The sequence below is a fragment of the Pan paniscus genome, chromosome 1, assembly GCF_029289425.2.
Source record: "Pan paniscus chromosome 1, NHGRI_mPanPan1-v2.0_pri, whole genome shotgun sequence".
Classification (NCBI taxonomy): Eukaryota; Metazoa; Chordata; class Mammalia; order Primates; family Hominidae; genus Pan; species Pan paniscus.
In genome coordinates, this window is record NC_073249.2 from 89,123,958 (window position 1) to 89,196,046 (window position 72,089).

General features: G+C 42.1%; 2 protein-coding genes and 1 pseudogene across 3 annotated transcripts; 1 reads left to right on the top strand and 2 right to left on the bottom strand.

Annotated features, from left to right (window-relative positions):
* Positions 1–14,520: 14,520 nt before the first annotated feature.
* On the top strand, positions 14,521–47,783 carry CD48 (CD48 molecule). 2 transcript variants are annotated; one of them, XM_003811871.4, is made up of 4 exons: positions 14,527–14,790; positions 41,336–41,638; positions 45,057–45,323; positions 47,398–47,783. In XM_003811871.4, exons 1-4 carry the CDS (start codon positions 14,709–14,711, stop codon positions 47,475–47,477), a joined length of 732 nt encoding a protein of 243 aa, XP_003811919.2. In that variant the 5' UTR covers positions 14,527–14,708; the 3' UTR covers positions 47,478–47,783. The 2 variants fall into 2 exon arrangements, with proteins under 2 accessions (XP_008962512.3, XP_003811919.2); XM_008964264.4 differs by lacking the exon at positions 47,398–47,783 and having other exon boundaries at positions 14,521–14,790; positions 45,057–47,391.
* On the bottom strand, positions 26,984–29,225 carry LOC129397806 (endogenous retrovirus group K member 18 Env polyprotein). Its single transcript, XM_055112565.2, is given in 2 exon segments — positions 26,984–27,524; positions 27,527–29,225. Coding segments are annotated over 2 exon segments (1,764 nt in total). The 5' UTR covers positions 29,187–29,225; the 3' UTR covers positions 26,984–27,420.
* Positions 47,784–54,906: 7,123 nt separating the features above from the next.
* On the bottom strand, positions 54,907–56,771 carry LOC100977093 (protein SET-like; annotated as a pseudogene).
* Positions 56,772–72,089: the final 15,318 nt, after the last annotated feature.

Here is a 72,089-nt window from a genome sequence, read left to right on the forward strand (position 1 = left end):
CAACAGATCTGTCTTGGAGCACATAGGTGAACTTGCCCTGTAGGGAGTGTCTGGTGAGAGGTTATTTTGCATTTCAGAAAGGGCTAAGTAGGGAGTAGAGGAAAAGGGGAAAAGAAAAAGGAAAAGGGGAAAAGAAAAAGGAAAAGGAAAAAAAAACACATAACAACAATTAAATTATCTCTTAGAATAATGGAGGCACTTGGTTACACTGGAACCAGTGAAAAGCCAGCCAGGAATAGTAGTGGCCCTAGTCCTAGTGGGGTTGAAAATAGGTTTTATTATTCTCTGCTGACTAAAACCTCAAATGACTCAGCAAAAACACTGGGCAGTAGACCTTCTGAACACTCATGACAGGAGGACTATAGTCCTCTGACTGGACTCTTCAACCTCCATTTTCTTTTACCCTCTGGAACCTGGAGCTCAGAGGTGGCAGGTGTCATTTTTGCATCTTAGTTTTAGAGGTGGTGAATTCATATGTGTTTGCAGCAACCTCAATTACTGTCTCTTCAGAAGAAAAAATTCAACCGTGGGGCATAAGGCAGAGGGAGAGAGCAAGGCAAGTTTTAGAGTAGGAGTGAAAGCTTATTAAAAAGCTTTGGAGCTGGAATTAAAAACAAAATACATTTGGAAGCGGGTGGCTTGAGAGACCAAGTGCACTGTTTGACCTTTGACTTGGTGTTTTATATGTTAGCATGCTTCCGGGGTCTTGCATCCCTTCTCCCCTGATTCTTCCCTTGGGGTGGGCTGTCTGCACACGCAGTGGCCTGCTAGCCCTTGGGAGGGGCTGCGAGCACAGTGTGTTCACTGGAGTTGTATGCATGCTCACTTGAGGTGTTCTTCCCTTACCATTTGAGTGTTCCTAGAGGAAAGTGATATACCAGTTAAATGCTGCCATTTTGCCTTTTAGTACGCATGTGTGAGCCCACTCGCCCAACTCCTGAGATCTTAATGGGAAACTGCTGATCACCAGCTTTAGGTTTTGTTTTATCTGTTGGGAGACTGCCTTTCCCTCATGCTGGCTGTGACTATTATTTTAGAGAGACAGCTTAACAACTGTCTGACCATCACCTGATGGTTACCTGACATTCCTAGGGGGTATCCTCTCCTGCCCTGCTCATGTCTGCCTGACTACCTACTGTAACATTCCCCCCGTCAAGAGTCCAGTACCCCAAATTTTGGGGGAAAATGGACAAACACCAGTCTTCTGTAAACTGCTCCCTGCTCACAGAGGGCCGGTGGCCGTTGTTCTGTGAATCTTGGCCTCCTGCTAGCTGTTAGGGCAGGTGACTCTGTGGGTTCATGAAAGCAGTTTCCAGCCAAGTCCAACAGAGAAAGGGGCAGGATTTAACCTCTGTCATGTCCCACTAATGGGCAGTGTAAGGGTCCAGTGTAGAAGGATAACTCTTGAATGTTGACAGGATGTATTCCTCACTGAGGATCATCTGGAGCTTGATGCCCTGGAGAGGAGACAAATCAGGTTATTAGATATAGAAGACATGGACCAAAAAGGACAAGTAGAGATGTCAAAATGAAACAAGGAGGTGAGGGCAGCTCCAGAAAATCTTGAGGCTGCTGACACATCCAGGTAGCTGGTGGCTACATTCATGCCTGCTAAGACTTGGATGCATGGGGTTGCTAGCCAATTCCAACAAGTGCCCAGTGTAGGGGGCACACAACAACATATTCAAGCTTATGTACAAGGCATTTGAGGTTGAAAAAATAACTGAGGCACTGTGTGTGTGTTGTTTGTGCATGAGACTATAACTCCTTGACCCTGAAAACAGGACAAGGAGCAGAATGTGTGATAAGGGGCGCTGAACACAGCCTCCTAAGAAGGCGGTTTGAGTGCTTTTAGATGTAATAAACAAGGCCATATGTGCCTCATGACACGACTGCAAAAAGCCACCTGGTGGATGTCTTTTGTTTGTCTGAATTGTAGTTTAACAAGCCTCTCAACAGACACTTGGTGGACAGATCTTGGAGCAGCACTCCCTCGAGGAGTTGCTCCCTGCCCCGTTCAGCTGTAATTGTCTCAATACTTATTTCTCGGCATTCACTGCAGAGCAAGCTGCAAGTGGTGACTCCGATGTGATCGCCTTGAAATTACTCGTGGAGTAGGATGACATACCAATCTTCAGGGAATACCGATAAGGGACAGTCCTGACCCATTTTCTTTTCTTTTCTTTTTTTTTTTTTTTTTTTTTTTTTTTTGAGATGGAGTTTCACTCTTGTTGCCCAGGCTGGAATGCAATGGCGTGATCTCGGCTCACCGCAACCTCTGCCTCCCAGGTTCAAGCAACTTTTCCTGCCTCAGCCCCCTGAGTAGCTGGGATAACAGGCGTGCGCCACCACGCCTGGCTAATTTTTTTTGTATTTTTAGTAGAGACGGGGTTTCTCCATATTGGTCAGGCTGGTCTCAAACTCCTGATCTCAGGTGATCTGCCCGCCTCAGCCTCCCAAAGCGCCGGGATTACAGACATGAGCCACTGCGCCTGGTCAGTCCTGACCCGTTTTCAGGAGGACAGGACCTATGTATATAATACCAGGGCTCGGGTTACCACGGGTCAGAAGTTGACCAAATAGCAGAAAGTATTTTTTAAAATGGTGAGACAATTGCTTAAGGCTATCCAGTGCACCAGAGAGTCTGAAGCTTTGCATACGCTTACGCTTTTAGTTCGGCAGGAATGCCCTTGGTTCCCTAATCAAGGAACATTAGACTTAAAGTCACGGGAGCAGGTGGGTGGTTGCCTGAAAAGGGGATTTGAGCAGGGCCATTTTACTAATGTTACCATTTTGACCACCTGGAGTATGATCTGCGTTATACCCCCTTCATATGTCAGATCGTGGTAAGTCAGACCGCCCATTTTCTCCACCTGAAGGGAATTCAGAAATTTTAAAGAGAAAAGAAAAACAGGAACAAGAACAACAGGGAGGAGCTCCTCCCCCCACTTCACTCCCTTCTGTGGGGCATAAAGAAAACACTTTTTCTAGTGATGAGGATGGACTGGAGCTTTTTTCTCCCCAGTAAAAAAGCCATTGCCCTTACCTGTCTCATAACCCCTCTAAACACATACAAAAGACCACAGATTTAATAGCTTCTCTTCTTGTAAAGGAATGCTGACGTTGCATCCAATTGTCAGAATATGACCCTGCTACTCTTTTCCTACCTTTAAGCAAGTAATAATTTCATACTCTCCTAGCTTGTGATCTTGATTAGCAAGTAGCAATGGCCGACTGTATTGGTGATATCAGCTTCCATTTATCAGCCTCTAAGCTCCTGAAGGTTTTACAAATGTGCCTGTTAAATTTGTATCTATTGTTGTCTCTAAGCCCTTGCTTCATGCCACTATTGTCTTTACAGATGGCTCAGGAAAAACTAGAAAGGCACCTATAGTGTGGCAAGATGCCATGCAAAACTGGTAGCACAAAATCCAAGAACATTTCAAAACCACACAACAGGCGGAATAAAGTGCCCTAATATTGGCCTTACAAACTTTTCCTCATCAAGACATAAATATAGTTAGTGATTCCGCTTATGCAGTGGATCGTATTACTCATTTAGATCTTGCATATGTGAAGAGCATTACTAATGAACCCCTACTAGCTTTATTTCTCGAAGCACAAGAGTTCTTCTATGCCTGTCGTCACCCTCTTTACATCACACACAATCACTCTCGTTGTAGGCTACCTCGCCCCTTGTCAGAAGGAAACGCTTGAGCCGATGCTCTGGTACAACCACAAATGTGGTTTGCAGACTCCGCTGCCTTTTTGCGAGCTCAAGCTAATCATTCCTTTTTTCACCAGAATGCCCACAGTCTTAAACAACAGTTTCATTTGATGCTCGCTCAAGCTCGCATGATCATTAAAACCTACCCTGATTGCGAATGGCATTCTCTCTCCCCTTTTTCCTTAGGACTTGGTGCCAACCTACAAGGTCTAGTACCTAATGCTATTTGGCAAACTAATGTTACTCAATATCCACCCTTTAGATGCTTCAAATTTCTCCACGTTACTGTAAACAGTTATATGGGCTTAATACATGGTATCCCCCAGACCTGAAAAAAAAACTAAAGATGCGATTGCTCATCTTTTTGAATCCATTATGACTTTAGACCTTCCACAAACTATAAAAACTGATAATGGACCTTGCGTTTTAGTGCTCAATTTGCATATGCATTGCAACTTTGGCACATACAACACAAAACCCAGATTTAAAATATGAATCCAGGTTATTACATGACTCAACCTTCTTGTTTCTTCTGACCTGCAGCCAGAGATTACTGGTTGGCTCAAAGGAATAAGCAGAGTTAACTTAAAAACAACTGATGAGACTAGAATCTAATAACAGGTGTACCATCATTTTTGAAACATAATTTTTTTCTCTCTAGTCCTAATCTTTATTAAAAACAAATTACAATAGGGCAGATTTGTTTGTAAAATAAGCTTTAGTATTATTATACTTGGCTTGATTACTTGCATAAAGCACAGCAAGAGTAATTATTTGCCATATAGGTTCCTATTAAAATTGTCTTTGATAGAACTTTGTTTCATAAGGAATTTCAGATAAGATGTTTTTAAAGCCTGGAGCCCAATCATGGGTTTGTGCCATCAAATATCTATATTAATTGAGTATATTTCTCTCCTTTTGAGGTCCCAAGATAACTTGGGTCTCCTGGGCCTGTCAGAAAGTGACATTCTTTACTTATTACAGGACTGGAACCCTGTACAGGGACTGTGTAGATAAGGTATGAGACCAATTTTCCCAAAGAGCTTTTATTGGCTTTATAAGTCAAATTTGATTCTTTAAAGGAAAGCACACCATTCCAGTCAAAGCCTTGGTAAAATATCCAGTTTCTCCAATTGTGTTTTGTTGCAAAAGAAAACAGATTCTTACTGTACTTATGCAAATAACTATATTGCCATAAGTTAAGAATACTCACAAATAGTTTCCAAATCCTGGAGAAATCCAGTAGAGAGAAATATGCTGTAAACTTTGTTTATAGGAGTGTACTTTACTCAATTGTTAAGAGCTATAAATAGATGGATTATTTCAGTGTTGTATTACTTCAGTCCATGCAGTTAACTTCTGTTCTGCCTGATACTCATAAGCATTTCAGGTATCCATGAGAGTCCTAAAAGTTTTTCCTTTATTCTACTGTCACAGTCTCCAAAGTTATTAAGAATCCGCATTCAAGAGCACCTGTCAGAGTTCTATAGATGATTATAAAACCACCTTCTAAGGGGATAAAAACAAGACAACAATTGTCTATATAAATAATAAGAAGTCTTAGGGCAGCCACAGTCAAAGACACAATTGACCAAGAAATTTATTACCTCTGTGGCACCCAATAATTTAGTGATTATAATTATTACTAATAATATACACTAAGTTATATCAGAATTATAGGAGTTTCACATAATTTTGGAATATGTACCAATAACACATTTATAAAGAGCAGTTTAATGCTTTAATAGAACTCTGTTGTGCTTTTATTCCAAAGTTCAATTTACAGAAAATCGAAATAATATCCCTTTAATTTTTAATCTGAAAAGAGGATTTGAGCAGGGCCATTTTACTAATGTTACCATTTTGACCACATCGAGTCTAATATGCTCTGCGTTATACCCCCTTTATGTGCCAGATCACAGTAAGTCAGACTGCCCATTTTCTCCACCTGAAGGGAATTCAGAAATTTTAAAGAGAAAAGAAAAACAGGAACCAGAACAACAGGAAGTGGCTCCGCCCCCCACTTCACTCCCTTCTGTGGGGCATAAGGAAAAAACTTTTTCTAGTGATGAAATTTAATTTTAGCTAATATGCTCACACACAGAAATTCTTTTAGAAGATTAATCTTTCATAAGCCTTCTACCACTTGCTTAAAACTTCAGCTTTATCTTAGCTAACTTAAAACTGTCCTTTAACCTTCTAAACTAGGCAAAAAAAATCCATATTCCCATGTCTTCTTATGATCTTTTACCAAAAGCACATTCTACTTTCCTTAAATGCCTTGCATGTAAAATTGTTTTTCCAGTAGTCTCAAGCCTGGAACACCAGAGAGGAATGCAGATAAGGTCTGACTCGTTCCCACATGGTTAGGGGGCATGGCTAACTCTATATGTCCCCAAGCCTTAATTAGCTTTAAAGCAGGCCAGTTGCACTGTTAAGAGTCATAGTAGCAGTGTATGAAATGCTTAGTAGGCCTCATAAACTTTAAAACTGTAGAACATTTCTTTCATACATTCCCTTCCACAACTTACACAGACCATCTATGCTTTGACTTTTGGACTTGTCCTAAATGTCCTTCTTTTTAGACAACCAGTTATTTGACTTTAAGACAAGAATTTACCATACAAGACCCTTGTCATACAAAATATATTTTCTTTTAACGTTCCTTACCCAAAATACCCCTTTACCTTTATAACCTTTGAATTAGACAGAAGTCATTTTCCTTCTGTAAGAAAGTTAAGGTTTGTACTGCATGTTGCTGAGTAAGTCCTGTGAAGGGGAAGCAAATTAGAAAGTTATCTGCATACTGTAGAAGATATCCCCCCTCAAAAGATTGTTCATTTAGATTTTTCTAGGGTTTATCTGAATAAGTGTGGGCTATTTCTAAGCCCCTGAGTTAGAACTGTCTAGATTGAAGTTATTGGTTAAAGATTTAGGTAGCTTCCCCAAGAGAAATAGGGATAGAGAGAAAGATGAATTCAGAGGTTGGGGAAATATTTAACAGGCACCCATCTTGAAAAGCATATTTTTGCCCCAAAGAGGTGTGGGGTATTTAGACATTACCAGGGACTGGTGGGAGAATGGCAGTTAGCCCCTTAAGTAATATAAAGGAGTGTGAATCTTTTCTTTTGGAGGGACGGGGTGCCATTTGTCCCCTTTACCTGACAGAATTTGGAGGAGAGTTGCTCAGAGAAAAAGATTAGCACAGAGTAGGCAGTTGTTGAACGCGAAAGGGAATTATAATTGTACTTGACACCTCCAGAGTTTCCCTTGATTTTGCCCTATTGATGGTAGTGTCTAATTTAGAAGCCAGGCAGAGTAGAGAGAGCTCAAGGTCGTCAGGGGTTGGGATTCTGTCCCAGGGGCCCTTTAGCCTTAAAGACAATCCTTTTTCCAGTGGCTGAGCTTGTGGTAGAGGGGACAAGCTGTGCAGGTATTTTTCCGATTTATCCCATTGGGGCAGTTTACCTTCCAGCGGCCTGTCTTCTTGCACAAATGGCAGTTACCTGGAGGGGGCTGGAGAGCTTGTAAAGCAGCCAGTAGTTGAGCCTGCCTCTTGTCCCTGCATTTCTCCTTTTCTTTGGTTTTGTCCTCCTTATTCTGCTCTCAGTTATAAAAGACTTAGGAGGCTAATTTGAGGATTTCCTGCAAAGGGGGACTGGGATCTAAGGGTGACTTTTGTAATTTTCTCTGTTTATTTTTAGGCCAGACAGTATTACAAAGGAAAACTAGTTTTTTGTTTTAAGGGTTGAGGAAATCAAACTTTTCTCAGTTTTGGGGGATGCATCCAAAGGTCATATCCTGTGGTATGGAGACGTGATTATCTGTCTGTGAAAAGAGAACAGAACAGAATAAAAGGAAAAGGAAAAAGAAGATGTCCCCTCTTACTTCCTTTTATCCGGAATAAGGTGTTCCCCTAGTCATCCTTAGGGTTCTGGAATGAACCAGTCTTCCCATGTACCCTTAACCTTGGTCCCCTCTCATCACAATTACCCACTTGAGAACAGAGGAGATACCGGAGTGAAGAGGGGGCCTCCTGTTCATTCTTGGGGCTCCAGAATAAACTGGTCTTACCATGTGCCCCTAACCTTGCCTTTATCTCTGTTCTAATGGTAATCTGTTAGCCTGGGACCAACCTTCATCTCTGTCCTATGACTCTCTTACCCCTGTGGCCTTGGGCCAGCCTATATCCTTGTCTCCATGACCTTATAGTAACTCTTGCTTGGAGCATTCTAGCAACAAAATGATTCTCTCTTTTCTCAGATTCCCATTTCCCACATTTTTTAAGTAGATAAGAAGACTTTTCTTGTTTGTTTTGTTTTGTTGTTTGTTTGTTTGAGACACAGTCTTGCTCTGTCATCCAGGCTGGAGTGCCTGGCATGATCTCGGCTCACTGCAACCTCCACCTCCCGGGTTCAAGCAATTCTCCTGCCTCAGCCTCCCAGAAGCCTGTTTTTCAGCTAGTCAGCAAGTAGCTGGACTTCCCTTTGTTTGAATAGGAACTTGAAAGCTTTGATGAATGTTGTGAAGGGTGTGGAAGTGATTAGAGAAATGGAGGCTACGGAGGAAGAGGGAGGAAGTGAGGGAGATACTCACGGAAAGGCTTCATGTTCTCACAAAAACAGCAGCCTTTGGATTTGAGAGGACAACCTTTATTTGCCCTCTTAACATAAAGTAGTAACCTCTGGAGGACTTGAGGCTTGGAGTAAAAACTCACAAATGGCAAAGGAAGAATTTTCCCTCCTCCCAAAGGGGTGCTAACTCAAAAAAATCACATAGGCAGGGTTCTTAAAGGACCACAGAATGAGGTCCTACGCAGGTGGACAAACTGCTTCAGAAGGCACCAGAAAATTTGGCCCTGGGACATAACGGGGATAAAAAGCATATGATAAGTCATAAGGAATTGGCAGAGCTGAGGTTCCCATTAGTATCTGTCCTGGCAATGTGCTAGCAGACAGGGAAAGGGTTGGAGGTCATCTGAGCTGGTAGGGTAAGAACAAATGTAAATCTCAAGGGATATCCAGAAGGGAGCCCATGTCTTTGCTGCTACACAAACACAGCAAGAGCCATGGGCCACAGCAAGAGCCACGGGCACAAGAGCAACTGGGAGTGTGTGCCTAAGAAGTTACATGGCATGAAAAATGAAAACAGAGAAAAGGCAAATTGCCCCTGAGGTGGATGGTTCAGTGGGTGCGCAAGGCCATTTCAGAATACATCCAGAGAAAGCAGGAGAATAGGCATCGCAGGTTTTGGGGAAAGAGCCAATTTTAGTTGAAAAAGCAGAGGAAACCCCAGAAATTGCACAGTCTCAGGCTTTAGCCCTATCACTCTTGCAAGCCTCCTGTCCAGGACGGCAGAGAGGAATTGTTTTAGGGGTTGGTTAGTAAGCAGGAGGGCAAAAGGGAGAAGAAAACCACATATGTGGGTTGAATGACTCCAGCCAAAGAAGGCGAGGTGTAGAGATCTCTAACAACCAGAGAACAAATCTGAGTCATGGAACCAAAGTACGTTAGTGTCCCTTCTCCCTGATTCTTTCCTTGGGGTGGGCTGTCTGCATGTGCAGTGGCCTGCTAGTACTTGGGAGGGGCCACACATTCAGTGTGTTCACTGGAGTTGTATGCACGCTCACCTGAGGCGTTCTTCTTCTCTTCTTTCTTTTTTCTTTGAGACAGAGTCTCTCTCTGTTGCCCAGGCTGGAGTGCAGTGGCATGATCTTGGCTCACTGCAACCTCTGCTTCCTGGGTTCAAGTGATTCTCATGCTTCAGCCTCTTGAATAGCTGGGATTACAAGCGCTCACCATCACGTCTGGCTAGTTTTTGTATTTTTAGCAGAGACGGGGTTTCACCATGTTGGTCAGGCTAGTCTGAAACTCCTGTTCTTAAGCAATCCATCTGCCTTGGCCTCCCGAAGTGTTGGGATTGTAGGCATGAGCCGCCATGCCCTGGTGCTGGCTGCGACCAATTATTATTTTAGAGAGGCACATTAACAATTGTCTGACCATCACCTGATGGTCGCCTGTCATTGCTGGTGGTGTGGGAGGCTCTCTCCTGCCCTGCTCACGTCTGCCTGACTACCTACTGTAACATTAGCCACCTGTTCTCATCAATTCTATCTTCTGGGAGATCGACCCTGTTCCTATCTTTGCTCTCATTGTTTCTGGGGAAAATTTATTGGAATGACTTCGCTTTCTCTCACTCTCCATGCACTAGCAAAGCTGTGCCTGTTGTGGCATTCAAGGCCCTGCTTAACCTACCAGGGGTCTGTCTTCCATCCTCAGCTCAATACCATACCCCTCCTTGAACATTTTTGGGCTACTCAAGGCCCTATATTCTCTGAGTTCCTAATTTCAGATTGGCATGACTCTCATAGTGTTTCTTATGTGTTCTCCATTTCTTGTAGGCATATTGCAGACCCCCTGATGCCCAGAACCTTGATAACCCCAGAGTCTGTGTGCATAGTAGTTAGGCATGCCCGCTGGAGCATCAGATAGACGTAGATTTGAATTTTGATTCTGGTTCTAATTAGCAAAATGCCCTTGGGCAAGCCATTTGACTTGTCTGAACCTCAGTTATCTCTTCCGTAAAATAAGAATAGTGTTTATAAATATCCTCATGTGAATGTTGGAGGATTATTATTTTGTTGTTTTGTTGTTGTTTTTGTTTTTGAAACCTGATCCTTCTGTAAAATGTTGGAGGATTAAATGAGACAATATAGGCAAAGGTCCTGGCAAGTACTTGACTTAGTAGATACACAGAAAATAATAGCTTCTGTCATTACTACCACTTTGTCAAAGTCAAGCAGTAGGTCAAGTGCCCACCAGATTAGATACTGAGAAGAGTGTGTATTTTAATTCACATCATGAGGATTGTTGACCTGTACTTCATCTTCTAGGGTCTTTGCAGCCCCACCTCTGGGTATGCCCAAACTTCAGGGATTTCTGCAACCAGGGCTTTGGTGCAAGAACAGCTGATTCACCTAGGGCAGGGAGAGGGCTTTTGAGCCTTTATTGGTCACTTCTCTCAGACTTGTTTTTGAATCTATGCAGAAGCCTAACTAGCTAGTCCTGAACCTCAGAATGGGCACCCATAGTACTTCAGTGCCCGCTGTTACCATGCAAAAGAAGGAAGATTCCTTGGCTTAAGTTTATATTTCATCCTTTGTTTTAACATCAGCCTATATCCCAAGGCTATTAATTCACATCTAAGCAGACTGTTGAGAATTATAGAGCTGTTTACTTGTCAATCTAAAAGAAAGAGGCTGAAACACAAAATATGATTTGAAGACTTTACTTGAGCCAAAGGGAGGACAGCTGCCTGGAAGACTCAGACCCAAGTAACCTTGGTTTTGAGCTCTGCTCAGCCTTTGTTATAAGCAGGTTTTTAAAGGCAAAAAAAGTGGGACAGGGAGTGGGCTGATACAAAGTTTTTTTTTCGGAATTCTCATTGGTTTGCAGAAATAACATCAATTAGTGATTGGTTACATATTGTTAAGCTGTAAGGTGTGGGTTATATGTCCAGTGCAGCATTATTAGATTAATTTATGGTTACTTGCAGCAATAGCAAGTAGTTTTAAGAGGTGAATACATAGCCCAAAGGTGGAGTAGGGGGAAGTAAAATGTGATTTCTGTCTCATTTAAATGTCTTTCTGATAATTCGAAGGGCTCACATTCTTCAGATAAAAGTTCTTTCCTTTGTTCAACTTTTCACAACAACATTCAAAGGAGGTATTTTAACATTTATTTTTTTTTTACTTTTAGTAGAGATGGGGTTTTGCCATGTTGCCCAGGCTGCTCTCAAACTCCTGAGCTCAGGCAATCTGCCCTCCTCGGCCTCCCAAAGTGATAGCGACAGGAGACAGACAAATTCCTGGACAGATAGAAAAGGGTCCCTGGTGAAACTAGACTTTCAAGCCAAAGACAGTTTAAAGCCTGAAAACTGGGCTTCCAGTTCTGGGTAGAGTGCACAACCAGAGTGAGAACTTCCTTGATACCTTTTAGCTAATTGAATGGTGCTTTTTCCAGGCCTGCCTATGGACAAATCTGAGCCCATGAAAACCCCAGACTCAGCCTCACAGAGGGCTACCTGTTTTGGGGCCCCTCTCACACTGGTATACCCACTGTCTGGTCCCCTCTTTGCTGAGAGCTTTCCTTCTGTCACTCAATAAAATTATTCTCTGCCCTACTCACTCTCCGTTGTCTGCATGCTTTATTCCTCTTGGTTGCAGGACAAGAACCCAGGACCTGCTGAGCTGCAGGTGTCAGGAACAAGCTGTAACATACCCGTATTTGCTGAGCTGTGGGCACTGGGACCAAGTGAGAGCTGTGACACACCCCCATTCACTGAACTGCAGGCAGCAAGACTAAATAAGAGCTGTGACATGCCCCCATTTGCTGAGCTGCAGGCACTGGGACCGAACAAGAGCTGTGAGGTGCCCTCATTTGCTGAGCTGCAGGTGGCAGGAACGAGAGAGAGAGCTGTAACATTTCTTGGGGTCTCAGACCTTCGGATTCCCCAAGCAAAGCTGTAACACCCCTTAGGGCTCCGCAGTTGCTGGCATCTCCGAGTTTCTTAGTGCCACTGTGTTCCCTTCATTTAGACACTGGTGCCCAAGGTGGAAGCAGGTCACAGCACTCCCCGTCCTGCCACTGACTGAGTGTGGATCCTATGGCTCAGGAGTTCAAGACTGGCCTGGGCAACATGGTGAGACCTCATCTCTACAAAAAATTTTAAAAAAATAGCCACGCATAGTGGTCACTGTACTCCAGACTGGGTGACAGAGTGGGAGCCTGTGCCCCCCTCCCCCCAAAAAAGAGAATGTAACATTAATTTACAGGGTCTCTTTTAAAAATCTAATACAGTGTTATCTTTTTCTTGCTGAAGGAGCAGGGTCGTATCCTAAGGTTAAATCAATTTATAGGAAAAATATAACACCCAGTTCCAAAGTGTAACAATTTGACCAAGAGGAATTTGATTCTGGTGCTGTTTCAAATTTTATTTGCAGGGTTCTTTCTTTTCACTTTTATGTTTTTTTCCCTTTTATTTTTAGTTGACATATAATAATTATACATATTTATGGGATACAGAGTAATATTTTGATACATGTATTCAATGTGTGATGATCAAATCAAAGCAATTAGGATACCTATCACATCAAACATTGATCATTTCTTTGTGTTGGGAACATTCCAAATCCTCTCTTCTAGCTTTTTGAACATATACATTAAATTATTCTTAACTGTATTCACCCCATAGTGCTACAGGATGCTGGAACTTATTCCTCTTCTCTAGCTGTAACTTTGTATCTATTAACCAACATCTTCCCATCCTCCACTTCCCTCTACCCTTCCCAGCCTCTGATAACCACAATTTTACTCTCTACTTCTATGAGCTCATTTTTTAAGCTTCCATATATGATTGGGAACATGTGGTTTTTTATCTTTCTGTGCATGACTTATTTCACTTAACATAATGTCCTTCAGGTTTGAGGACTGAGAAGAGCAGACATTTTATTGTTCATCTCCATGTTGAGAATCAGAAATGTCCCCAATTAAAAAATGATTACAAATATGTTATATCAGGAACTGTGGCTTGCCTATGGGTCCTGGGTGGGCAAATAACTAACTTACATTCAATAGGAATGAGCTTGAAATTTCCTAGACATGATATGATTTGGCTGTGTTCCCTTCCAAATCTCATCTTGAATTGTAGTTCCCATAATCTCCACATATCATGGGAGCGACCCAGTAGGAAGTAAGTTAATCATACGAGCAGTTACCATCATGCTGTTCTCGTGATAGTGAGTTCTCACTAGATCTGATGGTTTCATAAGGAAGGGGCTTTCCCCATTGCTGCTCAGTGCTTCTCTTTCCTGCCACCGTGTGAAGAAGGACGTATTGGCTTCCCCTTGCACCATGATTGTAGGTTTCCTGAGGCTTCCCAAGCCATGCTGAACTAGAAGTCAATTTAACCACTTTCCTGGCCAGGCACAGGCCCATGCCTATAATCCCAGCACTTTGGAAGGCTGAGGCAGGTGGATCACTTGAGGTCAGGAGTTCAAGACCAGCCGGGCCAACATGGTGAAACCCTACTAAAAATACAAAAATTAGCTGGGCCTGGTGGTGCTTGCCTGTAATCCCAGCTATGTAGGAGGCTGAGGCAGGAGAGTTGCTTGAACCTGTCAGGTGGAGGTTGCAGTGAGCTGAGATTGCGCTGCTGCACTCCAGTCTGGGCTACAGAGTGAGACTGCATCTCAAAAAAAAAAAAAAACCAAAACAAACAAAACAAAACAAAACCCCTCTCTTTCCTTTATAAATTACCCAGTCTGGGGTATGTCTTTATTAGCAGTGTGAGAACAGACTAATACAGACTACAAGGGTGGGAAATCCATTATTTTGGGCCAAGTAATCTTACTTTTTTTCTGATGTTCAGTGGATAGGCTGATGTCAAACTTCAAATAGTGAATTATCATAAAGGAAGAAGAGCAGAGGGTGGTGCTGGGGGTAAGATATGCAGCACAAAGGCTATGTGGGTCTGATTTCCCAGACTTCAGGCTCTGAATGACACCTACCCAGGCTTGACTGGGAAGCTCCTATGTCTTAGCCCCTGAATTAATCAGAGTGATTCCTGCCTGGGAACGAAAAGCAGACATTCTCTATCAGGGTCCCTTATTCTTTTCTGAGTACTGGCCCCCCTGAGAGTACAGTAGAAGCTACAAATCTTCCCCCTACAAAAAAGCACTCATGTACCTTCAAACAAAATTGTTCTCAGTTTCCGTGATGCTCTTAGATAAAAAAAATTTACAAGACCTCCGGTTTCTGGTTTCTGGGGCCCCACACAAGTGTGCTGGGTGGAGAGAAAATCTCAGTGGTTTTTTTTTTTTTTTTCTCTAACCCTGTTTGGTAAGTTCCGTTTTTAGCCCCGGCCTCTTTCTAGCCAGGCTCTCAACTGTCTCCTGCGTTGCTGGGAAGTTCTGGAAGGAAGCATGTGCTCCAGAGGTTGGGATTCGTGTCTGGCTCTGGAATTGCTACTGCTGCCTCTGTCACTCCTGGTGACCAGCATTCAAGGTACTTTCCACCAACTGTGTATCTGTGATTGTGCACTGAAGGCATGGTCAGTTGGGAAAGGGGAGACGGGATGTAGTTCAACCCTAGAAGCCAGATCTGGTGTCTGGAAAGCAGGTATTTCCATTCCAATAGCATGGCCATGGCATGGTTGGGGAGCCTTTCTTAACACTGATGAATGGAGCTTCATCTCCTTTCCCACGGGGATGTGATCAAAACAGGAACCTGGGGAGCAAGAGAAGTAGGCTCCTCATATTTTGTCCCGTGGTTGGTGGTCCATGAAGTTGTGGAAAAGTGTTTGTTTTTTCATTTTGAATAAGAAGAAGCTCTACACTGACAGCTGCTGCATTTTATGCTCAGACACACTGTACTCCCTTAGGCATTCTTTGAGACCTCTGTATATGTGAGGTGTTGCATCCTGAGCCAAGGTAAATGATATTGTCATTGACCCAAAGAAAAGATAGATCAAAATTATAGGAAGAAAAGCTTGGAAAGGATTGCTGTCTGGGGTCTCTGAATGAGGGTCTGAGAAGAGGCTGGAAGTGCTTCAGCATCAAAGGAACCTTAACACATCTGATTGCTAAGAGTTAAGGTCCATTCCTCTGCCACAGCCTGTTCGGTCCCCGGTGTGTGACCAAGGGCTGAGCTAACTTTCCTTCTCCTGTTAGTGCTGCCTCACCCTCTTTCTTCATCCAGTACCTCTCTTCTTATGCCAGCTGAGAAACAGCAGTGAAACCTTTGACTTTCTTGCTATTCCCCCAAGTAAATACTCAAGTCTTTTTAATTTAAAGGGCTTTAATGCTCACCACTCTGAGTAAAACAGTAAAAATGAACAAACATGTGGTAGTTACACTGTGGCATAAAATGATGATAGTTTGTAACTTTTGGGGAGATGAGGTGGAATGTGTGGAGGATTGGTCTCTCACATATTCTACCTCTCAGGTAGAGTCCTTTGGTCCATGACTGTGTGAGTCTATGGCTATATAGGTTCTGTGGGCCTGACTCAATTCATAGGACATTGGTATGACCTTGGGATTGGGGGCTGATGTGAAGTATTCATCTAACTATTGGGAAAATCAGGGTTGCCAATGAGAATTGAAATATTTTAGGACTTTCTCTAGGCATACTGAAAACATCCTGACAGTTGATCTTTCTCTGACTTCTTTTCTAGGCTTCATCTTGATCATTTATTCTTCTTTGAAACAATCAGACCACACCTGATTATGTTATCCTTTGAATGGATAATATTGGTTTTGATGAGGTTAGTAAACCTGGGTTATATAACCCGGGTTATAACCTGGGTTAGTAAAATACAAATTAAGTCTATAACCTGGGTTAGTAAAATACAAATTAAGCACTTACTGTGTGTCAGACATTGTGCTAGGCCTTTTGCATACTTTTTCATTTAACTTTCATTAGAAAATAGTGAGGTGGCTATTATTATCTACATTTTTCAGATGAGAATACTGTCTTGCAGAGAGATTAAGAAATTCTCCTAAGGGCACACAGGTCTAACTTCCAAACCATTCTATTATGATTATACCTTTCCTAGACTAAGGCGAGGGAATCTTGATGAAGGTCAATGTGTCTAAATCTCTTAATTTTACTGTTTGCCTTAAAAGAGGCGTTTTCTCTTACCTCTGGGCTTATGTACATGCCTTCTTTCCACCTAGATTTCTCTCCCTCCTCCCCTCTCCCTGCCTCTCTTTTAGGCTTCTGTTTTTATGTGACTTCTTCTTGGACTGTCTGCCTGTGACTGTGTTCTGAAGGCATGGTTAGATGGGAACCTCAGGCTCCAGATTATGGTTTGTGAATTGCTTGGTTGATCATCTGTTTCCTTGAACTTTTTGAGGACAGAAACCATGTGCAGTGTTGTGCTGCTGAACTTAGCACAGGCATGGAGTGTAGCATGTGCTCAATAAATAATTGTTACACAAATGAATGAACAACTTCAAAAAACTTCCTTTTGGACTACACATCCATATCTTCCTGAGAAGTGCAGGTAGTTCTCTCCTCTGACGTAAGGGATGCTTCTGTGGAAAAGTTTGAGAAGCACTCTTAGCTCTCTTCTTCCTTCTCTCCTCAGACTTGGGTTTCTCAGTTCTTTGGTTTCAAGGCAATAATTTAGGGCATGCTCCACAACTACCCAATTCCCCATCTGTCCACAACACTTAGCAGGATGAAGTAGACAGAGTATTGTACTAGAAATGAGATGACCTAGTTCTATCTGGGTTCCATGCTGTGGAATTTTCAACAAGTCATTAAAGCTTCCTGAGCCTCAGCTTCCTCAGCTCCATAATGGGTGTAATAATCTGTTCCTCATTTCTTCAAGGGGTTGCTATTAAGATCAAATCAAATAAAAAATATGCAATTGCTTTGCAATTGTGACACATGCGGAATCTGATACAGATGAAAACCTGGGAAGAGCATCAGTAAATTCTTAAGCCCCAAGCAGTCTCCTGAGCCCAAGATCAGAACTTCTGTCTCTTAAACATCTTCTCTAGACTCTCCAGACACGTGTCTAAAACTTAAGTCATCATCTCTGTTTCCGCTATGTATTGCTATTTAACAAGCTGCCACAATACCGTGGCTTAAAATAATAACAATGATTTACTTTGCCCACAGATTTGGGGGAAGACTGTTCATCCTGTCTCACTTTCATGTGCTTTTCATGTGCTTGCAATCAGATCATGGTGTGGCCTAGAGTCATGCAAGGCTCTTCACTCACAGGGCTACTGCCTGAACAGAGGGAGGATCAAAGAGCTTGGTGGCTAGTGCCACTCAGCAGAAGCCTCCCAGAGTTGGTGTCCCAAGAGAAATAGGCAAATGCTGCATGGTCTTTTCTAAGCTAGCTTTGCAGGTCATACTTCCGGTGTATTCCATTCATTGAAGCCATCACCGAGCCTACTCAATTTCAAGGTGAAGGGGCACAAAGTCCATCATTTGATGAGAGGACCGTCAAAAAATTTACAGACTTAAAAAAAAAATACTACAATCCTTCTTCCCCCAAACCTACTGCTCCTCCACTGTTCCCCACCTCTATAAATGACATCTCCACTTGTCTAGTTGCTCAGGCCAGAATTCTAGGAGTCATCCTTGATTCTTTTCTCTCCCTTGCTTCTCATGCCCAATGAGTAAGTCCTGTTAATTCTACTTTCAAAAATATCTCTCAAATATGTCCAATTCCATCCAGCCCCATGCTACCTATCTCAGATCAAGCCACCATTTTCTCTTATCACCAATTTCCACAATGATCCACTATCCTAACTGCTCTATTTACTGCATTCTCTCTAGCTAACCTGTTCTCTACCCTGCTATCGGTATACATTTTCTAAAATGGTTCTCTGTTTGCGTCACTCTTCTGCTTAAAATCTTTAGTGGCCACTGTGGGAAATGAGAAAGCAGAAGCTGTGAGCCTAAAGTTCACATTTCATAATGAACTCACTTGCTACCCTCCTTAGTCTATGTCCTAGCCAGTGAGCTACTTCCTATTCCGCAAATGAATTTCATTTTCGTGTTTCTGGGCATTTGATTCTTTTTCCCTCTTGTTGGAATATTCACTACCCCCAGTCGTCATCTTTCCCTGGTTTCATCCCACTTAGGCTAATTCCTCGTACAGAAGCCATTCTCAACCCCCAAATTCAAGTGATGTGCTCCCTTTTATATGCCCTCTAAGCATTCCGTATTTTCCTTTTCCTAACACTTATCACCAATAGCGAAAGCATCTGATTAATTTTGTTGATTCACTGGAATGAAGCTCAAGGGAAGGAGCTGCATCTATCTATTGCATCCTTACAGAGCCAAGCACATAGTAACTGCTTACTGCATAGTTATTCGATGAGTGAATACATGAGGAAGTTCATGTACGCATGTATGCATGGAGGGATGGGTGGATGGAGGGAGGAAGGGAGCAAAGGAAAGAGGGAAGGAATAAATTTTGAGTCATTGTTTCAGTCAAGCTGGGGTCTCAGAGTAGCTCTTACTGGCCCTGATAAATTCTTTCTCCCATTTCCCACAGTGGCTATTTCAAACTTTCACCCTATCCTCAAGGCCCCTTACCTCAGTCCTCTGCCCTCTCAGCAAAGCATGTGCCTCCTTCTTTGCAGAAGAAATCGAAACTAGAGACCATTAGGCAGGAAGCCCTTCAACTTCCTGCCCACTATCTTTAAACTGGTAACTTTTCTCCACCACCAGCTGTCTTTCCTCCTTCTCTTTTCCCTCAGAGGATGAAGTATCCCTCCTCCCAGTCAAGACCTGTGCCATCAACTCTGCTCTGAGTCCCACTAGCCCAGGCTCATCAATCACCTCCCTTCTCTTCATGTCTTCCCTCCACTGAATCCTTTCCTTGGCCTACCATAGCTTAGGTCTTTCCCTACTTGAATAACAAAAACAAAATACTCTCTACTTTTTCATGACCCTTTACATACTGCCCTACCATTCTTTTTCCCATTCAAATTGCAACGTCTGAAGAGAAGAGTCTATTTTTATTGTTTCTCCTTCCTCACCTTCAGATTGCATTGCAGTGTTGCCCACTGAACTCATTATAGTTCCCATCTCAAAAAATAGTAGCCTGCTCAGCTTCTCACCAAGACACAAACCTGAGGTCTTGGTAGCTATTGCAAAATTACTTCCTAAAAAGGGTTGTACAGGCTTGTTAAATATTTAATCTTATGAGAGAGCTTCAGGTAACTCTGTCTCCACATCCTTAACACTCATCTTCTTTTCTTCCTTAAGAATTTTACTAGAAACCATGTGTTTTGTTTTTATTATTTTTATTTTTCTCAATATACGAGGAAACCAAAGAAGCCAACCATGTGTCTTGTTTTATTGGAGTAACCAGAACTTACTCTTTAAAACCTTTCCCTTTCCTGGGGAGACTCTATGGTCCTGGGATTATGACTTCCTTTGATCTGAATTTTTTCCCGTTACAATTCTGTTTTTCTACAGACAAGAAACATGGGTGGGCACAGACAGGATCTGGTTCTATTTCTTCTTCTTTTTTTTAAAAGTGAAAGCGAGTTCATTAAGAAAGTAAAAGAATAAGATCCAACTTTGTTACTTTATCCCAACCATCCAGACATGTCACCAAATACTTCCTGTTAGAATTAAATCAAAATAGTAGTTTTTTAAAAGGTTGCTTCAGCTACTTCCTAAAAAGTGGAATTGTTAAGAAGGCAAATCAAGATTTTATCAGCAGTTAATCACTTCTTTATTTCTCGGTAAGAAGTTACAGCCAACCATCAGGACAGCCTTTTTGGAATTGTTACACATGGGTGGTTAAGGAGGGAGAGAAGAAAGATACAATTCTGTATGCTTACCTGTCATCAGCACTCATAATATACTGAAATTGGCTGAGCATGGTGGCTCACGCCTGTAATCCCAGCACTTTGGGAGGCCGAGGCAGGTGGATCACCTGAGGTCAGGAGTTTGAGACTAGCCTGACCAACATGGTGAAACCCTGTATCTACTAAATACAAAAAATTAGCCCGGCGTGGTGGTGCATGCCTGTAATTCTAGCTACTTGGGAGGCTGAGGCAGGAGAATTGCTTGAACCTGGGGGGTGGAGGTTGCAGTGAGCTGAGATTGCACCACTGCACTCCAGCCTGGGTGACAAAAGTGAAACTCCATAAAAAAAATTATATATATATAAGTGATCTGACTGGTGTTACTACCTGCCTCTGTCATCAGACAGTGGATTGTGCTATCTTCCTGAGTGTAAGTCTGAGACATGCTGGGGAGTCTGCCAAAGATGACCTAGCTCAGTACTTCTCAACCAGGGTGAACGTGGGAGAATTTTGTCCCTCAAGGAACATTTGGCAATATCTGGATACATTTTTGGCTGTCACAACTGGACAAGTGTTACTGGCACCTAGTGGGCAGATACCAGGAATGCTGGCAAACATCTTACAATGCACAGAACAGCCCCCTACAAAAAAGAATTATGTGGCCCAAAATGTCAATAATGTCAAGACTGAAAAACATTGATCTAGACTGCCTATTATGACCGCTTCTATTAATTCATGTGGAAACAACTAACAGAAGGAGAACAAATCTGGAATATGTCTAGTGATTTTAAACTCCTAGAAAGAATGTCCTCCTAGGCTGTATGCTCCAAGAGGCCAGAGACTCTATCTGCCTTGCTGACAGCAGAGTCTAGCACAGTGCCAGGCATGTTGTGGTTGTGCGATGACTGTATTCATGTAATCCATTTTACAAAACGTATCTTAAACATTAATTAGACCACAGCCTCTGTCTACTCTAACATCCCCTTCATCACATTTCTGTTTTTGTTGGGTGGCATCTCAGTTATGGGCATTTTGAGGTCTGGCCAAGGGGAAGTAGAAATGGGAAGTACTTAGTTGGGGTTAGTGGGATACATGTATGAGGGTTGAACTTATTCTGTCAGAGGGATTATAGGGCATGGGCCAGACCAATCAGAAGCACTGTAGAAATGAATGCCTAGGTATTTCTGTGTACAAACCAGGACAGGGTAAGTGCTTAGTAAACATTTGTTGAATAGATAGATGAATGGTTGGAAGGCTGAATGAACAGGAACTTGAAAGCCCTGGGGTCACAGACATTTTTATCTTTTAGTGGTTGAGAATGTTTTTGGAAATGATGGATATGTGGAAAGTGAACAGCTAGTATATATCATGTTGAAGAGTACAACTGAGTTTTTGTGTGGCAGCATATGACACCAGAGTGATATAGGACATATTTCCTCTTCTTCTACCTTTAGCTATTATTCCACAGCTCTTTTTTAGCCTTTGTATACATATTCTAAGTTCTCCCTCCACAAAAAGGACCAATGGACCTCCCTTCATCTTGTACTTTGTCCTTATCATCTTTTCTTTCTCCTTACCTTAACCAAACCAGGTTTTTAAAAGTGACCCGAGGCTTATACAATTTGGAGTATTCTCATGAAAAAGAAAAATAAAAGAACAAAACTGGAAATACAAATAGGAACAAAAATAAATTCAATTAGAATAAAAAAAAGAAATCCCAGGGAATTAGTTCAAGTTAAAAAAATACAAATACTACAAAGAACATGACCGCATAAAAAATAGCAGCATATTTTTAGTTAATGAAATGCCTTCTTGCTTCCACAATATTTTGCTACTGAATAGCTCTGGCTGTTGTTCACTTCCAACCTGCTTTCTCCTCTGCTTCCCACCTGCAGCCCGATTGCAACATGTCCGTGGCCATTGCCGGTGAGTCAGTGCAGAGGGCAGCAAGAATATTCCTGGATGCCATTTCTTCACTGAAGCGGGTAGCAGGAACTCACACACAAGAGTTTGCAACCCTCATACATGTATCCCACTAACCCCAACTAAGTTCTTCCCATTTCTACTTCCCCTTGGCCAGACCTCAAAATGCCCATAACTGAGATGCCACCCAACAAAAACAGAAATGTGATGAAGGGGATGTTAGAGTAGACAGAGGCTGTGGTCTAATTAACGTTTAAGATATGTTTTGTAAAATGGATTACATGAATACTGCTAGGGCTCCTCCAGGGCCATCCAAGAAGCCCTGAAGCTTCAGCTTCATCACTTTAACGGGAAATCTGCCTCTGATCCAAACTTTGTGAAACAATGGTTTATACAGTCTCCACTTTGTTACCTTCTAATAACTTGCTTCTAAATACATTGTAAATGCACACACAAGACATGAGCCACTTTTACAGGAAAGCATTTTTTTTTACAGGACAAGACATTATTAATAAAGCTAAAATGTATCTACTCTCTCCAATCTCACTCCCTCTCTGACTGTGTCTCTCAACACCCAATCCCCTTGTTCACTCCACACTACCCACTCGCCACCTCCTTGCTGTTGTTTATGTATGGCAGGCAAATCCCTGCCCCAGGGCCTTTGCTCTGGCTCTTTCCTCTGTCTGGGTCCCTCTTACCCCAGATACCCTCTTGGCCACCTCTCTCCTCCAAGTCTTTACTCAGATGTGACCTACTTATCACCTTATAAATGAAGGTCACCCTTTTGCCCCTACCAGTACTTGTGACTCCCCTTACCTTATTCTAGGTTTTCTCCTCTGTCATGGCAATTATCATCTCCTTACATACTATACAGTGTGTTCTGTTAGTGTGTTGATTGCTTACATTTTTTCACCCCACTCTAATGCAAGCTCTGTTAAGGTAGGGATCTTTGCTGCATGTACCATAGATATGCTAATTCTTCTCTCTTCAAACCTCCAGCATCAGCTAATGGCTCCAGGACCAAACTACACTTTACCTATCATTCTCCAGGCCATCCCCCATCCACTACAGCCCCTCACCCTCCTGTCGTTTCGGGTCCTAAACCGGTCTGCGTCTATATGCGCCGTTCAATCTTACCTTTTTAAAAAGAATTTAAGGATGCTTGTACTCAGTATGGTCCTACTTCTCCTTATGTTAAGATGGTTTTACGAACTTTTCGTACTGAGGTCACTTTACTTCCTTTAGATTGGCACCTTTTGGCAAAAGCTGTTCTAACCCCATCTCAGCATTTACAATTCCGTATTCCATACCTGGTGGTCAGAAGAGGCCCGTTTGCAGGCTCAGCTAAATAGCAGTAATGGCATTCTAATTACTCAGGCTCAGCTCACAGGCTCCGATAGTTTCTCTGATGCTTATGCCCAGTTAAACTTTGATGCCCTTACCACAGAACAAGTAACAAAGGTGTGTATGAGAGCTTGGGATAAATTACATGCTCTAGGCCAAGCTCCTGTTCCTTTTACCATGGTTAAACAAAGTCACTCTGAATTATACCCAGATTTTTTGGCTAAATTACAAGATGCTGTTCAAAAATCTGTCTCTGATGAGCGCGCTCAAGGCATTCTCCTTCATATGTTAGCTTTTGAAAATGCAAACCATGAATGTAAAATGGCCATGCATTCTGTCCAATGCAAAATTTACCTGATCACGAGGTGTTGCCTGCATATATTAAAGCTTGTGAAGGCATTGGATCAGACACCCACAAAGCTATTCTGTGGGCACCGGCCATGAAGGACACCAACTAAACTGGTCCCATTAATTCTTCTCTTGGAGCCTGCTATAATTGTGGCCAACTTGGTCATATTCAAAAAAGTTGCACTGTTAAAAACTTACAAGCGGCCAAGTCGGTTCAACAAACACGGCCAAATGCTGCTCCTGTTTGCCCACGTTGTCGCAAAGGTAAACATTGGGCAAATGTTTGCCGCTCTAGGTATAATGCAGATGGAAACCCCCTACCACAACACCAGGGAAACAGGGAGCGGGGCCTGGGATGGACCCGACATCAAATAGGACACCTCAAACTCAGACCAACGTTGCGTTTCCACTTCAGGCGGTCCCAATGCAACCCCTAGCACAAACAAATCTACCTACAACCAAACCAAATAGGTCCCAGCCTCTACTTCTGTCTCAGTACAATGCTTGTCCACCTCCACAGTAGGAGGCGGGGTGGTTGATCTCTTTAGTACTATTCCTCTAAATTTACTTCCTGATTCTTTGCCTTTGATTGTCCCCACGGAGGTCACTGGCCCTTTACCTCAAGGTTCAGTGGGCCTGGTGTTAGGTAGAGCATCCACCTCTGCTAAAGGATTCACCATTCATACTGGTCTCATTAATTCTGATTCCGTTGATGAGATCAAATTAATTGTGTCTGCCAAGGTTCCTATTTCCACTGTGTCTGGTGAGTCAATTGCTCAACTGCTTTTACTACCTAATATCATTTTAAACAAAGGCGATAAGACATGTGGCCCTGGGATAGGCTCCAGCGGTGAAAAGGCCACTTACTGGATTAATGTAATTTCTAAACAACGGCCCACCTGCACCATACACATTCAAGGAAAAAAGTTTGAGGGCCTAGTAGATACTGGTGCCGATGTTTCTGTTATTTCCTCTAGTTTATGGCCTCCCTCTTGGCTTAAACATCCCACTAACGTAGGACTAGTAGGTGTTGGAAAGGCCGAGGAAATTTATCAGAGCACATTTATCTTGCCTTGCACTGGCCCTGATGGTCAAAAAGGTACAATTCAGTACAATTCAGCCCTATATCATGCCAATTCACATTAATCTTTGGGGTAGAGATTTACTGGCAAAATAGGGGGCTGAAATTAATATTCCACATAACTCTTCTAGTGCTCCCAGTCAGCATATGATGGAAAATATAAGGTTTGTTCCTGGATTACTAAACCCCTCCCAGTCACTATAAAAGAAAACAGGTTATTCTTTTTAGTGGCGGCCGCTGCCATACCTCCTGATCCCATTCCCTTACAATGGAAACCTAAAACTCCCGTTTAGGTTCAGCAGTGGCCACTTTTTAAAGAAAAACTGGAGGCTTTAAATCAATTGGTTTCTGAGCAGTTACAACTTGGATATGTGGAACATTCTCTTTCCTCTTAGAATTCTCCTGTGTTCCTAGTAAAAAAGAAATCAGGCAAATGGCGGATGGTAACCGATTTAAGGGCCATTAATGCTGTAATTAAACCTATGGGGGCCGTCCAACCTGGCATGCCTGCCCCTGCTTTAATACCTAAAAATTAGCCTCTCATAGTTATTGATCTTAAAGATTGTTTTCTTATATTGTTTTACATAAATCAGATTGTGAAAAATTTGCTTTTACTTACCATCTATCAATAATCAGGAACCTGCAGCTCATTATCAATGGAAAGTACTTCCTCAAGGAATGCTAAATAGCCCTACAATCTGCCAGCTTTATGTTGGGCAAGTGCTTTCACCAGTTCAAGCCCAATTTCCCGAGGCCTATATTCATCATTATATTGATGATATTTTAATTGCTGCCCCCACTGATAAAGAATTGACTGTTACCAAATTTTGAGCTGCTGTGTTATAGAGGCTGGATTACACATTGCTCAAGATAAAATTCATCAGACCACTCCTGTTCAATATTTAGGAATGGTGGTCGATAAACAATGTATTCAACCTCAGAAAGTTCAAATTAGGAGAGATTCTTTAAAAACTTTAGATGACTTCCACAAACTTTTAAGTAACATTAATTATTTAAGACCTACTTTAAGCATTCCAACCTATGCACTGGCTAACTTGATTTCTATGTTGCGGGGAGATTCCGATCTCCACAGCGCCAGGATTTTGACCTCTGAGGCTTTAATAGAACTGGAATTTGTAGAAGAAAGAATCCAGACTGCCCAGTTTTCTAGAGTACAGCCATTTCAGCCTTTTCAGCTTCTAGTTTTTGCTTCATTACACTCCCCTACTGGACTAATAGTTCAACATAATGATTTAGTGGAGTGATGTTTTCTTCCTTATTCTGTCTCAAAAACTTTGTCTGTTTATCTAGACCAAATAGCCATATTAATTAGACAGGCTCAGTGCAGAATACTTCAAATTTCTGGATTTGATCCAAATATAATTGTAGTTCCTTTAAATTGGCTCAAAGTTCAAGCTGCCTTTCAACATTCTGTACTGTGGCAAATTCACTTGGCTGATTTTACTGGCGTTATTGACAATCATTATCCAAAAAACAAATTATTTGATTTTATAAAAATGACTTCTTAGGTGGTTCCTCGATGAACCAAAAATCAACCCATTCCTGAGGCGTTACAGTGTTCACTGGTGGCTCCAGTAATGGCAATGCTGGCTATGTAAGTCCTACAGACAAACTTATTTCTACCTCTTATACTTCTTCTCAAAAGGCGGAGTTAATTGCTGTGATTACTGCCTTACAGGATTTCCCCAAACCTTTAAATATTGTCTCATGAAGGGGTGGGTTGCCCCTCCACACCTGTGGGTGTTTCTCATAAGGTGGAACGAGAGACTTGGAAAAGAAAAAGACACAGAGACAAAATATAGAGAAAGAAATAAGGGGGCCCGGGGAACCAGCGTTCAGCATATGGAGGATCCCGCCAGCCTCTGAGTTCCCTTAGTATTTATTGATCATTCGTGGGTGTTTCTCCAAGAGGGGGATGTGTCAGGGTCACAAGACAATAGTGGGGAGAGGGTCAGCAGACAAACACGTGAACAAAGGTCTTTGCATCATAGACAAGGTAAAGGATCAAGTGCTGTGCTTTTAGATATGCATACACATAAACATCTCAATGCCTTACAAAGCAGTATTGCTGCCTGCATGTCCCACCTCCAGCCCTAAGGCGGTTTTTCCCTATCTCAGTAGATGGAATGTTCAATCGGGTTTTATACCGAGACATTCCATTGCCCAGGGACGGGCAGGAGACAGATGTCTTCCTCTTGTCTCAAATGCAAGAGGCATGCTTTCCTCTTATACTAATCCTCCTCAGCACAGACCCTTTACGGGTGTTGGGCTGGGGGACAGTCAGGTCTTTCCCTTCCCATGAGGCCATATTTCAGACTATCACATGGGGAGAAACCTTGGACAATACCTGGCTTTCCTAGGCAGAGGCCCCTGCAGCCTTCCGCAGTTTTTGTGTCCCTGGGTACTTGAGATTAGGGAGTGGTGATGACTCTTAATGAGCATGCTGCCTTCAAGCATCTGTTTAACAAAGCACATCTTGCACCGCCCTTAATCCATTTAACCCTGAGTTTGACACAGCACATGTTTCAGAGAGCACGGGGTTGGGGGTAAGGTCATAGATTAACAGCATCTCAAGGCAGAAGAATTTTTCTTAGTACAGAACAAAATGGAGTCTCCTATGTCTACTTCTTTCTATACAGACACAGTAACAATCTGATCTCTCTTGCTTTTCCCCACATTTCCCCCTTTTCTTTTCGAGAAAACCGCCATCGTCATCATGGCCCGTTCTTGATGTCACTGTCTCTTCGGAGCTGTTGGGTACACCTGCAGACTAACAACAGACAAAACAGGCACACAAGGATTAATATGAGATTTTTAATCATAGTACTTCTGATGGTCTTATTCCAAGTGACAGGGTTAAGATTTGCGAGGCCATCAGCAACTCCTGCAATTGCCTCAGTTCCTGGCACCAAATTTAAATGGGCTTTTGATGCTTCAAAAATTTGTTCTTTTAATTTGGAAATGTCTAAAGTGAGATTATCTTCTCTTCCCTGTAGATGGCGTCTAACCATGTCCCAGTGATGCTCAGACTCATTATAAATTTGGGGTGTAATACAAAAATCTGACATATTCCAGTCACACTGTAACTGGAAATGATGTTCTAAGGTCATGAGCCTGTCTCCCATCCAAATGACAGTTTGTCTAAGATCATTAATTTGACTTGCCAATTTTTGATCAATACTAGATTGTGAATTCCACAATCTTGTAGAATTCTTTTGCCAATCATTAACAAAGTTTACTGACTGAACAGAAGAGGGCAATGCAACTCCTACCACAGCAGCCGTAGCTGTGACTGCAATTAATCCCATAATCACTGCAATTAAAGTAAAAATGAATCTTTTGGATCTATTTAAAACGCCTTTTAATATTTCAGTCAAAATATGGATGAATGGCGAGGCCTCCCACGGTCGGTCCATGGACACAGGGATCCACATGCCTTCTCTTGCTCTCACCAGCAGAATACGGTGCTGCCAATTAAAAGTTGAATCAATGCAAGTAAACAATCTACAATTTTCACAGGTTATAGTTTGGGAGGCTGGTTTAATAACTATATTTCCTACAACTAGCATATAAGGGGGCTTTACGCAACTTTGTAAAGGAACCGTTAGACTGGAATTTAGGTCGATAGTATAAAATGGCTTACGATCTCTTGTTTGTAAAGTTTGATTTCCAGACCAAATTCTAATGTGGTGTGAGGCCACAGTAAGCCTCCACAATTCTGGATGTTCAGGACCAGAAACAGGACTTATTATTTTTGGTCTTGGGGTAGAGATTCCTTTTTCTTCCCATTCCCAAGGGTAGAAAGACTGTAATTTTTTATGCTTATGTTTGTCTAGACTTTCTGTTAAGTCGCTATCAACAGCTGGACTCACTTGTGCACTTGGACACGGCTGAGTTTGTCCTGAGCAATTGTGGTAGAATTGACCTCGAGGTGCCCAATCTATAATAGTTCCGAATTCATTGTTTTATAATATCACCACACTGTTGGCCACACATTCTTCCCAAACTAAAACTTCTGTATTCTTTGATCCTTTGGGAATTTCCTTGGGGCAAGTTTTCCCTTTAGGTCTAAATTTTAATGATCTTTGATAAGAAAAGTCTTGTAAATAATTTACCCGTGGCCTGAGTGACATCCCGCTTACCATGTGATAAGTGAATCTACTGTTAGGACTGACAGTAGGTACTTCTACCAACCAATTTTGGACTGCACGCATTAAACATCCTGGTGCTTTCCCTAGGCAAATAGGACGATAATGATACCCAATGGAAATATTTATCATCATCCCTTCTTCCTCAGGTTTGGCAGGGCAGCAATCATCTGTGGGGCCAGGTACACATACACTATCATTAACATATACTTCTATAGGATTATCCATCCATGTGACTGGTGTTACCATCTCAGTGGAGGTGCTTTTCTTTGCATCTCTGATGGGTTCATTGTAGAACTTCAAATGTCTAGTGGGTATCCAAACAGGAAGCTGATTTTCTCCTGGTGAAACACAAGCAAAACCTCTCCCCCACATTATCAGCTTCCCTATTTCCCATGTCTTATTTTAATTATCTTTCCACTAAATTAGTTTTCCTTCATGTGGGCTGTTCTTTTTACCAGTAAGATGTTCTGCAGAAGTAGTAGTCTGATTTCTATAAATGTTTAAAAAATTTAAAGTATAGAGTGCTAGATTAAGTTGCATCTGAGGAGTGGTACACTCCTTACTGTCTCCCCCTTCTTTTTGTTTAACTGAGTTTTGAGTGTTCTATTAGTTCTTTCAACTATGGCCTGTCCTTGGGAATTATAAGGAATTCCTGTTGTATGTGAAATTTTCCACTGACTTAAGAATTTTTGGAAAGCTTTACTACAATATCCTGGTCCATTGTCAGTTTTGATTTTTTCTGGAACTCCCATTACAGCAAAACAAGACAATAAATGTTTTTTAACATGGGAAGTACTTTCTCCTGTTTGGCAAGTTGCCCACATGAAATGTGAATAAGTATCAACTGTTACATGAACATATGATAATCTTCCAAATGAAGGTACATGCGTGACATCCATTTGCCATAATGCATTAGGACACAGACCTCTGGGATTAACTCCTGCCTCTTGAGTGGGCAGGTCTAAGACTTGACACTGGGTGCAATGTTGTACGATATCTTTTGCCTGTTTCCATGTGACATCAAATTTGTTTTTTAATCCTGCTGCATTTACATGAGTCAAAGCATGAAGTTCTTGTGCTTTTATGAATGCAGATGACACCAGTAAGTCAGCTTGTTCATTTGCTTTAGTCAAAGGCCCTGGTAAATTAGTGTGTGCTCGAATATGAGTAATATAAAATGGGAAGTTTCTTTTTCTTACAGTTTGTTGTAATAAATTGAATAGCTGGTTTAACTGATCGTCCATGCTATATTTAATTAGAGCTGTCTCAACATCCCTTGTAGCCTGTACTACATATGCAGAATCTGATATAATATTGATAGGTTGATCAAAATCTTGTAACACTGTAATGACTGCAACCAACTCTGCTCTTTGAGCCGATTAATATGGAGTTTTGATTACTCGTTCTTTTGGCCCTGTGTAAGCCACTTTTCCATTGCTGGAACCATCAGTAAATACTGTTAGAGCATTTTCTAAAGGTTCGTGTCTGGTAATTTTAGGTAGAATCCAAGTAGTCAATTTTAAGAACTGGAAGATTTTTGTTTTTGGGTAATGATTATCAATAATTCCCACAAAATTAGCAAGACCAATCTGCCATGCACCAGAATTGATAAAGGCTTGTCTAACTTGTTCCTTGGTTAAAGGGACAACTATTTTGTCTGGGTCATTTCCACATAATTTTATTATTCGTAATCTTGTCTGACCAATTAATGTAGCTATTTGATCCAAGTACAATGTAAAAGTCTTAACTGTACTGCGAGGAAGGAATGACCACTCCACAAGATCAGTATTTTGAATAATGATGCCTGTTGGAGAATGTGCAGTGGCAAAAATCAAAAGTTGGAGTGGGGCTAAGGGATCTATTCTATTTATTTGCGCTGACTGAATTTTTTCTTCCACTAATTTAATTTCTTTTGTTGCCTCTGGGGTTAACATTCTTTTACTATTTAAGTCTGAGTCTCCTCTTGAGATAGAGAACAAATTTGACATGGCATAAGTAGGAATGCCTAGAGTTGGCCGAATCCAATTAATATCTCCCAGCAATTTTTGAAAATCATTTAGTGTTTTTAATGTGTCTTTTCTTATTTCTATTTTTTGTGGCTTAATTTTTCTATTTTCTATCTGCATCCCTAAATAATGAAAAGGAGTAGAGGTTTGGATCTTATCAGATGCTATTGCCAGTCCTGCATTGGCAACCTCTGCTTGCAGAAAAGTATAACAGTCAATTAATTTATCTTTCGTTTCTGCAGCACATAAAATATCATCAAAATAATGAATAATATAACAGTCTGAAAACTTGTCTCTAACTGGTTGAAGAGCTCGACCTACAAAAATCTGACAAATAGTTGGACTATTAAGCATTCCCTGAGGTAACACTTTCCACTGAAACCTGGTGGCTGGTTCTTTATTATTTATGGCTGGTATAGTAAAGGCAAATTTTTCGCAATCCTGCTCCGCCAGAGGGATGGTAAAAAAGCAGTCCTTTAGATCAATTATAATTAAAGGCCAATCTTTTGGGATCATGGCCGGAGAGGGCAACCCAGGTTGGAGAGGCCCCATGGGTTGAATTACAGCGTTTACAGCCCTTAAGTCAGTTAACATACGCCATTTGCTGGATTTCTTCTGAATTACAAACACAGGAGAATTCCAAGGCGAGAATGAAGGCTCAATATATCGCTTTTCTAACTGTTCATTTGCTAATAAATGTAAAGCCTCCAGTTTTTGTTTTGGTAGCGGCCACTGATTTACCCACACCAGTTTTTCTGTTTTCCAAGTTAACGGTATGGGTTTAGGAGGCTCTACAGTGGTCACCCCTAAAAAGGATACCCTATTCCTTCTCTTTCGTGATTTATTTTAGCCTCAATTGGAACTTTAATGCCATCTTCATTTTTTCCTAGTCCCTTTCCTGGTATATATCCCATCTTGGTCATGATTTTTTGACTCGTGGGGCTATATAATGTAGCGGTCATGGTGATTTCCGCACCCCATTGTTGTAATAAATCTCGACCCCACAGATTAAGAGGAATTGAAGTGATCATTGGCTGAACAGTACTTTCTTGATTATGTGGCCCTAAGCAATGTAAAATCTCAGTACTTTGATACACTTCTGAGGCTGTGCCTATGCCAACAAGTCCTGTTACAGCCTTTTGTTTAGGCCAATTTTTTGGCCACTGATTTAAAGCAATGATAGAGACATCTGCTCCAGTGTCTACCAACCCTTCAAACTGTTTTCCTTGAATAATGGCCTTACACACAGGTCTGTTCTCTGAGACCTCACTTGCCCAATATGCAGCCTTTCCTGTCGGATCAGTGCTTCCAAACCCTCCTGTTCTTTTTATTTCACTATTTCCAAACTTAATATATGGCAGGAGTAATAATCGAGCAATCCTCTCTCCTGGACTGGCACTCCAAGGAATTGAAGAGCTAATAACCAATTGAATTTCGCCTTTATAGTCTGAATCAACCACACCAGTATGAATTTGAACTCCTTTTAGATTTAGACGTGATCTTCCCAAGATTAGTCCTACAGTCTCCTCAGGCAGCGGGCCATATACCCCTGTGGGGATTTTTTGTGGGGGCTCCCCTGGAAGCAGAGAGACTGCTTGTATAGTACATAAATCTACTGCTGCACTGCCACTTGTGGTGGGGGACAATTGTTGTACTGTGGTAACTGGCTGATTCCCTGAGGTACTTGGGACAGTGGGGGTTGTTGTCCCTGAAAACCCTGAGGAACAAAGGGCTGAATTGGGAATGCCCCAGTTTGTTGCAAGGCCTGAGGCTGGTCCCTTTACTAGTTTCCCGACAATGGTTGCCCATTTTTATCAAATTTGGAACGACATTGACTAGCCCCTTTGCTAGTTTCCCGACAATGGTTGCCCATTTTTATCAAATTTAGAACGACATTGACTAGCCCAATGTTTTCCTTTTTTACATCTTGGACATAAGTCAGGTGGCTCTCTACCTGTTGTGGTAGTAGCTTGAATAGTTATATTCTGTTTATTTAAGACTGGGCAATTCTTTTTTAAATGACCAATTTGACCACAATTATAACATTTTCCTCCAAATGTTCTAACTTGTCCTCCTAAAACAACTCCTGTTATTGCTTGAGCCATAAGCATAGCTTTATGCGTAGCTCCTCCAATTCCATCACGGGCTTTTACATACTCTGAGATTACATCTGATCCTGTGGGAACCTTTCCTTTTAATGGCTTAATGGCTGATTGACACTCAGGATTGGCGTTTTCGTATGCCATCAACTCCACTATGACCTTATGGGCTTTTTCATTGGCAATTGACTTTTGAGCAACATCTTGGAGCCTTGCCACAAAATCAGGGTAGGGCTCTTTTGAACCTTGTCTTACTGTATTAAATGAGGGGCAGGCGCTTCCTAGGTCTTGGATTTTTTCCCAGGCTCTAAGGCAGATAGCTCTAACTTGCTCAATGGCCTCATTTTGCATTAATGCTTGTTGACTAATAGTGCTCCAATTTTGACCTGTTCCTAATAGTTGATCTGCATCTATGTTAACTGGAGGATTGGCAGCCCTATTTCTTCGGACCTGTTCTTGTGCCCCATCAATCCAAGTCTTAAATTGTAAAAATTGAGAGGGTGAGAGAGACGATTTTGCCAGAATCTCCCAATCATAAGGAATGAGTCTATGTCCATGAGCAATGGAATCTAATAATGTCCTCATATAAGGGGAGTTGGGTCCATACTGTTTTACTCCCTCTTTCATATCTTTTAGCATTTTTATCTAAAAAGACTTGTATCTGGCTTCAACTGTGAGAGGCTCTCCCTCTTGGGCTCCTTCTCCAGGTGGCATCGGTTCTAACGTTACTGGGAATTGCCACGCCTCAGTATCTCCTTCCTTTCTTGACTTCTCAATAATTTCATGTAATTCACTACCCTGTCTACTAGGTGGTGCCATAGGATTGTCTCCTAGTGGGCGGCTGAGGGTATGGCGCCCTGCCCTGTGGTGCTGGGGGCATTCCTAGATATCCATACTGACTTTCTGGGGGTGGCCGATACTGAAGTTCGGCCGGTGGCCAGTATTGATAAGCTACTGGCGGTTGGGTCTTATTTTCTCTAACCTGCGCTTGAGGTTGTAATGTTACGGGCACCTGACCTGCTGAAAGAGGACTTGGCCCTTGTGGTTTAGACTCTAATGGCCCCACTAATTCTGGACCTTTTCCTTCTAATTTTAACGTTTCAGGATATATCACCTCATGTAATTGATTATAGTCAACATTTTGCGTTGACTGAGCCATTACCGGCTCTGCTACATATTCGCAATGTAAAGTTTCCGTTTCCTTCTGGGATTTTTTTCCTTGTCTTTTCATTACAATCTATTATACAGCTTCCAGGGGCATCAGAAACTGAAACGCTATCTTCTTCTGTTTGAAATGGTTCTAAAGCTGCTTTAATAATGGGCCAATGATTCCATACTGTAAGTGGAACGATATTACCCTTCCTACCTGCTTGTTTTAGTTCCTTACCAATTCTTTTCCAATCTTTTAGATCTAAAGTTCCTTGTTCTGGAAACCATGGGCAAAATTGTTCTATTGTTTGAAATAGTTTGATTAGATTTTTGGTGGATACTCTAACTCCCCCTCTTTTTAAAAGAATTTTAATGAAGCTAAGATAAGAGGCATATTTACTTTTAGTTTTACTTTTAGTTTGCCCCATTGTCACCCTAGCTTCTTCCGAGTGCACAAGCTTACCGTAAGGCTGACTGTAGATGTACTCGGGATCTCTTGTTGACTTGTCCTCAATGACCACGCTCAAGCGTACCTTCACCCTAGAGAAAAGCCTCCACGTTGGGCACCAGATGAAGGGGTGGGTTGCCCCTCCACACCTGTGGGTGTTTCTCGTAAGGTGGAATGAGAGACTTGGAAAAGAAAAAGACACAGAGACAAAGTATAGAGAAAGAAATAAGGGGGCCCGGGGAACCAACGTTCAGCATATGGAGGATCCCACCAGCCTCTGAGTTCCCTTAGTATTTATTGATCATTCGTGGGTGTTTCTCCAAGAGGGGGATGTGTCAGGGTCACAAGACAATAGTGGGGAGAGGGTCAGCAGACAAACACGTGAACAAAGGTCTTTGCATCATAGACAAGGTAAAGGATTAAATGCTGTGCTTTTAGATATGCATACACATAAACATCTCAATGCTTTACAAAGCAGTATTGCTGCCTGCATGTCCCACCTCCAGCCCTAAGGTGGTTTTTCCCTATCTCAGTAGGTGGAACGTACAATTGGGTTTTATACCGAGACATTCCATTGCCCAGGGATGGGCAGGAAACAGATGCCTTCCTCTTGTCTCAACTGCAAGAGGCATGCTTTCCTTTTATACTAATCCTCCTCAGCACAGACCCTTTACGGGTGTCGGGCTGGGGGACAGTCAGGTCTTTCCCTTCCCATGAGGCCATATTTCAGACTATCACATGGGGAGAAACCTTGGACAATACCTGGCTTTCCTAGGCAGAGGCCCCTGCAGCCTTCCGCAGTTTTTGTGTCCCTGGGTACTTGAGATTAGGGAGTGGTGATGACTCTTAATGAGCATGCTGCCTTCAAGCATCTGTTTAACAAAGCACATCTTGCACCGCCCTTAATCCATTTAACCCTGAGTTTGACACAGCACATGTTTCAGAGAGCACGGGGTTGGGGGTAAGGTCATAGATTAACAGCATCTCAAGGCAGAAGAATTTTTCTTAGTACAGAACAAAATGGAGTCTCCTATGTCTACTTCTTTCTATACAGACACAGTAACAATCTGACCTCTCTTGCTTTTCCCCACAGTCTCAGATTCCGCTTATGTTGTACATGCCACTAAAAATATAGAAACTGCTACTATCAAACATATTGATAATTCTGAATTGGCTTCTTTATTTTCAAGGTTACAACAGGTGGTTCACCAGTGTAGACACCCTTCCCATATTACACACATTAGGTCTCATACCACTTTACCAGGACCCATGTCTGCCGGTAACCATGAAGTCGACTGTTTGGTGTCTTTAATGACCCAAGAAGCTCAGGAGTTCCATAATCTCACTCATGTCAATGCCACTGGCTTAAAAGATAAATTTGCTCTTACCTAGAAACAGGCTAAGTTTATTGTTCACAGCTGCCCTCAGTGCCAGGTCTTCGTACTTCCAAATCAGGAACCTGGTGTTAAGCCTAGAGGCCTAACTCCTAATGCTTGATGGCAAATGGATGTGACTTATGTTAGTTCCTTTGGCAGACTGTCATATGTGCATGTCTCAGTAGATACCTTCTCAGGTTTTATCTAGGCTACTTGACAAACAGGGGAAGGCACGGCCCATGTTTAAAAACATCTGTATTCTTGCTTTGCAGTTATGGGTCTTCCATATCAAATAAAGACAGACAATGCCCCTGGATATGTTAGTAAGGCTTTTGATTCATTTATACAACAGTAAGGAATTTCCCATATTACTAGAATCCCTTACAATCCTCAAGGACAGGCTGTGGCGGAACAGGCCAATCGCACTTTAAAAACCCAATTGTCCAAACAGTCTGAACAATCAAAACATGATTTAACTACTCCACACTCCCATTTACATTTGGCATTATTTACTTTAAATTTTTTAAATGTTCCTAAAGATAATACTGTAACTGCAGCCAAACGCCATTATACAGGCAAAAAATTTTCCTTAAACGAAGGCAAGTCAGTGTTATGGAAAAACTCAAACCAATACCTAGGAACCTGGCACAATTATAACGTAGGGAAGAGGATATGCTTGTGTTTCACCAGGAGATCATCAATCCCATGTCTAGGTACCCACCAGAAGACTCAAGCTTCAGGTGAATACTGACAACTAAAACCACAGACAAAAAACATCTGTGTCAGAGACTGCCTTCAGACGTGGTGAGATCTGTGCTGACTCCTCAGAAACAGGCACACCAAATCACAATAGGTGTAAATCAATCCTCCCTGATGGCAATGGAGACCCATCTAACTAATCCCACTTCTCCTGATTACTTTTCTTTTTCTCCTTACAAACCTAAAAATCTCACCATTTCTATTAGCCTGAAAATAACATCCCTATGTTCTTCTCTTCCTCCTTCAGCTCTCAATCTCACTTACACTAGGTTTTATTTAATGATTCTCCTCCTTATACTTTCTGTCTCACCAGTTTCCTCTCACACTGATTTACCTGCTACACATAATTATTCTTATTAGGCTTATGTGCCTTTTCCTCCACTTATTCGACCTCTCACCTAGATAGATGCTCCTGCAGAAATCTACACTAATGATAGTGTGTAGATGCCTAGAGCCACAGATGACCGTTGCCCTGCTCAACCAGGAGAAGAAGGCACTGCATTTAATGTTACCATAGATTATAAATACCCCCCTCTGTGCCTCGGACATGCACCTGGTTGCATCCACCTAGAAACTCAATTCTAGGCTGCTTATCTTCCGAAAACATCAGCTACAGATAAAATAGGACATTTAGTCTCTGGCCTCTCCCTTTCTCCTTTAAAACAAATGAAAGGAGAAGTAATGGGAGATACCCCATACTTTCAATATAAGCCTGCAGGAAAACCATGCCCTAAAAATTTTGAGGGCCCATCTAAAACTTTAATTTAGGATGATTGTGTTAACTCACATGCAGTAATATTAAAAAAATGACTGATATGGTTTAGTAATAGACTGGGCACCAAAGGGCTATTTAAAAAATAATTGCTCCTCTAGTGGAAGGGAATTCCTGGAGGCTAATTATTTTATTTCTTATCAGGAGAACGAGAATCATCATTCTACTTTGCATAGGAGGATCAGCTCATTCTTTCCCTTAAAATGGGAAGATAAAGGCATTACCCACCCCCCAGGCCTCGTATGATACTCCCCATTCTGAGCCCAGAACACCCAGAACTTTGGAAATTGGCTATTGCCATGTCTGGACTGCAAGTATGGGAAGGGAAAACTATTTTGACTGTTGTTCCCACTACCGTCCCACTCTCTCAGTATCAACGTAGACCCAGACATTCTGCTTTACTTACCTCCAACCTGACTATTCCCATACAGAGTTGTGTTAAGCCTCCTTACATGCTGTTAGTAGGAAATATCAAAATTTGGACAAATAATCAAACTTTCCAATGCATTAATTGTCATCTATACACTTGTATTAACTCCCATTTTGACTCCAGGAAAAGTGTAATGTTGGTTCGAGTTTGAGAAGGAATCTGGATTCCAGTAACTTTACCTAGACCTTGCGAATCCTCCCCCCAATACATTTAATTAATGAAGTGCTACAGCAAATTCTAAAAAGATCTAAGAGATTTGTTTTCATTTTAATCGCTGTTATCACGGGCCTAATTACAGTCACTGCAATGGCCACCACTGCTGGAATGGCATTACATCAATCTATTCAAACGGCTCATTTTGTTAATGATTGGCAAGCCAATTCCACCCAAATGTGGAATTCTCAACAAGGCATCCATCAAAAATTGGCAAGTCAAATTAATGATTTAAGACAGTATGTTATTTGGCTTGGAGATCAGGTAGTGAGTCTCAAACATCACATGCAAATGCAGTGCGATTGGAATACTTCAGATTTCTGCATCACCCCGTATTCCTATAACGAGACTGATCATTCATAGGAAATGGTCAAAGGACACCTTCTAGGTAGGGAAGATAATTTATCATTGGACATAACTAAATTAAAGAAACAAATTTTTGAAGCCTCTCAAGCTCACTTATCCATCGTGCCTGGAGCTGAGGCATTAGATCAGGTGGCAGAAAATCTTTATGGATTAAACCCCACTACTTGGATTAAGTCTACTGGGGGCTCCACTGTAGTAAATTTTGGAATATGTTTCTCTGTTTAATCAGCTTGTTTTTAGTGTCCCGGACCACTCAAAGAATCCTGTGTCAAAATCAAGAGAATGAACAAGCCTTCATTGCCATGGCACATTTATATAAAAAGAAAGGGAGAGATGTTGCAGGAAGTCAGGGACCCCAAATGGAGGGACCGGCTGAAGCCATGGCAGAAGAACGTGGATTGTGAATATTTTATGGACATTTATTAGTTCCCCAAATTAATACTTTCATAATTTCTTATGCCTGTCTTTACTGCAATCTCTAAACATAAATTGTAAAGATTTCATGGACACTTATCACTTCCCCAGTCAATACCCTTGTGATTTACTATGCCTCTCTTTACTTTAATCTCTTAATCCTGTCAGCCAAGGAGGATGTATGTCACCTCAGGACCATGTGATAATTGCATTAACTGCACAAATTATAGAACATGTGTGTTTAAACAATATGAAATCTGGGCACCTTGAAAAAAGAACAAGATAACAGCAATGTTTAGGAAACTAGAGAGATAACCTTAAACTCTGACCACCGGTGAGCCAGGCAGAACAGAGCCATATTTCTCTTCTTTCAAAAGCAAATGGGAGAAATATCGTTGAGTTCTTTTTCTCAGCATGGAACATCCCTGAGAAAGAGAATACACGCCTGGAGGTATAGGCTTATAAACAGCACCCCCAGGTGTGCCTGTCTCTTATGGTCGAAACTGCAGAGGTGAAATAGACTCCAGTCTCCCATAGCACTCCCAGGCTTATTAGGAAGAGAAAACTCCTGCCTAATAAATTTTGGTCAGACTGGTTGATCTCAAAACCCTGTCTCCTGATAAGATGTTATCAATGACAATGGTGCCCGAAACTTCATTAGCAATTTTAATTTCGCCTCGGTCCTGTGGTCCTGTGATCTCGCCCTGCCTCCTCTTGCTTTATGGTATTCTATTACCCCGTTAAGTACTTGATGTCTGTCACCCACACCTATTCGCACACTCCCTCCCCTTTTGAAAATCTCTAATAAAAACTTGCTGGTTTTTGTAGCTTGTGGGGCATCACGGAACCTACCAACATGTGATGTCTCCCCCAGATGCTCAGCTTTAAAATTTCTCTCTTTTGTACTCTGTCCCTTTATTTCTCAAGCTGGCCAATGCTTAGGAAAAATAGAAAAGAACCTATGTGAATATCAGGGCAGATTCCCCGATAGCTGCTTAGTTCATTGATGTATCCCAAGTGTCTCAAATAGTGCCTGACAGATAGTTCTTAACAAATATTAGCTTTTAATCACCCTTTGGCTTACCCTAGTGGTCATCTCCTCCAAAGAGATTTTTCTTAGTATTTTCTCCATTTTCTATCCCTACCCTCCGGATAGGAATATATTCCCATAGCACACTGTGTTTATTGTCAGGACTCAGGAAACGATGCCCTAAAATGATGGCCTCAGAAGCAGCCTCAGAAGTGAAAGTTTTTCTCTGACCTTCTCCTGCCCTCCTGTCTATCAGTCCCATTCTCCCCTAGGCTAGCCATAGACACTGGAATCCCTCTTTCCCAAGGTGGGCCATAGAAGCCAAAACCCCTTTTCCCCAAAGCCAGACATAAAACTTAAATATACCACCCTAACTTTCCTTGAGCCTTTCTCTGTAAAAAAAAAAAAAAAAATAGCTATAAAGAAATTATCTGACCTATCTTGTTTGATTGTGAATCATAAGACCCCCATTCTAGAGAGGGCCTGCCCCACACATGGGAGGAAGGAAAGAATCTGGCACAGAAAGGCCAAGCAGAATCTAGAAAGATAGGCCTTGCTGGGTTTCCCGCAGTCAGTCTATTGGCATTCAGTCATACCCTTTTTGTCCAATCATATTTCTCCATGACTGTCCATACTTTGTTGAACCTAAGCATAAAAATGGACAATTTGCCCTGTATCTTTGGCTCTTCATTCGGAAGGCTCTGCTTACACGTTAAATTCATCTGTATGCCTTTCCTCCTTAATCTGCCTCTTGTCAGTGATTTTTGGCAAACCTTCAGAAGGTGAAGGGGAAGCTTTCCCTTGGTCCCCACGTTACCTTTATTATAGTCATCAAGATAATATATTAGGATTATTTGTTTGTGTGTCTGTCCTCCCACATTGGTATATTAAATATTTTTAAATAGAATCATGTACTTTTTATGTCTATGCCTCTAGGGACTAACAACATGCTTACTGAAATGAGAATAGACAGGAAACACAAGACCAGAGAGGAGATATGACTTGTCATCAGTTTATTTGAAAGTCTACTGGTATGAGAGTAAGGTAGAGAGCCAGGCCCAACCTCAGTTGGCCTTACTCAATTCTTTCATTTTCTGGGGACAGTACTAGATTAATTATAAGCAACATCCCCTTCCCCCATGCCCACTTTTCAAGCTCCAACTTTTCTTGAGTTCCTAAGCAGGAGACCTGGACCTCCAGCGAAAACCATACTCACTGCTCCTAAGCAGAAATCCCTTCCTTCTCACCTGTTCCACCAGCCCAGGCTATACCCTGGGCCTGTCAGCAACACTGCCTTCTCTAGGGCAGGTCTCACTCTGAATCTCATTGGCAGGTCACTTGGTACATATGACCGTGGTGTCCGGCAGCAACGTGACTCTGAACATCTCTGAGAGCCTGCCTGAGAACTACAAACAACTAACCTGGTTTTATACTTTCGACCAGAAGATTGTAGAATGGGATTCCAGAAAATCTAAGTACTTTGAATCCAAATTTAAAGGCAGGGTCAGACTTGATCCTCAAAGTGGTGCACTGTACATCTCTAAGGTCCAGAAAGAGGACAACAGCATCTACATCATGAGGGTGTTGAAAAAGACTGGGAATGAGCAAGAATGGAAGATCAAGCTGCAAGTGCTTGGTGAGTCAGGGGAGCCAAAGAGCAAATCCCTGCTCCAGTGGCCCCGGATGGACCACTGTAGGGCTTCCTGGGAGGCATGGGGCACTCTCGGGGAGGAGGAGAGAAAAACCTCAGGACAGGTTTGATTCATTTTTCCTTGATCCAATTCTATTTGGGAGTGAGCGTAGGTCAACAGATCTCCAGATTAACAATCTTAGGACATTTAACACCTCTTCTGAAGTTAGTGAGTCTAAGCTTTGAAGAGAAGGAGAACTAGAGATTTTTCCTATTTCCTTCATTTTGTCCTGTGATCAACCTAAACCAGCTCAGCTCATCTTGATTATATCTCCGAAATTAGGCTTCATTGGACTTAAGAAAAAAGAGAATGTATTAATATAAAGAATGGGGCAGGAGTTATCAGGAGAATTTTTCAACTTTCATAATGGGCAGGACAAAAAAACTTCCACTCATAGCTCCAGTCTAACCAGTGTATATGGAATAAGGACTCAGGCATTATACCTGGAGCCAGACAGACTTGGGTTCAAAACTGGTCAGTTGCTCACTAGCTGTGCAGCCTTGAAAAAAGATCTTCACATCTCTGTGCCCATATTAGGTAAGATTCTTTTGATAGCAAATAACAGAAACTAATTCAATGTACCTTTACCAAAAAAGGAGAATTTAGTTTAAGCAACTAGGGCTATTTAAAGCAATTCAAAGAGTTTAAAAGAGCTAGGAAGGGCTTAAGGGGAGAAGATTGAAAACCAGGTTCGGGCCAGAACCCCTAGCTTCAGGAATCTGTGGACTGTGCCTATGGATTTGGATTCCTGCCATTTTACACATGTTATCTCTCAAAACTTAGACTTTTGCTCCTCTGAGTTTCAATTCTCAGGGCAATTTAAAGAGAGAGAAACTGATAGTCCCAATTTAGTTCAGGTGTGTGTACCTGATCTAAACATTTTTGGTGAAAGGATCAGATTATAGGGCAGAAACATGGATATGGGGAGGGCTCCAGGGGTTGGGGTATGCAATTCTTGTAGAAGAGCGGGGCTAAATAATCCAAGAGTGGTGTTCCCTTGAGAGCCTTGGGTTCTTCATCATATTATGAGAATAATTCTACTTACCTTTCAGGATGTTATTAGAGTCAAAGTAGATAAGGAAAGTGAAAACATTTTTTAAAATGTCAAAACATGAAAATGAAGAGTGTTGTATACATTCAAGTTCCACTAGCCAGACAGTCCCTGATCCAAGCAGTCAGATTCCCCTTCTAACTCTTCTTCCATGTCATATGGGCTGAAAATTCAGAAAGTCCTGGGAACAAAAAGATTCAAGGTCTCTTACAGTGGTGTTCTGGTTAACAAGCTCTACAAGATTAAAAAAAAAAAAAAAAAAAAAAGCCCTAAAGTGTATCATTTACCAACTTTGTAATTTCTGTGGTTTAAATACTGCTACCACAGTTGATTTCAATAAACTAATGGTTTCACAAAAAGCTTGCAAAATTTCTGAGTACTTAAAAATCCACAAACTGGCTTGGGCTTCAGCACATCCTGCCTGAGGGTAAGATTTCCAGGAAGTGATTAGCAGAAAAAATGGTCCTCTGGTCCAGCCCAAGCATTTCTGACAGCTCAAAGTGAGCATCTTGGAGCTGGACAACCCAAGCTGGCTCAATTAATTCCATCAGCAAAGTGCCCAGTGCTGTGCTGATCACCATGGGAAATGCAGAAGGAGTGTAAGATATGAGGCTAGAACACAGGAAATGGTGAAAACCAGGATAAAAATTGCTCAATTAAAACATATAGGGGAAGTCCAGGAAACTTTTATCACCTCTGTAGTCTGAGCAATCTTTTAGCGATCTGAGATCAGCTTCACAGAGGAGACAAAACTAGAGTTCTAGAGACCAGATTGGTAGAGCTTCTAGAGCCTCTCCACACATACAACCAAGAGGCAAGCTCTGATCTGGTCCATTCTCTGCCATCTTTTAATCTTATGGGATTTGAGTTGCATTGATTCTGCAGATGTTTCACCCTGACCAGAATGAAAAGATCTCAGAGGATTGCAGGTAAACCAGCCTTAGCCAAGGAAGGACCAGATGCTGGGACTATCTCTCATTCTCTCCGGCAGCAGTACAACAGTAATAATGGTAAAATGGCCTCTAGAATGTATGCAATAATTACACTCTGCAAAAAGCAATTATCCATGACAGGTGACGTTTTATCTTACTAACATTGTGCGATGAGGTAGAGTCAGTTTACAGATGACAGCAAGGGGGTTAACTACCTTGCCTAATGTCACTCCACTAGAGTCAAGTCCAGGACCCAGGCTGGTCTCACTCCAAAACTAGTGTTTTTGTGCCTACTTACCTCCCTCCCTCCCTTCTTTTTCTCTTTCTTTTTCTTCTCTTCTCTTCTCTTCTCTTCCTCTCTCTTTCTTCCTTTCTTTCTTCTTTTTTTTTTTTTTTTGAAGGTCTTCTCCTTACCCAAGCTGGAGTGCAGTGGTATAATCATAGTTTATTGCAGCCTGGAACTCCTGGGCTCCAGCAATCCTCCTACCTCAGCCTCCTGAGTAGCAGGGACTAAAAGTGCACACCACCACACCTGGCTACTTTTCTTTTCTTTTCTTTTTTTTTTAGAAACTGAGTCTCTCAATGTTGCCCAGGCTGGTCTCTTAACTCCTGGCTGCAAGCAATCCTCCTGCCTCAGCCTCCCAAATTGCTGGGATTACAGGTGTGAGCCGCTGCACCCGGCTGTGTTTTATCCTTTCTATCTCATAACTACTTCATTCATCCTTTCATGAGATACTTATAGAATACCTGCCATGTGGCAGGGATTGTGCTAGACATGGAGATACCAAAGTTAGCAGACCAATCTGTTTATCACAATTGATGCGGCTGGAAGTTACATGAAGTTCTTCTCTGTAGCTCTGCCAGAGTCTAGAAGGCTGGCACCTGCACTGGATGGTTGTGCAAAGGACTTTGCCACGCGCAGGCAGGTACCTCTTACCTTAGGACTCTTGCTAAAGCTGAGTCCGATAATTGGAAAGACAGACCAGCCAAGGTGCCCGCCATGAACCATTGCTAGAGAAGGGTCCCTGAGCATCTCAGACAGTTGATATACTAAGTCTGACCCCAGCAAGTCTCTGGGCTGTTCGTTCAGGCTCACACACGATCATAACCCCATTTTGTTCCCAGAGCATATGATGGACTGTGGCGCCCCCTCCAGGACGCAGCTTAGCTTCACTGCCTAGGAGCCGCTCTTGCAGTGAGTCTGTGAGGCCTCAGGAGGTCAAGGCTGCTCACTGGCTCCCTCTGTAGAACTTCTTCTTCATGACTCTGCCTCCTGGGGCACTCAGGCCCCTTCCCTGGATCCCTTTGTTCTTTGTTGGCTAAACCTTCACAGCATGAATGCCTCACTGCCTCATCTTATAACATCCTCCTCACTTTCAGACCCTGTACCCCAGCCTGTCATCAAAATTGAGAAGATAGAAGACATGGATGACAACTGTTATCTGAAACTGTCATGTGTGATACCTGGCGAGTCTGTAAACTACACCTGGTATGGGGACAAAAGGCCCTTCCCAAAGGAGCTCCAGAACAGTGTGCTTGAAACCACCCTTATGCCACATAATTACTCCAGGTGTTATACTTGCCAAGTCAGCAATTCTGTGAGCAGCAAGAATGGCATGGTCTGCCTCAGTCCACCCTGTACCCTGGGTAAGAAGGATCCCTGGGAGCTGAGGGGGGCACAGGGTAACTGGAGTTGTTTTGAACAAAGAAAGGCTAGGGGTCCTACTCAGCCTCCTTGCACAGTGTGGTGGTGAATCCCTAAGGTGTCTGGGAGAGCTGGGAGACGTGGGTTCTGCCACCAGCTCTACCACCACCTCCCAGCCGGCTCACCTCAACTTCGTGGGGCTCAGTGTTCTCACCTGCAAAGGACGTTTGGGAGAGATCTCTGATACTCCTCTTCCCTCTCCCGCTCTAACAAAGCATAGTCCTAACATCTGAGGCCAGGGTCATCATAGAGTAGACTGAAACATCAGGGTGAGCAGGGAGAAGGAAGGGCAAGTGGGCGAGCAGCTGTCTAGAGGGGCTTCATTAGACAGCCGAAGTCAGCCAAGGAAAGAGGGACCGAGGTCATTAGACAGCCAAAGTCAGCCAGGGAAAGAGGGACTGAGGAGACGGGCCTGAGAGAGGCCGTCGAAGAGGCGTGAGAGCCTGAGCCTCAGGCGAAGCTTCTCCTCCCCAGCCTGATGTTCCTAGATGAAGTTAGGAAGCCAAATTCCCCTGTCTCCTGGGAGGATCCACTCATGAGTGTCACACCTGGCTCTAGATCAGGCCTACACTGGTGCTAGCATGGGACAGCTAAGGCCATGGGTTTTAGAGTCAGTCATACCTGGGGTCACTTCTAGGACTGTCACTTACTAGCTAAACAAGTTACTTAGCTTCCCCAAGTCATGTTCTTCCTAAATAAAGGACAAAATAACAGTTCCTATCTCGTGCTAAGGATTCAATGAGACAAGACACGTAACCTGCCTATCACAGTGGCTGACAAGTCCTTAGTAAGCGGGAGCTAAATGAGACGCAGTCTCTTAGAGTTTTGGGGACCCTTAATAAACTTGGATCAATATCTCCAGCACTCTAGGAAATACCAGAGTCAGATACCCTCCACAATCCTGAAGTCAGATCCCTGAGCCCTAGCGTACACATTCTTCTAGAATAACTCAGACCTGAGGTGCTCACATTCACCTGTGACCCCTGTCATGCCCAGTCATCAGGGATCCTGGCCTCTGAGAACGTTGCTGTTTTGTGGTCTTCCTGGGCTCTGTCTACCCTCCTTAACTGCACTGATTTCTTTATCTCTACTCCCACATGTGGACTACAGAGACTGTGTATGCTCTTCCTTATTCTTCCTAACTAATTGGCCCTGTCTCTACCAGCCTCTCCTAATATGCCTTGCTCTTCTGCCACCACAGACCCACTGTGACAGTGTGGTATCTGACCATGAGAACACAATTTGGCTGGTGGTTCCAACACCACCCTCATATCAATATCACATCCTGAGATCCAGAAAAAGGAAGAAGCACATTCCCTGTCCTCTATAAAATGGGTGTGACTGTTCATCCGAAGAGAGGATAAAAGCAATAATAAATCCATTTTTTTTTGGAAGGGTAAACCCATCTGTCACTTTTTAGTCACCGAAATTATCCTAGAAAGCCCCCTCAAACTCCCTTCCCTACTGTATCACTCATTCCTTTTTTTTTATTTTCTCCAGCTCAGCCCTTCCCCACCCCAGCATCTAAGCTTTCCTTCCATCCTTTTTCTTTTTCTTTCCTTTTCTGTCTTCCTTTCTCTTCCCTTCTTCTTCCTAGTTGGTGCAGATACTTAGTGGGGTAGAGAAACAAGGAAAGGAAGTGGTCCTTTTCTCTCTAAAGTCAGCTGTGCATTGTATCATGTGGTCATCTGTCTGTACCTGAAGATCTACCCTACCTCGTTGATGTCCAGAGTAGGGGAGCAATGCTTTCCCAGGCCACAGATATGTCGAGGTAACCTTTGAGCACAGGGCCCAGGTAAGCCAGTGATATTTAAGGAATTTCTGCATTTTTTATACTTTATGTTTGGGGAGATTGAGGAAAAGAATATCCCAGGCAAATAGGATGGGATTCAGGGAAGAAATTCATTTCCCTGCTCTGTGAGCTCCCACACCAGTGTCTCTAGTACCCTTGCCCCTTCTCAATACATTAGTCAAGATAAAGATACCTAAGCATATAGGGTTTTCTTGCTCTTTCAGCCCGGTCCTTTGGAGTAGAATGGATTGCAAGTTGGCTAGTGGTCACGGTGCCCACCATTCTTGGCCTGTTACTTACCTGAGATGAGCTCTTTTAGCTCAAGCGAAACTTCGAGGCCAGAAGATCTTGCCTGTTGGTGATCATGCTCCTCACCAGGACAGAGACTGTATAGGCTGACCAGAAGCATGCTGCTGAATTATCAACGAGGATTTTCAAGTTAACTTTTAAATACTGGTTATTATCTAATTTTATATCCCTTTGTTGTTTTCTAGTACACAGAGATATAGAGATACGCATGCTTTTTTCCCACCAAAAATTGTGACAACATTATGTGAATGTTTTATTATTTTTTAAAATAAACATTTGATATAATTGTCAATTAACTGAATTCCTGAAGTTGTCCCAAATCTGTCAGACAGTGCCTGCTCCATCAGCTGGGAGAAACTGGAATCTGGAGACACAGTGGGGAGAGCCTGGAGCCACCGGCTCCTGTGTGTCAACACAGCTGAGGAGCCAATTTGTGCTACCACTGACCCTTATTCCAACATCCATGCTAAGCTTCCTGGGGCTCCAGCTCCCCTGCCAAGCCTTTGCCTCCTTCCCAGTGGCTTGCCTTGCTCTGGCCCCTCTGAGGACCACTCTCCTAAGTCTGCTGCAAACATAGGTTCAGGCTTGCTCTCGCAGAAGGAAGGATGCAGCTCTATCTCATAAGAAGCCTTCCTGCCCCACAAGCCTTGCATAGGGAGCTGAATTCTCTCTCCTCTTTTCCATTGACTGTGTGGGCAACTCTTCAACTCCTAGTTGTTTCATGGGATCCAAAAAAACCATCAGATCGACACAGTGTTCTCACCAGAGTTGTCCACTATATGCAGGTAGGCGCCCCCAGGCCCACCACTGACATAACACCTGGGATTTTTGCTTAATGTCCCCCCCTCTAAGTCTCCTCATGTGCCTGGAGCTGAGAGGGTCACTACAGAATGCACTTCCCCTTCAGAAAACTGCCCACCACAGACTGCTTGCCTTTCAAACCAGACCAGCCTCCCCCATCTCCCTCGTGGCCCTTCCCTCCTCACCCCATCTCCTCGGTGACAGATACAGTGCTGTGTGTTTGCCAAAGCTTCTCATTTTCCCCTGGGTGAGTGAAAAAACTCTTTTTCCCAGCTACTTTTGTGTTTAGCTGGAGCCATGTGATGAAATCTGTCCAATAGAAAGTGGGCGATATGGATGTGGCAGGAGTGAAGGACTTCGGAAAGTCTGGCTATATGATGCAAGGAACTGCATCGGAGCCATTGTTTGGAAGGCAGCTGCCTGCCCTACATTGCACAAGCATGATAAGAAAGGTAGGGTTTTGTCTTTTCCACAAGACAGCCTGGGCTTCTGAAGAAACCCACCACCCTGAGCCCAGCCTGTAGTCTCATCCAAAATCACCTCTGAGCAGCCTGCATCCCCATCCAAACTCACTTCTGAGCAGTCTGCATCCCATCCGAACTCACCCCTGAGCAGCCTGCATCCCCATCCAAACTCACTTCTGAGCAGCCTGCATCCCCATCCGAACTCACCCCTGAGCAGCCTGCATCCCTATCCAAACTCGCTTCTGAGCAGCCTGCATCCCCATCCGAACTCACCTCTGAGCAGCCTGCATCCCCATCCAAACTCACTTCTGAGCAGTCTGCATCCCATCCGAACTCACCCCTGAGCAGCCTGCATCCCTATCCAAACTCACCTCTGAGCAGCCTGCATCCCCATCCGAACTCACCTCTGAGCAGCCTGCATCCCCATCTGAACTCACCCCTAAGCAGCCTGCATCCCCATCCGAACTCACCTCTGAGCAGCCTGCATCCCCATCTGAACTCACCCCTAAGCAGCCTGCCTCCCCATCCAAACTCACCCCCGAGCAGCCTGCATCCCATCCAAACTCACCTCTGAGCAGCCTGCATCCCCATCTGAACTCATCTCTGAGCAGCCTGCAGTTCCATCCAAACTCACCTCTGAGTATCCTGCATCCTACAGGTGGACCATTTCCATCCCCTTTCTGTAAGCAGCACCCTTTTCCTTCCCCTCACTTTTCTCAGTGGAAGAAGAGGGTTTTGGGGGGAATTTCACACACACACACACACACACACATATACACACACACACATATACACACACACGTAAGCGCGAATGGGATAAACAAGCAGTAAGAAGGAAACAAATGCCACTTTCTGTCACAAATAAGCACATTCCTTAGCTGCTGAGGAACCAGCGCGCCTCTGCAGACATTGTATTTGTATTATTTCCAGTTACTTGGAAACCTGAGGTAAATCTCACCTTAGACGGCTCAGGTCACAGACACCAACGGTTCCCTGCTCCTCCCATCCCTCAAGGCAGTGCCAGATACATAATTTGTGGGGCTCAGTGCAAAATGAAAATGTTGGCTCCCCTTGCTCAAAAAGCAAGGAAAATGTGCCAATAAAAGTACTGAAATATTAAGCCTTTTCTTTTCTTCCACAGTCTCTCTACTTGAGATGGTATTTTTTTTATTTGCTTGCTATTTAATGCTGTTCTAAGTAAAGGCAAATTAAAAATTTAAATTATCATGAATTTTACTTTCTATATTTTAAAACGTTAGCTTTAAATGAAAATAGAATATTTAATTCATATTTGGGATCATTGCAATTACTCAATTTCTATTTCGTGGCTCATGCATGCATATATATTTTGTTCTTATTGGAAGTGTGAAAACGCTGCGAAAACCCAACTTAACTTTTTTATTTTACTTCTTGTTGCACACACATTCTCCCAACACTCTGTGAAAGCCAGTGGCTCCCATAACGTCACCACTTTGCACTTGCTTTGAGTTTCACTGAACTCCCACATATTTTGGGTAGGTCCGCTGGAGTGCTGTGTTCATGGGATATGAAAAAGGGTAACAAGGAATGTTGGCAGACATGCAGATTACACGTATCTTCCCTTCTCACCTGCATGCTTAAGCAGAAGCTGAAAGAGAAAATTATCAAGAATTTCCAGATAGTGTCAGCAGCAGCAGAGCACTAACCCAGGTTCAAGGCCCTTCTGACCTGGGGCCCCGTGTCACTGCACAGGTCACAAGCCCGTGAAGCCAAATTTACCTCAAGGACAACTAATATCTTACACCAAGACAACGGCCTTCTCTGGAAGTCACAAGGCCTGGTTCTTATGTTCCCCAGCCCCTCATATGTTTCTATGCATCAAAAGTTAGTAGAAGCTGGGCGCAATGGCATACACTGTAGTCCCAGCTACTCCCAGGGCTGAGGTAGGAAGATCACTTGAGGCCAGGAGTTGGAGGTTGCAGTGTGCTGTGATCATACCTGGGAAAAGCCACTGCCAGTCCTGCCTGGGAAACAAAGCAAGACCCTGTATCCTCAAAAAAAAAAAAGAAAAAAAAGGTTAGTGTGTTCCCTTATCAGTATACGCAAGCCCATTTGTCTTTGTGCAAAGAGGATACTCCAGAATTTGCCTTAATTTCCAGTCATGAGTATACTCTTGTGAACTGAGGTCTCAGGATAAGTTGCTTCCCCTTGGCCTTCAGGTGGCTCAGGCAAGCTCCTGCACTGCCCTCTGCTGGCTCCAGCGCAGCAAGTTTAAGTAAAACTTAAAGCCTTGGATTAGGTCAGTGCTTCTCAAACTCTAACTTGCCAGCAAATCGCCTGGGGATCTTGTGAAAATGCAGACTTTGAATCAGTAGGTCTGGGGTGGGAACCAGCTTGTCTCAACAGCCAGCATGAGGTTACACATGGAAGGTTGGCAAGGCCAGGAGCTCCTGTGGACTAAGAGAAAGTAACCCTCATATCTGGCTTTGCACAAATAAGCAGCTTGGATTGGGCCCTTGTGTTGGGACCAGGTAGGGGTACATATAAATAGACCTGGCCCCTCAGATCAGTGAGTTCATTCATTTACCACCTATATTTACCAAGTGCTTACCTATGCTAGGGGTCCCATGCTGGAAGCCACTTAGTAAGAACAAACACTGACTACCACGTATGCCCCAGGCTCTGTGCTGAGCTCATTACCTGAAAGGCTTTCTTTTTTTTTGAGAAGGAGTGTTGCTCTGTCACCCAGACTGGAGTGCAGTGGCGCGATCTCGACTCACTGCAAGCTCCGCCTCCCAGGTTCATGCCATTCTCCTGCCTCACCCTCCCGAGTAACTGGGACTACAGGTGCCTGCCACCACGCCCAGCTAAATTTTTTGGCATTTTTAAAGTAGAGACAGGGTTTCACCGTGTTAGCCAGGATGGTCTCGATCTCCTGACCTCATGATCCGCCCGTCTCGGCCTCCCAAAGTGCTGGGATTACAAGCGTGAGCCACTGCGCCCGGCCATGGCTTTCTTTAAGGAACAGGGGTGTGGCTTGTTTAGAGTGGAAGTGTTTCCAAAAGTCTTCATTGAGGATTTGGACTTTAAATGGTTTTTTTGGCCAGGATAATTTTACACAACTGTTGGTATGCTCAAAGCAGCCTTAGAAAGGTTCCATCTCTCATTGTCCCTTCTTGTCCAGGAATAAAAAGATCAAGCTCCTCCACAGTGTTCTTGGGCTATCTTCAAGTGCGTTTGTTAAAGTGGCAGCTCCTGCACCTGGAGAGTGTGCTCTCTCTTCCCCACAATTCTTTCTACTCCTCCTCCCCCATCTCTAACCTCCTTAGAAGACTGCATGGTGGGGCAGAGGATGGATTTAGCCCAGAGCCACCTGCACCAGCTGGCAAATGCTAACCACAGGCTCTATTCTCTTTCGCCAGCTGCTCTGCCCAGCCCTTTGCCCCAGTTGGGTGAGTGAGAGCCCACTCCTTTTGCCTGGTCCCCTCCCCCAACTCCAGCCTGCCTGTCTTTCCTCCTCTCTCCTCCACCATCTTCTCCTCCTACAAATTTTTGTCACCATCATGTTCTATTCCCATCATCTTTCCATCTCTCATTTTTCTGTTCCTCTGTCTCACCCCATCCTGCTGATTATGTTTTTTCATAACTCCCACTTTTCACCCAGACCTCACCACGCCAATTCTGCCTCTGATGTTCCAGCTGCCCATGAGGGTCTGCACATCCCCTGACAGGCAGTGCCTTGGTTTGTTTCCTTCCTCCTTTACTGACATAGGAAACACAGTCCCCTCAACAAGTGTCTCCTATCCCTGTGACTAACTTGGTCAGAGACTCCTAAGGAGCCGACAACGCAGCAAACACATTGGTTGGTTCTCTCAACAGATATTTGCGATAGGATTTCCAAAGGCACTTTTCCTAATGCCTCATATTTAGAGCTAGGACAAAAAGACTTCACATTCTAGAAAGCTGCAAATAAATTGGGGCAGCACCACCTCTAGGGCTTAGGAAGGGTGACTGAACTGGTTCTACTACCCCAGTGTTATTCACCCCCACTCTATATAAACAGAGGACTAGGGAGAGAAGAGAGAAAGAGGATCATCAGGATCAAAAGTGTTGGAGTTTGGGGAGTCCTGCAGCTTTCCCCTTCCCTTCCTATGGGTAAGGTTCTCCACCCATAGTGCCACATGAAAGAGACCTCCAAGAGTGCCACGTGAGAGGTTCAAGGTATGCAAAAGAAAGGGAGACTAAGGTCTCAATTCTCGGTTGGGTAGTGGATCTGTTGATTTTCTTCATGGTAGAAACATGACATTGCAGCAAGATCGGGAGCAGCCTGCATACTCACTGTTTGGCATGGCAAAGATGTAGTAGTTTCCACAGTGGATGCTGCAGGCATAGTCAGGCTTCACTTGTCTTGCCACCCTGGCCACCAGGTAAGCAGATCTCCAGCAGCAAGAGGTTTTATTGATACATCATTGGTGGGAGCTGAGTGGGAGGAGGGCCGGAAGAGGCCAAGCCAGAGATCTCCCACATCAGCACACTACTCAGTGGAGAGTTCCCCACCCCCACCCTGAAAGCCGTTACACCTGTGCTCTACAAAAAATAGAGACAACCACTAGCAGCCAGGTAACTAAGACGTAATTTGGTCCTCTCCTCCCGGCCCTATATGATTTGAGAAGCTGGAACTAGATGAGGTAAAATAGAAGGGGAAAGATCAGACCACACCCTCTTCCCTATTACAGATTTTTAGATCATCAGACAAGCTTGGGCTGAAGTGACAGGAACAAGTAAAAGGGGAGTTTTACATCTGAGCCGTACTGTTAAGTTACTGGAAGTGATAGAAACGAAAGTGAATGATTTTCCCAAAACCTCCTTAAGTGATAGGAGGCAGATTTGACACAGTCCTCTTGTGAATGGGGGAAAATAGTTCTTTGATGTTAGCTCCCAACACACCAAGTTCAGACTGTTCAAAAAACTGGTTAGATGTATTCATTGAGCAGCTGCTATGAGTCAAACACCTTTCCAAATTTAACACTGAGAATGGCAGGGATAGTTCTTGTCTTCCTACATGTTTCGTTCTAGTCTGGAAGATAGTCATAAGGAAAATTAGTAATTTAATCCCAATGATGTCAATGGCTGCATGTGTCAAATATGACAATTGCTAGATGGAAGAACTATTTCAGACTGAGATAAGTCAGGAAGATTGAATCTTCTTTTGAGGGTCAGATTCCTTTTGGAATCGAGACTGAAAAAGGAGAGATGTTAGATAGGTCAGAGGAGTATGTGTGGAAAAGCCTTCAAGGAGGAGGAAGTAGGAGAATGCAAGGATAGCTGAGAAGGACAAAACAATCTGGCTGCTGGAAAGATTTGCATAAAAAGGTATCTAAATAAAGCTGTTGCCTAATTTCTAGACGGTAAATAGCTATGTTGACTAGTGGCTCTGGAAAAGTAAACCAGTTCTCAAAGTATGAAATATTATTTGTCATAATAATTCTGGGGTTATGTTTTCACAAAATCAGAGTCATATTAATGAGAGAAATCTCTTTTCCTAATGTAACTGAGGCCTGCTTATTTATTTAGAAACCTAGTGAGAAAATCTCACCGTAGGGAGATTCAGCTAGAATGCAGTGGACCCATCTTCTGCCTAATCCTTTACACCCGTGTTTACCTTTCCCCAGTTTAAAATCAGCTTTGAGTGAGCAAAGGAGAATTTCACTTAGCATCTGACCAAAGATGAGGCATTTGCATTTGTAAAAGATGAGAAAGGATGAAAAGGACAGAAACTGTGCCTCCTATATCAGCTGGTTGTATGCAAGATACCCAGATAAATACAGGTGGGGAAGAATTTTATGAGAAAGGTTTTGTAGTAACTTGAAGAATCAAGAGAAAAGCTAAATATTAGCATCTAGATAGCAAGATTTAATGTGCAAAACTTTAGAATTCTTCATCAAGCTGAATCAGCCCCAATTGTTTTCCAGGCTTGTGATACTATGCTTCATTATGCAAATTTTTATAACCTTTGTTCTTTCTCAAGTTCCCCGTTCTTTTGAGATCTACTGAACAATTCAGTAAAGAACCTTATATATATATTCATGGTAAAGTGGGGTGTATTTTTTTCTAAGGAAAAACTAGTAAGGCAAGAGACACTGAAAAAGGTCAGTGATCCCTCCCCAGTCTCTTGCAAGGGCTTTGGAGGGGTAAAACTGGAGAATAGTCAGCTCTATTCTTTTGCAAATTTCCAGGTAAAGTCAAAGATAGTTACTGGTAGCACTGGCCAGGTCCTCAGGCCAGATATACCGTACACAACATAGCCGCTTCATTATTATTATTATTGTGTGTATACATTTAGTTTTATTGTAACAAAGAAATCTGTACACTTTTAATGTTTAAAACTGAGCATCATCTTTCCTTTCCAGTGAAACAAAAAGTTTAAAAATAAACATGCCAAAGGAGAAGCCATGTTGTTAAAATGCCCACTTAACCCACCCAAACATCTCATACCCACCCTTCGATGACTTTCTATAACCTCATTTTTTAAAGGTTTTTTTTTCTTTTTTTAAACAAGAGAAAGTAGACAGATACATGTTGATAAATGATGGTCCATATTCACACAGAGACACACTGTACTCTCTGAACCCAATATACAGAGAAAGGAGAAAAGAAGCTAGAATTCTATGCACTGCTACACAGGGGTCTGGCACTCTCCAGCTTCCAGCAGAGCAAAGGGAGAAGGTTTTTCTTTTCTCCCACAGAGCTTGGTGGTGTTGATTCCATACAGTTTTTGTTCAGACAGGAAAAGATAAGAATGAATTCTGAAGAGAAAGGGGTAGAGAATCTTTTCCCATTGTATTATGCTCAAGGCATTTCCCCCCAAATAAGTTGAAAACCATGGTGTAGAGAAAAGAGACCTCAAGAACAGCGCGACTGAGCACAAGAGGGGAAAAAAAGAAAAAAGACTGCAACTTGCTCCCAGGGATTGGAGAAAATTTTTAAAAAAAATTGTTCAGAACATCAGTGTTCTGTTAGTCATCTTCTCCTTCATCCTCCTCTCCTTCCTCAACTTCATCATCATCTTCCTCTTCTTCGCCTTCATCCTCATCCCCTTCTTCATCACTGTCTTATAATCCTTCCTCTTCTTCATCATCATCATCATCTTGTTCTTCTCCTTCTTCTTCATCATCCACATTGGGAACCAAGCAGCACTGTTATGGGTTTGGCCAAGTACTACCTGTGATGACCTCTCATAACTCACCAGCACCTGCATCAGAATGGTCAGTAAAGCAGGTCAAGAAGCTCTCTGGTGCCTCAGGTTGCCTCTTCCTACTGGCTTTATTCTTCGTTCGACTTGAACGATTCGTTACATCCTTTCAAGATTTCCATTTGATTTCAGTGGACTTTGAAGACGGATCACCACTCTCATTTAGATGAAATTCTTTGGAGAGGAGTTTATTTTCAAAGTAAGGATGTTCATCAAAATAAAAATCTATTCTGTAACCTGATTTAGTATCTTCAAATTATGTCACTTCAACTCTGGTCAAATAATGCAGTGCCTCTTCATCCTCCTCCACAAGCAGTGCAGACACTCGTGGGTGGTTGACAAATGATGTTACCCAAAAATGTGGGATTTGGGCAATCAATGATCAATTCTGACCTCTTCTGAAAAAATGATTGGCAGAGTTTGTTCTATTTCTGTTCTACTTTCAAATTCTCCTCACTGGCTTGTTCATGAAGTCTGTTTCATTTTGTACTTCACAAATGTGTTCAATTGCTGCTTGCTATTCTTTTTCTGAGGTCTCGTCTGCCCGGTTGCGGTTGGAGTTGAGCTCCTTTCTACTGACTTTAGCCATTGGCACAGACTTGGTGCTGCTCGGAGTCGGGGGGCGGGGGGCGGGGTGTGGTGGTTGGGGGGGGGAAACGGGAACGGGGAGAGAAGGAATGGGGAAGCGGGTCGGGGGTAGGCGGCTTCCCCTAACTCCACACTCGCTGGCGCTTGCTCGGTCAGGCCGCCTCCGCTCCCCATTCGCTCGCTCTCCCAGCACTTGCTCGCTCATGCTGCCCTGGCATATGATACACAAAATGTATATAAAAGACAATATAAGTGTAGTTTTTGTTTGTAATTTTTTTCTCTTATCTGATTTAAAAGACAATTTTATAGAACAATAATTATAAATCTGTGTTAATGACACACATGTATAAAGATGTAATTTGTATGACAATAACAGCAAAAAATGTGGGCAGGAGAAAAAGCTGTGTGAGAACAAAGTATTATATTATTGCAATTAAGATCATTGTAATCTCCAAACCAATTATGAAGAAAATAAATACAGTAAAAAAAAATGACAAGGGAACTTAAGTGTACAGTAGAAAAAATATATTTAATACAAAAGAGGGCACTAATAAAGAAAGAGAAGAACATACACACAAAAAAAACCTATAGAAAACGAATAGGAAAATGGCAAACATAAATCCTACCATTTCAGAAATTACATTAAATATAAATGGATTAAACATTACAAATAAAAGGCAGAGGTTATTAGAGTGGATTAAAAAAAATGGGTCCACTATATGTTGTGTACAAAGGACACAGTTTAGATTCAAATACACCTATAGGTTGAAAGTAAAAGGTGGAAAAAGGTGTATTATGTTATGGAAGCAATAACCAAAAGAGAGCTGGGTTTAGAAACTGAGATCAGTCAAAATATGATTTAAGACAAAAATTGTTGTAAAGACAAAGAAGGACATTTTATAATAATAAGAGTTAATGCATCAAGAAGTTATAACAATTATTAATATATATGCACAGAGCCCCAAAATACATGAAGCAAAAACTTACTGAATTGAAGGGATAAATAGACAATTCAACAATAATAACTGGAGAATTCAATATCCCATTTTCAATAATGGATTGAACAACTATACATAAAATCAACAAGGAAATAGAAGACTTAAACAACATTATAAACCAACTAAACTTAACCAAAGTCTATAGGACACTTTACCCAACAACAGCAGAGTATGTGTTTGTTGTTCTCAAATGCACATGGAACATTCTCCAGGATAGACTATATGTTGGGCTATAAAACAAGTCTCAACAAATATGAAATGACTAAAATTACAGAAATGTCAAAAGTATGTTTTTAACCACAATGGAGTGAAATTATAGATCAATCACAGAAGGATATTTGGAAAATTCATCAAGCTATGTACTTCTAAAACAATGGGTCAAAGAATAAATCATAGAGGAAATTACAAAATACTTTGAGATGAATAAAACTAAAAATATTACATATCAAAAACTTATGAGATGCAGGAAATCAATGCTTAGAGAAACTTTTATAGCTGTAAATGCCTAAATTAAAACAGAAAGATCTGAAATCAATAATCTAACCTTCTACCTTAAGAAACTATAGGCTGGGATTAGTGGCTCATTCTTGTAACCCTAACACTTTGAGAAGCGGAGGCAGGAGGATCACTTGACCTCAGGAGTTCAAGACCAGCAACGTAGTGAGACCTTGTTTCTACAAAAAAATTTTAAAAATTAGCCAGGTGTGGTGGCTTATGCCTGTAGTCCCAGCTACTTTGGTGGCTGAGGTAGGAGGGTTGCTTGAACCTAGGAGATCAAGGCTGCAGTGAGCTGTGACTGTGCCACTGTACTCCAGCCTGAGTGACACAGTGAGACCCTGTCTGAAAGAAAGAAAGAAAGAAAGAAAGAAAGAAAGAAAACTATAAAAAGAAGAACTAAGTTCATTAAGAAACTATAAAAAGAAGAATAAACTAAGCTCAAAGCAAGCAAGAGGGAGAAAATAATAAAGATAAAAATGGAAAGAAATGAAGGAGAGAATACAAAAATAAGAGAAAAACAAATTTAAAGTTTGGTTATTTGAAAAGATCAGCAAAACTGACAAATGTTTAGGTAGACTGATAAAATGAAAAACGGAGAAGACTCAAAGGACCAAAATCAAGAATTAAAAGGGGATATTACTATTGACTTTAAAGGAATAAAAATGATTACAAGGGGGATAGTATGAATAATTGTATGGAAATAAATTAGACGAAATGGAAAAATTTCAAGAATCACACAGACTACCAAAACTGACTAGAGAAGACAGATGCGATAGATCAGATAGATAAAGGGAGGGTTCTTGCTTGCAATAGAATGCCAAATATGGAGTGAGGTGCTAAAGTGAAGAAAGTTATTATTTTGCAGCTATCACAATTAAGACCAGCTCAGGCAAAAATTATCAATGGATGCTAAATCTCAGAGGAAATTTTGATGAGGAGTAAGATGTCTGCATGGCCTTCCACTGTATGCCAACACATAGTTATTAGTTAAAATCAAAAAAGAAAAAGTAACTATACAATAGAGAAATCTGGCAATGTGTTGGCAATATATTGGCCAGGTGATTAAAATTAACATTATCGATGAGAAGACATCAAGGGTCTCTAGATGTGATACCTTGAGGGTACAATGTCACTTGGGTAGTACCTAGTCTGGGAATGCATAATGTGAACCTAATCATAAGGAAATACCAAAAAACCCCAAGTGAGGAATTTGCTATTAAAAAAGAGAGGCTGTAGTCCCAGGACTTTGGGAGGCTGAGGCAGGCGGATCATGAGGTCAGGAGTTTAAGACCAGCCTGACCAACATGGTGAAACCCCATCTCTACTAAAAATACAAATCCAAAAAAATTAGCTGGGTGTGGTGGTGCATGCCAGCTATTCAGGAGGCTGAGGCAGGAGAATCGCTTGAACCCGGGACGTGGAGATTGCAGTGAGCCGAGATTGCACCACTGCACTCCAGCCTGGGTGACAGAGCAAGACTCTATCTCAAAAAAAAAAAAAAAAAAAAAAAAAAGAAAGGGAAGACTGCATTCTTCAAATATATCCATGTCATAAAGGAGAAGATATAGCTGTGGAAATGTTGCAGTTGAAGGATACTAAAGAGATACAACAACTAAATGCAATACCTGATACTGGACTGGATCCTGACCTGGAGGGAAAAATATGGTTACAAAGGGTCAACCGACAAAATTGAAATGCAAACAGTAGGTTAGACAAGAATATTGTTATCAATGTAAAATTTACTTAAGTGATAACTGTATTGTAGTTGTGTCAGAAATTATCCTAATTCTTTACACTGATGTATTTAAGATAAAGAGCCATGACATATGCAACCTACCCTATAATAGTTCAAATAGAGACAGAAAGAGAGAGAGAGAGCTAGCTAATATTAAAGCAAAATGGGCAAAACATCACAGAGAGGTATTCACAGTCACAGCCAACTTGTAGCCCCCTCCCTGCAGGATATTTATAAGCGTGTTCTTTGTACTATTATTAATAATAATTTTTTCTTGCAGCTCTTTTGACATTACTTTCAAATAAACAGTTAACTACACAGATTAATGAAAGGTCTGCAATACTTATTTCCCCTTGATGGTCCTTCAAGATGCTGAGGGTCTGTTCTGCATTTACCACATCCTCTTCTTTCCTTGTATAGGCCTCTCCTTTTATAGACCTGTGAGTTCTCAGAGTACATTATCATTTTCAACCTTGAATTCCCATTGAATCCCTTGAATTCCCATTGAATCATCTGCCAAAGATGACAGTTTATTTTTCTGTTGATCCAATCAAGAAAAGGAAAAAGCTTCCATGAATAATAAACAGATGGGGACTACAAGTTCCTGTGACTCTGCCGGGCTCTGCCCAATGTGTCTCTCCATTCTGGCTCCCAGGCTACAGGAGCACAGCCTCTGTCAGTCTTGCTATCTCTGGCAGAGGACAGCAACACAGAGCAGAAGGACCTCTTTAAAGCATAGGTTTAATAACGACAACATTTTCATGCTTAAATCCTTCAAGGATAGGCTCGTTGGAGAGCCTACAGGGTTCTACTGATCCTTATGTGGCTTGGTTTCTGTGATTTTCTCCTGTCCAATTTCTAGTTTGGCCCCTCCTTTGCACTGAATGCTGCAACCTTCCTGAACTGCTAGCAATTCCCCGAATTTACTCAATGCCTTTGCTCAAGCTTTTACACTTCCTGGAATCCCCTCCCACTCCTCATTGACCTAACAAACTCCCACTCATTTGTTAAGACTCAAACCAATTGTTGCCTCTCCAAAGTCCAAGAACCACTTCTTAGGAATAGGACTCTCTCCCTGGTCCATAATCACCGTTTCCCACCCTCTTTGTGATAGGAATGATTACTACAAAGAAGACTTAGAAATCGTCAGCAGGGAAGCCCATAAAATTTGCATTTCCTAATTTTCTGTAATCTTGGTGGTGGACAGGAAGGAAGTGGCCAGGCCAAGGCCGTCTGGCAAGTTACCAGCAGGGCTGAGGCTGGAAGTCAAATACACATTCTCCTTTCTTTGTTGATACTACTGGGTACTCCCTGGGGCTTGACCCATTGCCCTTCTTATGTTCGAAAATGTCTTCTGGACTCTGTCAAACCCTAGACAACTCAATTTTGCAGGACCTTCTGGGGGGCAATGTTGGAGGGCTTGTTGGCTCCTAGAGAGAGCACTGGAATGAGCATGTTTGGTTGGTCTTCAAGCTTATACCTAGTACCCAGAACCACATTTCAAGCTTCTGGGAGGTTGTGTGGTATAGGGGAAGGAGCATGACCTTTGGAGCCAGACAGCCTTGAGTTTGAGTTCCAGAACCGTCATTTACCAGCTTCTGAACCTCAGGAAAAGTAAACTTTCTAAACCTCGGTTTCCGTATGTGGATGATTTTTAAAATCAGGATTAAATGAGATAACCTCAATAAATCATTCCACATAAAGTCTGCCATACAGTAAGTGCTCAATAAGTATTAGTTGCCTTCCTTTGTCCCAAACTTCTCCTTCCTCTCTTCTGGGCTGGCAACTCTAATTTTAATGAATTAAGACAAGATCTCTTAGCCTAAGTTTCCCCAACTGTAAAATAAGAGGGAAATGATTGTATAACTCATATGACCCAGATCACGGCTTCTTTCTATTTTGCTTTTATCAATCTTCTCAATCAGGTCTGTGTACTGAGCACAAAGGCTGCCCATGGGTGTGACATGAACAACGGAGGTTTTGCTCTCAGAGGAAGTGGAGAGGGGTTGGGAGGTACCTGGGGAAATGCAAATTTCATGGCTAAGTAGGACTTCCCTAGGTCTGCTGACTTCCAAGATGCTTCTGAGGTATAATTCCAGTGATGATGTGAAGATGTGGGGCCAGTTCTACCCCCACCAAAAAAGGCCACAATCAGTATATTCATTCCACAAACATTTTTAGCACTTGCTGTATGCCAGGCATTGTTAGATTGGGGAACCATGAAGGTAAATAGAGCATAATGAAACTCAATCAGGATATGGGTGGATTGACCTAAACCCAAGAGATTTGGTTTCTGGTTACGGCTTTTCGAAAACTAGCCATATGGTAAGTCCCTTAGAAGTTTTAGTCTCTAAGTATTAGCTTTCTTGGGGTGAAATGAAGGAGTTGAAAATATGACTTCTACATTTGTTTGCTTTCCTTCAGATTATACTTCTCCTCTCAAAGTCAGCTCTGTGTTTTCAAATAGCCCCTGGAAATCTCCATATGCATGAACCATAAACATTTAAACTGACCATATCCCAAGCCAACAAATAATTTTATACCCCTTGCTCTCAATTTTGCCCCTAAGTTATCTCCACCTCTTATACTTCCTTTCTTAGAGAATGGCATTGCCATCTACTGGGAAACTGAACTGGAAGTGTAAAGGCCATAGTATATAGGCCACTATCCTTCACAGCCCACATTCAATTAGTCACCAAACCCTGAAAAATCCACCTATGAGATAACTCTCCAATGGACCTCCTTCTCTCCCACCTCATTGCTACTTCTCCAGTTAAGACCCATCATTTCTTCAAATCTGTTCCTAGCCTGTAGGTCTACCTAAATTTCTCTCACACCAAGGCCAAAGTAATCTTTTCTTTTCTTTCTTGTTTTTTTTTTTTTTTTTGACAGATTTTCACTCTTGTTGCCCCAGGCTGGAGTGCAATGGTGCAATCTTGGCTTACTGCAACCTCCGCCTCCCAGGTTCAAGTGATTCTCCCATCTCAGGCTCCCAAGTAGTGGGATTACAAGCACATGCTACCAGGCCTGGCTAATTTTTGTATTTTTAGTAGAGATGGGGCTTCATCATATTGGTCAGGCTGGTCTCAAACTCCTGACCTCAGGTGATCTGCCCACCTCAGCCTCCCAAAGTGCTGGGATTACAGGTGTGTAATCCCACCACGCCCAGGCAAGGTAATCTTTCTAAAGCAAAAATATGAACAGGTCACTCAGCTGCTTAAGACTTTTGGTGGCTTCCATCAAAGAATGAATGGCTTTCCAAGAATGTGTTTAATTATTTGTGTGCAAAAAGGAGTTTTGATCAGGTGAAAGGGGAGACACTGCCTCCTATGGAAAGTCCTGGGTTGTGTATCCTTGCAGGAATGAAAGAAAAACAGATCAAAACAATGAGGAAGAGAAGAGAATAGCAAATATTGAGTGTTCACAATATAGCAAATACTGTACTTTATATACACTGCTGTTTTAACATTCAAAAGGCATATTAGGTATCTTTGCTCAGGTTTTCAAAAATCAGACTCTGAGATGGAGATTTGTGTGTGAAAAGTTTATGGAGGAGTGCCCATGAAATAATCAATACCTGTGAGGGAGTGAGGGAAGTAAGAGTGAGCAGAGGAAGAAGTTGAGCTGTGGATGCAGTTGCAACAAAGTCCTCAGCTGACTCAATGAGGAGCCCTGGAGCTGGAATGACCCTCAGAGCTGTTGCAAACTGAGGCAAAAGGGGACTGGACTTTTATATCCTTTCATCAACCAGTTGGCCCAGTTGTTTGATGTGGGTTCCTCAGGGAAGGAACTGGCTAAGGGCAGTTCCTGGGGAGGAACTCAGCTGAGAGCTGTCAGCCACCAATACTTCCTGCATGGGGAATGACTGCTTTGGTCTTGAGGGGGAGATCTGAACAGCACATCATAGCATCCACTATGTGAGATAACTTGTAGTGCATTATTTTATAGATAAGAAAACTGATTTTCACCAACACCATGACTTATCCAAGGTCGTACAAGTAATGAGTGAAATCCCTGTGGTTCTAATTCATATTTGTCTTCATGTTCCTTTAGCTACATATAACCATGCAATGATAACCTTTTTTGATGAAGCTAGCAGAAGAAAAGAAATAACTAAAATCAGAGCAAAAATAAATGAACCTGAGACAAAAAAAAAAAAAAAACCTCACACAAAGGATCAAAAAAATAAAGTTGGTTGTTTGAAAGGATGAATAAGATTGATAGACTGCTAACTAGAATAACCAAGAAAAAAGAAAAGAAAAGATCCCAAATAAGCACAATCAGAAATGACAAAGGTGACATTACAATTAATATTGCAGAAATACGAAAGATCCTCAGAGACCACTATGAACAGCTCTATGCACACAAACTAGAAAATCTAAAGGAAATGGATAAATTCCTGGAAACCCATAAACTTCTAAGATTGATCCAGGAAGAAACTGAAATTATTAACAGACCAACAATGAGTTGCAAAACTGAATCAGTAATAAAAAAAAACTACCAACCAAAAGATGCCCAGAACTAGACGGACTCACAGTGGAAATCTACCAGATGTACAAAGAACAGCTGGTACCAATCTTACTAAAACTATTCCAAGAAATTGAGGAGGAAGGATTCTTCCTCAATTCATTCTATAAAGCCAGTATCATCCTCATATCAAAGTCTGGCAAGGGCACGACAGATAAAGAAAACTACAAGTTAATACTCCTGATGAACATAGATGCAAAAACCCTCAACAAAATACTAGCAAACTGAATTCAGCAGCACATCAAAAAGACAATTCATCAGGATTAAGTTGGCTTTACTTCTGGGATGCAGACATAATTCAGCATACACAAATCAATAAATGTGATTCACCACATAAACAGAATTAAAAACAAAAACCATATGATCATCTCAATAAATGCAGAAAAAGCATTCAATAAAATTCAACATCTCTTCATGAGAAAAACCCTCAACAAACTAGGCACTAAAGGAATATACCTCAAAATAATAACAATCCATGACAAAAACCACAGCTAATATCCTATAGAATGGGCAAAATTTGTAAGCATTCCCCTTAAGAACTGGAACAAGACAAGGATGTCCACTTTCACCACTTGTATTTAATTTAGTACTGGAAACCCTAGTCAGAACAATCAGGCAAGAAAAAGAAATAAAAGGCATTCAAATAGGAAAAAATAAAGTCAAATTATCTCTGTTCACTGACAACATGATCCTGCACCTAGAAGGCCCTAAAGATTATTCTAAAAGGCTCCTAGACCTGATAAAGAACCTCAGTAAAGGTTCAGGATACAAAATCAACATACAAAAATCAGTAGCATTTCTATACACCAATCACATTCAAGCTGAGAACCAAATCAATAACTCAATCCCATTTACAATAGCCACAAAATATAAAATACCTAAGAATACATTTGACTAACGAGGTGAAAGATCTCTATGAGGAGAGCTACAATACATGGATGACAGAAATCACAGATGAGACAGCAAATGGAAAAACAGTCCATGCTCATGGATTGGAAGAATCAATATCATTTAAATGTCCATGCTTCCCCAAACAATCTACGAATTAACAGAATTCTTATCAAATTACCATCATTTTTCACAGAATTAGAAAAAAAACAATTCTAAAATTCACATGGAACCAAAAAGAGCCTGGCTAGCCAAAGCAATCCTAAGCAAAAGAACAAAGCCAGAGGTACCACATTACCCAACTTCAAACTATACTACAGGGTCATAGTAACCCAAACAGCATGGTACTGGTACAAAAACGAACACATAGATCAATAGAACAGAACATGACACCCAGAAATAAAGCCATAAACCTACAACCAACTGATCTTTGACAAAGTCAACAAAAGTGAACAATGGGGCGAGGACACTCTATTCAATAAATGGTGCTGGGAAAACTGTCTAGTCATGTGCAGAAGAAAGAAAGTGAACCCCTACCCCTCCCCATATACAAAAATTAACTCAAGATGAATTAAAGACTTAAATGTTAGACTTCAAACTATAATAATCCTAGAAGAAAAGCTAGGAAAAACTCTTCTAGACATTAATCTAGGCAAAGAATTTATGACTAATATCTCAAACACAAATACAGCAAAAACAAAAATTGACAAATGGGAGTTAATTAAACTAAAGAGCTCCTGCACAGCAAAAGAAAAAAAAAAAATCAACAGAGTAAATACAACCTACAGAAAGGGGGAAAATATTTGCAAACTATGCATCCACCAAAGGACTAATATCCAGAATCTGTAAGGAACTTAAGCAAATCAACAAGAAAGAAACAAATAACCCCATGGTGTTAGTCCATTTTGCATTGCTATGAAAGAATGCCTGAGACTGGGTAATTTATAAAGAAAAGAGGTTTTTTTTGGCTGATAGTTCTGCAGGCCGTACAAACATGGCACCAGCATCTGGTGAGGCCTCAGGAAGCTTACAATCATAGTGGAAGGTGATGGGAAGCAGGCATGTCACATGGCAAGAGAGGGAGTGAGAGAGATGCCATGCTCTTTTACACAACCAGCTCTTCCATGAACTCATTATTGTGGGACAGACACCAAGCCATTCATGAGTGATCTGCCTCTACGACCCAAACACCTCCCACTAGGCTCCACCTCCAACACTGGGAATTACATTTCAACATTTGGAGGTGAAAAACATCCATTTATATCAACCATTAAGAAGTGGGCAAAAGACATGAAGAGACACTTCTCAAAAGAGGATAGCAAGTGGCCAAGAAACATATGAAAAAGGCTCAGTATCACTAATAATCAGAGAAATGCAAATTAAAACCACAACGAAATACCATCTCACACATGCTAGAATGGCTATTCTTAAAAAGTGAAAAAATAACAAATGTTGGCAAGGATGTGGAGAAAAAGGGACACTATACACTGTTGGTGGGAATGTAAATAAGTTCAACCCCTATGGAAAACAGTATGGAGATTTTTCAAAGTTATTTTAGAACTACCATTTGATTCAGCAATTCCACTACTGGGCATCTACTGAAAGGAAAAGAAGTAGTTTTATCAAAAAGACACCTGTACTCATATGTTTATTGCAGCACTATTCACAGTAGCAAAGTCATGGAATCAATTTAGGTGCCCATCAACAGTGGGCTGGATAAAGAAAATGTGGTATGTGTACACAGTGGAATACTATGCAGCTGTAAAAAAGAATGAAATCATGTCTTCTGCAGCAACATGGATGCAGCTCGAGGCCATTATCCTAAGTAAATTAACACAAAAACAGAAAATTAATGATCACATGTCCTCACTTGCAAGTGGGAGCTAAATAATGGGTACATACAGACATAAAGACGGAAACAACAGACAGACACTGGGGACCCCAAGAGTGAGGAGCAAGGGAGTAGGGTAAGGGATCTCTAAGATCCCAAATAGAGAGCCATGAGTCTGTCAAATAGTGGAAGTAAAGTAGGATGTGGGACTTGACTCTGGAAGCAGGGCTCAGACACAGGACCAAGTTGAGGACTAGCTGAAACAGGGCTGGAGTGGAAGCAGTTTTCCATAATACAAACCCACCAGTGTACCATGTCAGTTTACCATTGCTATGGCAACACTCAGAAATTACCGCCCCTTTCCCTGGCAATGACCTGACAACCAGGAAGTTACCACCCTTTTCCTAAAAATTTCTGCATAAATTGCCCCTTAATTTGCATATAATTAGAAGTGGGTATAAATGTGAGTGCATAACTGCCTCTGACCTGCTACTCTGGGCACACAGCCTATGGGGTAGCCTTGCTCTGCAAGGAACAGTATATGTCCTGCTGCTGCACACTGTCACTTCGTAAAAGTTGTTGTTTAACACCAGCAGCTCACACTTGAATTCTTTCTTGGGCAAAGCCAAGAGCCTTCCTGGGCTAAGCCCCAATATTGGATCTCACCTGTCTTGCGTCAGAAATATCAGGGCCTGTGGAGCCTCAGTGTATAACTCAGGATAAGAAGAGCAGAGTCATGCTTACGACAGGCTCCTGATGAGTCTGTTTGTTGACCTGGGCCAGTGGCAAGAAATCTCCTGGGAGCTAGACAGGTCAAAGGGCGGAAAGGAGTGGGGAGAAAGAGAGCGCCCCAGGCCAAGGCTGGAGCAGTTTCTAAGAAGACGGGAAAGACTAAAGGAAGTCAAGAGTTAAAAATTCTTAATGATAAGTAGATTAGGATATGGGGCAAGAGCTTAGAAGGAATGTCATAAAGGGAGGGCATAGGATCACCGCTATTCTCTTTCCCTGGTCTCTCCTTATCTGGCCTTCTTGCCCCTAGATATGAAGGACTCCGATAATGGCTTCGCTAAACAGCATGTATCCTGGGCCAGTGTCGTAAGAGGCAGTAGAGATTATATCCAAGTACTGCGTCTGCTATTTATTTACTGTGTCACCTCAAGCAAGTTATTTAACTCTCTAAGCTTCAGTTTCCTCATCTGTGAATTACCTGTGGATAATAGTAAGGTTAAACCTGGTGCTGAGCTCTTGGAAAAGTTCAGCTGTACTGCTGTAGAATTCTCATCTTCTTGTAGTCCCATGACATACCATACTTCTGTGAGCAAGCCAAATTAAGGACCCATGTTCTTAAAATAGATTCTTGTGTTTTAAAGAGTTCAGTAAACAATATAGGAAGCAACGGTAATTGCTTGTCTTTCTCCCAGCCCTCTGTTCCAGGGAAGGATTTTCTCATGGAGTGGGAGTCTCATCCAGGAGAAATAGTAGATATTCTAAGCTGCAGGGTCAACGTCTCCACAGAAACTTTTGCTGGAGGTTCTGGCTGGAGGGAAATCCAAGAAGGACGGCTGGGTCTCAAAATGCCATCTGAGCATGCAGCACAATATCCCAGCCAGTTGGGGCCCAGACAAGACCAGAGTTCATTTTAATAGTCTTTATCCAGGTTCTGTCATCAGAACTGGGCACCATGAGCCGTCCTTAAACACAAATACAACAGAAAAAGAGGCTGCCTCTTAACTGACTTATTCACCCCTGGGAAAATTTCTTAAGATAAAACGTACTCCTTGTTGTTTTAACTCTATGGTCTTGCTCAACAAAGCAAAATTTAGAAACAATAAAACTAAAGAAGGAAGTGTCTATCTCTGAGTATGATCTTTACTTCTTTTACTCCATAGAACGCTTTTCAAAATTTGACATTTTAAACAATCTCATGATCTTCATTTGTTCTTTTTTCAAGGAGAGATAATGAACACAATGTTCTTTAAGAAATTGTTCTTCATTAAACTAGGCAACAACCTGTGAGTCATTGTAACGTATTATGTTAAGTTTAAAAAAATACAAAACTATGTGCAACCCAGTGACTGTAGTTACAAATGTTCTTCTGGAATGAATAGCCCACTGAGGCAAGAAAAAACTTCACTTAAGCCGCTGCTTAGTAAAAGGCACTTGGTGTCTATCCCAGGCACCAGAATCTTAACTGTAATTATTATTTGAGATTAGCCTATCAGATGTTTACTTACGATGATACCCAGAGGCATTTTTTACTTGAAATTGTATAATAAAGCAAAAAGATAAATTGAAGCGACCAAGCCCGCCATACAGAATGAGAACCTCAGAGGTATTTTATACAATGAAAATAAACACTAACTGCATTTACTGTACTGTGTGATTTTGGTATTGTCTTCCAATCCCTCCACACATGGATTCTGTGAAACTGCATCAGGTGTGGCCAAGGGTTCAGTTCACATTTTCATTCTGTTTCACATTTTCTGTTCTGATTCATAGTCTACATATATAACTCTTCTTGTTACATATTATACACTGATATTTTCTTTATGAAATGTGATAGTCTATGCTGAGAAATTTCAATTCTTTTATAACAGGACTTTAAAACACTTATCACATCAAATCCATCTCTCTCTTCAATTGCTAAAAGGTCTTAATAGTCTACAGTGTGTTTTTGTCCCTAATTTATGTTGCAAAGTTATTGTTGCCTCCAATAGAGATGCCCAGGAATGACATTCATTTGTAGGGTGCCTGAAGCATTCTGCTCCATGTCTCTGAGGAGTGTCCTTGATCTTGACCACACAGCAGAACTTCCTGTGCATCCCCAGCTCCAGCTTTATGGGGTTCGTCATTTAATTAATCATGACCACCTCAGGAAACCATAAAAAGTGATAGACACCAAATGCAAAATGGCTTTCACATGTCAGGCGCTGCAGTGAACATCTTACTTGTATTTATGCCATTTACTTCTCCCAACAATCCTATGAGATTTTTTTTCATCTTAACTCTGTTACTGATGAGGCAAGTGTGGCTTAGAGAGATTAAATAACTTACCTAACATGGGATGATTTATAAATAACAGAATGGGGACATGGGCCCAGGACTATCTGACCATGTAGCCAGAGTTCTAAACTCGTCTGCTGCCTTATAAAGAAAGGTTTGGAAAACTGCAAACTTGAAAGCAGTTGTGATGGTTAAAAGATGATGGCAGATTTTCCTTTCTTTCTTTTTTTCTTTTTTTGACAGGGTCTCACTATGTCACCTAGGCTGGACTGCATGGTACAAACATAGCTCACTGTAATCTTGAACTTCCGGGCTCAAGCAATCCTCCCATCTCTGCCTCCTAAGTACCTGGGACTACAGGCATGTGCCACCATGCTTGGCTAATTAAAAAAAAATTTTTTTTTTGTAGAGCTGGGGTCTCATTATGTTGCCCAGACTGATCTTAAACTCTTGGCCTCAAATGATCCTCCTGCTTTGGCCTCCCAAAGTGTTAGGATTACAGGCATAAGCCACTATACCTGGATCACATTTTATTTTCTTTCTTTTAAAGACATTTCCTTCAGTGCTATATTACATTTGTGATTTTTAAAAGAGGAGATGAATATTAGTTAGGGTTCTCCAGAGAAACAGAATCAACAGGATATATATACATAAAAAGATTTATTAGGAGGAATTGGCTCATGTGATTATGGAGACTGAGAAGTTTCATGACCTGCTGTCTGCAAGCTGGAGATTCAGGAAAGCCAGTGGTGTAATTCCAGTTCAAGTTTGAAGGCCTGAGAACCAGGGGAGCTGATGGTGTAAATCCCAGTACAAGGGCTCAACAGGCAGGCAGGAAGCAAAAGGGACAAATTCCTCTTTCTGCCTTTTTGTTCTAGTCAGGCCCTCAATGAATTGGATGATGCCCACCACATTGAGGAGGGCAATCTACTTTCCCGAGTCCATGATTCAAATGCTAATCTCATCCAGAACACCCTCACAGACACATTCAGAAATACTGTTTAATCTGGCCACTTCATAATGCCATCTAGTTGACACATAAAATTAACCATTGGAGGATGGAACCGTAAAGTCAAAAAAAGACTACAATTCCTAAATATTTTTCTCTTAACTAGCAGTGCTATCTGATAAAGTCATTAAGTGGTAGACAATTAGATTAGTTACTCCTTGTAAGTATATCTATATCATTAAAGGATGTTTAGAATCACTATATTTTAAACCAATGAAATGGTTTTCTCATGGTCAGTGCTGGGGCAGGCAGGTAGATGGAGAAGAGGGGGGTGGATGGAGAAGAAGCAAGTGGATGGAGAAGCAGGTGGATTGGGCTTCCACCACTTGGCTTCATCTGGAGTTACTCTCCACAATTCACCTCTCTCTCCAGTGGTCCCAGTTAGAATTCTTCACTGAAGATTTCTATCCTATAGCTAGCTTTTCCAAGCAGCTTAAGTGTCCTAGCTCTCCCCTCTTTCCTGGACTCACTTCAGGTCAGCCCACCTCTTTGGTGTGACGGTGCAGGAATCGCTGCTCTGGACTGCATAAATGGCCCACGAGTATCTCAGAGGGTCATTAAATGACTTCATGGAGCACACAGCCCCCATTTCCCCAGCTGTCTCTGTTTCTCAGGGAGGTCATTGGTTAGTTAAGGACCAGAACTATTCAGAGACAGAAATGAATTCTGCTTCCGATAGTGGTTATCCAGGGTTTCCAGGGTACTTTGCAAATTATCTTCTATCTACCACTCTGTCTAACAACACAGACCAGGGTTATGGGAGGCAGTTTTTGGAGCACAGAAAAGATCTGAGGCTGGTGACTCAATAGCCACTGTCACCAGTTCCTGAACCCTATTCCTTCCTAGAGGAGTAGAGTGGCATGGGCATTTCCCTTTCTTTAACAATGTATGCCAGTAAAAAGCAGGCTAGCAAATTACATGACTGCCGCATGAGGTCATTTGAAAGGTAGCAGGAAGCACCCCATTCCTACCATGAATGTTTCTAAAAATGCTGTGGAGAGAGTCTGTGAAGCAGTGACTCTTTCTCGGTCACA

Bases quoted from the DNA above. Each gene is read 5' to 3' on its own strand.
- CD48 (XM_008964264.4), top strand. From the start codon at position 14,709: ATGTGCTCCAGAGGTTGGGATTCGTGTCTGGCTCTGGAATTGCTACTG. The intron at 14,791-41,335 runs GTACTTTCCACC...TCTCATTGGCAG, and splicing joins CCTGGTGACCAGCATTCAAG to GTCACTTGGTACATATGACC. The intron at 41,639-45,056 runs GTGAGTCAGGGG...CCTCACTTTCAG, and splicing joins GATCAAGCTGCAAGTGCTTG to ACCCTGTACCCCAGCCTGTC.